This window comes from Salvelinus sp. IW2-2015, linkage group LG15 (genome assembly GCF_002910315.2).
Source record: "Salvelinus sp. IW2-2015 linkage group LG15, ASM291031v2, whole genome shotgun sequence".
Classification (NCBI taxonomy): Eukaryota; Metazoa; Chordata; class Actinopteri; order Salmoniformes; family Salmonidae; genus Salvelinus; species Salvelinus sp. IW2-2015.
Genome location: NC_036855.1, coordinates 16890408 through 16962496, shown reverse-complemented (window position 1 = coordinate 16962496; position 72089 = coordinate 16890408). Strand labels below are relative to the sequence as shown.

General features: G+C 43.3%; 3 protein-coding genes and 1 pseudogene across 4 annotated transcripts; 1 reads left to right on the top strand and 3 right to left on the bottom strand.

Annotated features, from left to right (window-relative positions):
• LOC139028855 (cell cycle checkpoint control protein RAD9B-like) overlaps window positions 1-5764 on the bottom strand; it is a 12119-nt pseudogene extending 6355 nt beyond the window's left edge.
• A 4558-nt stretch (window positions 5765-10322) lies between these two features.
• On the bottom strand, window positions 10323-22213 carry LOC111975081 (ubiquitin-conjugating enzyme E2 G1). Its single transcript, XM_024003245.2, has 6 exons — window positions 22090-22213; window positions 15819-15921; window positions 15615-15712; window positions 15307-15485; window positions 15068-15170; window positions 10323-14976 (listed from the first exon to the last, which is right to left on the bottom strand). Exons 1-5 carry the CDS (start codon window positions 22130-22132, stop codon window positions 15084-15086), a joined length of 510 nt encoding a protein of 169 aa, XP_023859013.1. The 5' UTR covers window positions 22133-22213; the 3' UTR covers window positions 10323-14976; window positions 15068-15083.
• Window positions 22214-31407: 9194 nt separating this feature from the next.
• Window positions 31408-36946, top strand: LOC111974498 (anaphase-promoting complex subunit 7). Its single transcript, XM_024002218.2, has 11 exons — window positions 31408-31817; window positions 32864-33050; window positions 33226-33345; window positions 33499-33610; window positions 33722-33875; window positions 34006-34148; window positions 34308-34425; window positions 35104-35300; window positions 35447-35671; window positions 35812-35962; window positions 36123-36946. Exons 1-11 carry the CDS (start codon window positions 31717-31719, stop codon window positions 36310-36312), a joined length of 1698 nt encoding a protein of 565 aa, XP_023857986.1. The 5' UTR covers window positions 31408-31716; the 3' UTR covers window positions 36313-36946.
• A 1041-nt stretch (window positions 36947-37987) lies between these two features.
• LOC111974497 (sarcoplasmic/endoplasmic reticulum calcium ATPase 2) lies at window positions 37988-66538 on the bottom strand. 2 transcript variants are annotated; one of them, XM_024002217.2, is made up of 21 exons: window positions 66066-66538; window positions 62626-62643; window positions 62337-62419; window positions 60077-60181; window positions 58624-58762; window positions 51584-51664; window positions 50771-50856; window positions 49964-50428; window positions 45052-45140; window positions 44821-44923; window positions 44592-44723; window positions 44377-44496; window positions 44037-44255; window positions 42050-42385; window positions 41712-41932; window positions 41408-41610; window positions 41129-41214; window positions 40901-41034; window positions 40644-40761; window positions 40432-40552; window positions 37988-38112 (listed from the first exon to the last, which is right to left on the bottom strand). In XM_024002217.2, the coding sequence occupies exons 1-21, from the start codon at window positions 66181-66183 to the stop codon at window positions 38099-38101; spliced, it is 2991 nt and encodes a 996-aa protein (XP_023857985.1). In that variant the 5' UTR covers window positions 66184-66538; the 3' UTR covers window positions 37988-38098. The 2 variants fall into 2 exon arrangements, with proteins under 2 accessions (XP_023857985.1, XP_023857984.1); XM_024002216.2 differs by lacking the exon at window positions 37988-38112 and having other exon boundaries at window positions 39737-40552.
• Window positions 66539-72089: the final 5551 nt, after the last annotated feature.

Genomic DNA, 72089 nt, shown 5'->3' with positions numbered 1-72089 from the left:
AGGATCTAAGTAAAAGAGGTATAATCACAAGGACCAGGATACTTACTTTCATGCAGCGTCAAAGTGGGCAGACACCCGTAGACCATGTGATTAAGAAAATTACAAAAATCCCGAGATAAGAGGTTAATACATTAAACACATGCATGTTTGGAGACAACTAATGTTCATCATTAACTSATGTCTCAAAGTTTGATCAAAATAACAGGTCATGGTGGATCACAACATTCTGCTACTCTGCTAGACAGCAATGTACATTTTACCAATGTCGTGCCTCTTTAACCTCATTAGGCTGAAGAAATATGTCTTGGCCCCTAAGATCCTCACAAACTTTTACAGATGCACATTTGAGAGCATTCTGTCGGGCTTCATCACCACCTGGTACGACAACTGCACCGCACGCAACCGCAGGGCTCTCCAGAGGATGGTACGGTCTGCCCAACGCATCCCTGGTGGCAAACAACCTGCCCTCCAGGACACCTACAGCACCCGATGTCACAGGAAGGCCAAAAAGATCATCAAGGACAACAACCACCCGAGCCATGGCCTGTTCCCCCCGCTATCAACCAGAAGGRGAGGTCAGTACAGGTGCATCAAAGCTGGGATCGAGAGACTGAAAAACATCTTCTATCTCAAGGCCATGAGACTGTTAAATAGCCATCACTAGGCGGCTACCACCCGGCTCCTCAACCCTGCACCTTAGAGGCTGCTGCCCTATATACATAGACATGGAGTCACTGGCCACTTTAATAATGGAACACTAGTCCCTTTAATAATGTTTACATACTGCTTTACTCATCTCATATGTATATACTGTATTCTATTTTACTGTATTTTAGTCAATGCCAATCCGACATTGCTCGTCCTAATATTTATATATTTCTTAATTCAATTCTTTCACTTTTACATTTGTGTATTGTTGTGAATTGTTAGATACTACTGCACTGTTGGAGCTAGGAACACAAGCATTTCACTACACCCTCACTTGCATCTGCTAAATATGTGTATGTGACCAATTCAATTGGATATGATTTGTTGCTGTGTATGCTAGCCAAGTTGTAGAGGTCAATCACAGTTAAAGGGGTAATCATGTGTTCAGTGGACTCGCTGTGTCCCAAGCCCAGATACTAGAGCCCCTGTGTGTGACACTAGCCCCTCTAACACACTGTGACAGGTAAGACTAGCAGCAATGTAGAGACTGGCTCACTGTCCAGCAGGCTAGCAGTCCATAGAAACAGCTACGCATGGCTTTGCTGTGTAATGAAGGGACTTCACAATAGCGTACCCCCAACAACATTCCAGGATGTTAGGGTCGGGTCAAAGGTTGTGGGTCGAACCACAGATTGAAACTCATTATTTGTACTTTATAATGACACAAACAATTATATTTCAAGTGAACACAGGATCCCAAATGGCAGAATTTCTGGGGGTGGCTCAATATGATTTATTTTGCTATTGGATCAATGTTTATGTATATTTGTCCTCTGAGGACTTGGGTTTATTTGGAGCATGCATGAGAGTTAGGTAATCAATGCATGTGCTCTACTACTTATTACTGTCTGTTCACAAAAACAAATTACACGTGCAGAAAAAAACATATCATATTATAACTTGATTCATTACGGTCATAAAACAAAATCTCACCCAGGAGGGGTCAATTCCATTGAAAATGATAGGGTACAGAGTCTCCTGGACACTTGGGTCTAGTGCAGTAAATAAGAACCCTTAAAAATGAATTAACCCTGGGTCTGCAAGAACAGACAGTGACTCACCCATATATTTACAAGCTCATGTGACAGAAAATTTAGGACCTTCTCAAAATAACCCCCTTATACTCAGCTCCTTCAGACAGAAGGTTATGTCTTAGTCAACTCCAACCTGGAAGTAGTCAAACTCACTGGGATCTAAAGACATCTCAGTGTGCATGGCTTTCATTCGATCTGCACCCAGAACAATGAGGAGTTAGGAACAATATGTTTCTGATGTTTGTATGTTTTTCATACTGTGTAGACAGTGCAGAATCTCACCACTTTCCTCTTCATAGTAGTTTTTCAGATTGACTTTCAGATAAGACATGGACAGAGTGATCTCCTCCTGAGACACCGGGAAGTGCATCACCATGCTGCCTAGAAGTCTGGCCCAAAATAATAATAGAAATGTAATACAATAATAATAAATTATACAAATGTTAATTAAATAAATAATCATCATATACCCTGTAGTAATTCCTAGACGGTATCTGAATCACTCCTCATAAACGTCATATGAGGAGATAGATTGGGGTATGTTATGGCAGCTCACCTGGCCTGGGCTTTCAGTACGTTGGGGCAGAGGTGAGAAGGAAACACTGCTTGCAGAGCTTCACTCTCCTGGAAACACAGGTTATGTGTTTTGTGCAGAGCTTCACTCTCCTGGAAACACAGGTTATGTGTTTTGGTGATACCTGTCACAAGAAGTATGATACACACCGCTGTTGGAAAATACCGCCATCTAGTGTTGATACTATGCAATGCAATCTGAAAATTCTGATGATGAGAAATCCACTTTGTTCCAAAATCATTATTGAGCACCTACTGGATGTTGCTCACCAAACACAAGTCCTTAACATATTTACTGACCAAAATTATAAAACGCAACAATGCAACAATTTCAAAAAAGTTACTGAGTTTAAGTTCATAGAAGGAAATCAGTCAATTGAAATAAATAAATTAGACCCTAATCTATGGATTTTACATGAGTGGGCAGGGGCTCAGCCATGGGTGGGCCTGGGAGGGCATAGGCCAACCCACTTCGGAGCTAGGCCACTGGGGAGTCAGGCCCACCCAATCAGAATGAGTTTTTCCCCACAAAAGGGCTTTATTACTGGGCTGTGGTTGTGAGACGTACTGCCAAATTCTCTAAAACAACAGTCGGGGTGGCATATTTAGAGAAATTAACATTAAATTCTCTGGCAACAGCTCTGGTGGACATTCCTGCAGTCAGCATGCTGATTGCACGCTCCCTCAAAACTTGATACATCTGTAGCACTGTGTTGTGTGACAAAACTGCACATTTTAGAGCGCCCTTTTATTGTCCTCAGCACAAGGTGCACCTGTGTAATGATCATGCTGTTTAATCAGCTTCTTGATATGCCACACCTGTCAGGTGGATGGATTATCTTGGCATGCTATTGGACTTTTCTCCTACTAAGTCTTCAGTTAAACTGGAATATCACCCGGTTATCTGGGTGGATATTTGGCAGCGATCCACATTACGCTCAATAGTAGCCAGGCACCGAAACAGTGGCACCACTGACTAAAACCAATGGATGTATATTAATAAACAGCTATTATAAAGTCACACATTTTACAAGATATTATGATGGACTGTTCCAAACGGCTGTCAGAGTCATCTATCTCCCCTGAGGCCTGAGATAACTTCGGGTCATATTCAGCAGATTCAGAACTACTTGGCCATTATCTTCATTACCAATTTGTATTTGACAGTTCCACAGTCCTGGGCTGGTCCTGTGTCTGGGCTGTAGTGTTGGAAGAACAGTGTGGTGAAGAGGAAGCAGTCGTAGGCAGAATGGGCACTGCCAACTACAAGAGACCAGACCAAGCAGATAATGATAGACATACGGTTAGGGTTAGGACAGGGCAATGCTATGTACCACTTTAAATTGTCAAAGCTTTGTAAATCAATTATGTTTACACCTTTCACCATAGGATCCAATCATAATTTATCACCTATGCGTGCCAGGGCATGAATAGCCTTCCCAAATGCTGTCAAAAAGAGACACTGTTTAGTGGATGGAATTCACCAAGCAGTAATAATGTGTCAATATATTTAGCTAGCTGACACAAATGTTTCCATTTTAACTAGCTTAGTTAAACCAGGGAGCAATCAGCAGTGACTGGTTTAGGTACAGTAGGCAGTCAAAGAGCTAGCCAACTTTATGAGCGCTAACTAGATAACGTTAAAGAGCTAGGTTAGCTAGCTAATTAACCTAACGTTAACTACTAACTATCCAGGTTTGGCACTTTAGCTATTTACTTTGAACATTTATGGCCGTGGTCTATATTCTTAAAGTTAATATAACTTTCACACCGTTTCCTTCAATGACACACTTCATTTTGTTAGTCAAGTTCAAGTAACGTTAGCTACCACAWTGTTGTATTTTTTGGTGCAGTCACTGCTTCTCACTCAGTTTGTCTGTCAGTTATGTGACGTCATGTCGATTGGTGCTGATATTGAGCTGGTGCTGGTGATCATAGAACTAACCGTGTGTTCACGACACGCTAACAGAGTGGAACTGACCTTCCACAGAGTTGCATTATTTTCCAGAGAACGCATAGAGCCCCGAGTTGATTATCCCTTTTATACCATTTGCCACTAGAAATGTGTTCATTTGCCACTATAAATGTGTTCAACATCCACTGAAGTAGATAGCAAGTTTACTAGATAGCTACAGTAGTTGCCGTGGTAACCAAACAGACTTGCTAGTTTAGCTAATCAAACCATCAGTCCTAGCTTGTTATTATGAAAATCGAATTCAATAATATCAATACTGTTTTCACTTCGACTTTTGCTTTCAAAAGCAGCTCAAACAAAACATGTAAAAATGAACTACAGCCATGAATTCTACTGTGCAAATATATCGTGCGTTATATGGAAATAATGCACGCCCTAGAATGCCCTTCAAGCCAATCAGAAAGGAATATTCAACAATGCCATGGTATAAAAATTTATATTTCTGTGATCAGTTATATTAGCTTTTGGATTATAGACATGCATAAATGTGCAACAAAATTCATTCTTATTTCTATGGTGCTGATGTTGTGCGCTAGTTAGGCTGACACCAGATCTCAAAGTCTTTCACATCAGCTACAAAACAGCAGGTAGCCTAGAGATAAGAATWTGCTCAAACTCATACCATTACCTAACCCTTAAACTGAAAATTTAGAGTTATAAACAATTCATTACAATTAACCGTAATCATATATAAATAATGAACAGATATTAAATGTAGCCTGTAGTATTTACATGGTTAATAAACTACTGTATGTGATAGTGCTTATACACAGTCAGGGTTGGTAAGGTTCATTTCTAAATGTAATCCACTGTCTAAATTGTAATCAGTAACGTAATTTATGGATTACCCAAACTCAGTACTTTTGGATGACTTTCCCCTTAAAAGGCATTCGAAGAAGCCAAAAGGAACCATCAAATGCATTGTGTATCATCATAGCGGTATTTGATTTGTGGTCAGACTCGCTCAGGTGTAACAAATTTAAATGTGTGCCTTTTTTTCAATGCTGAATTTAATGTTATTGAGAAGAACTAAAAAGGTATCACTGTATTTTTTTCTCTCGTTAACATCCTTTCTGAATTTAAAAGTAATCATCATGTTCTTCAAAAGTATCTGTAATCTGTTACGTTACCACCCAAAATATTGTAATCAGATTACAGATACTTTTGAAGAACTAGGTTGTTTTTTGTAATCTGTTACTCTCCAACCCTGCACAGTTTACAGGCAGACAAAAATGTATTTACCAATAAGGAGTATGAAAGTATTTTGAAATGTTCAATATTATACTACAGCTCAATACATTGTCAGATTAATTAAATGTTTAACTGGCTTAAATATAATTACTTAAAATGCCATCTTCTAACTCTGCACGTGACTGTTGGCAATCTTTGAGAGGATAACTTTAGAGTGCACTGTGGTGCCCTCCCTCTGTCCATACGGCTTGATCCTAGATCCAGAATCTCGCTCATTGTCCATCTTGAACGTGAGCTTTAAGTAGCGGATATCCAGTAGTATTTCTGATTCCATCCAAAGAGCTATGACGTAGGGGGGAAATATTTAATGAAAGATGGGCAACAGTTGGTCCATATTTATTTCTAAAGTAAGTACAGTTACAACACACCTGATTAAATACACCTGTGCAGCACATAAAGATAGTGTTGCTTCATCAGTCTTCTCACGTGATCGGTGCTGTGGACATTTGCAATGGTGAAGAGATAAAGTTTTTGTCCAGTTGTGAGGGTTGGACGCTGGAACATGATTACAYTATTTAGTATAACACTACATTTAAATTGAGAAATATATTAATTATGGTATATGGTAAATAACTTGCTGACATGTTACCTGTAGAAATTATGCAGTCACCATGGACTTGGTGTGGTTTTCACCTGCTGGTTGTCAGAGACATTGAAATGTGCTGTCCTATGCGTCTCCACCCTGGCGTTTAGTTCCTTATACACGTGCTCAGTGTCTGTCATATACAGTGCACTCGGAAAGTATTCAGAACCCTTCTCTTTTTCCACATTTTGTTACATTACAGCCTTATTCTAAAATTGATTAAATAAAACAATTCCTCATCAATCTACACACAATACTCCATAATGACAAAGCGAAAACAGGTTTTTAGAAATTGTTGCAAATGTATTTAAAATAAAAAACTGAAATAGCTTATTTACTTAAGTATAAGTATTCAGACCCTTTGCTATGAGACTTCAAAATTGAGCTCAGGTGCATCCTGTTTCCATTGATCATCCTTGAGATGTTTCTGCAACTTGATTGGAGTCCACCTGTGGTCAGTTCAACAGAAAGGACATGATTTGGAAAGGCACACACCTGTCTATATAAGGTCCCACAGTTGACAGTGCATGTTAAAGCAAAAACCAAGCCATAAGTCGAAGGAATTGTCTGTAGAGCTTCGCCACAGGATTGTGTCGAGGCACAGATCTGGGGAAGGGTAACACAAAATGTGGAGCATTGAAGGTCCCCAAGAACACAGTGGCCTCCATTATTCTTAAATGGAATAAGTTTGGAACCACCAAGACTATTCCTAGAGCTGGTCACCCGACCAAACTGAGCAATTGGGGGAGAAGGGCCTTGGTCAGGGAAGTGACCAAGAACCCAAGCTCCAGATTTCCTCTGTGGAGATGGGAGAACATTCCAGAAGGACAACCATCTCTGCAGCACTCCACCAATCAGACCTTTATGGTAGAGTGGACAGACGGAAGCCACTCCTCAGTAAAAGGCATAACAGCCCGCTTGGAGTTTGCCAAAAGGCACCTAAAAGACTCTCAGATCATGAAAAACGAGATTCTCTGGTCAGATGAAACCAAGATTGAACTCTTTGGCCCGAATGCCAAACCTCAAGTCTGGAGAAAACCTGGCACCATCCCTACGGTGATGCATGGTGGTGGCAGCATCATGCTGTGGGGATGTTTTTCAGAGGCAGGGACTGAGAGACTAGTCAGGATTGAGGGAAAGATGAATGGAGCAAAGTACAGAGAGATCCTTGACGAAAACCTGCTCCAGAGCACTCAGGACCTCAGACTGGGGCGAAGGTTCACCTTCCAACAGGACAACGACCCTAAGAACACAGCTAAGACAATGCAGGAGTGGCTTCGGGACAACTCTCTGAATGTCCTAGAGTGGCCCAGCTAGAGCCCGGACAAGAACCCAATCAAACATCTCTGCAGAGACCTGAAAATAGCTGTGCAGCGGCACTCCCCATCCAACCTGACAGCTTGAGAGGATCTGCAGAGAATGGGAGAAACTCCCCAAATACAGGTGTGCCAAGCTTGTAGCGTCCTACCCAAGAAGATGCGAGGCTGTAATCGCTGCCAAAGGTGCTCCAACAAAGTACTGAGTAAAGGGGCTGAATCCTTATGTAAATGTTATATATACAGTTGAAGTCAGAAGTTTACATACACCTTAGCCAAATACATTTAAACTCAGTTTTTCACAATTCCTGACATTTAATCAGAGTGAAAATTCCCTGTCTTAGGCCAGTTAGGATCACCACTTTATTTTAAGAATGTAAAATGTCAGAATAATAGTAGAGAGAATGATTCATCATCACATTCCCAGTGGGTCAGAAGTTTACATACACTCAATTAGTATTTGGTAGCATTACCTTTAAATTGTTTAACTCAAATATGTCAGGTAGCCTTCCACAAGCTTCCCACAATAAGTTGGGTGAATTTTGGCCCATTCCTCCTGACAGAGCTTGTGTAACTGAGTCAGGTTTGTAGGCCTCTTTGCTCGCACACGCTTTTTCAGTTCTGCCCACAAATTTTCTATAGGATTGAGGTCAGGGTTTGTGATGGCCACTCCAATATCTTGACTTTGTTGTCGTTAAGCCATTTTGCCACAGCTTTGGAAGTATGCTTGGGGTCATTGTCCATTTGGAAGACACATTTGCGACCAAGCTTCAACTTCCTGACTGTTGTCTTGAGATGTTGCTTCAATATATCCACATCATTTTCCTACCTCGTGATTCCATCTATTTTGTGAAGTGCACCAGTCCCTCCTGCAGCAAAGCACCCCCACAACATGATGCTGCCTCCCACCATGCTTCACGGTTGGGATGGTGTTCTTAGGCTTGCAAGCCTCCCCCTTTTTCCTCCAAACATAACGATGGTCATTATGGCCAAACAGTTCTATTTTTGTTTCATCAGACCAGAGGACATTTCTCTAAAAAGTACAATCTTTGTCCCCATGTGCAGTTGCAAACCGTAGTCTGGCATTTTTTATGGCGGTTTTGGAGCAGTGGCTTTTTCCTTGCTGAGCGGCCTTTCAGGCTATGTCGATATAGGTCTTGTTTTACTGTGGATATAGATACTTTTGTACCTGTTTCCTCCAGCATCTTCACAAGGTCCTTTGCTGTTGTTCTGGGATTGATTTGCACTTTGACACAAAAGTATATTCATCTCTAGGAGACAGAACGCGTCTCCTTCCTGAGCGGTATGATGGCTGCGTGGGCCCATGGTGTTTATACTTGCGTACAATTGTTTGTACAGATGAACCTGGTACCTTCAGGCGTTTGGAAATTGCTCCCAAGGATGAACCAGACTTGTGGAGGTCTACACTTTTTTTCCCTGAGATCTTGGCTGATTTATTTAGATTTTCCCATGATGTCAAGCAAAGAGGCACTGAGTTTGAAGGTAGGCCTTGAAATACATCCACAGGTACACCTCCAATTAACTCAAATTTAGCCTATCAGAAGCTTCTACAGCCATGACATAATTTTCTGGAATTTTCCAAGCTGTTTAAAGGCACAGTCAACTTAGTGTATGTAAACTTCTGACCCACTGGAATTGTGATACAGTGAATTATAAGTGAAATAATCTGTCTGTAAACAATTGTTGGAAAAATGACTTGTGTCATGCACAAAGTAGATGCCCTAATCGACATGCTAAAACTATAGTTTGTTAACAAGAAATTTGTGGAGGGTTTAAAAACTAGTTAATGACTCCAACCTAAGTGTATATAAACTTCCGACTTCAACTGTATATATATATATTTTTTTTTATTAACTTGCAAAAATGTCTAAAAGCCTGTTTTGGCTTTGTCATTATGGGGTATTGTGTGTAGACGAGGGGGGGAAACTATTTAATCAATTTTAGAATAAGCCTGTAACGTAACAAAATGTGGAAAAAGGGATCTGAAGTCAAGGGATCTGAATACTCTCCGATCTTACTGTAGATGGGTGTGTTAATGAAGCATTGATCTGAATGAATCACACAATGTTTGTTTTCATTTTTGATTGAGTAACATGTTAATAAGTAGGCTATTAGCTCAATCATCAAGTGTTAGATTTATTCACCAAATTAACATTTAGATATGCCACAAACAACAATTTGAAAATATATGGACTCCTGTAGGCCTACCTCCTGGCTTCTGTGGCGTCTAATACACCACATGCAGGCTATTGCATTTCAGGTCTCAGTTTCACACTGTATTTGACACTCAAAACACCCTATAGTTTCAGACAATGCAAACATGCAATGCATAAGTTGAACAACCAGTAGGCTATACATACCCATATCTATGATTCTACATGTTATTGGACTCTGCAGACCTATAACAATGAAATAATAGAAACTTGACCTGAGCTGTTTACATTGAAGGCAATATTACAAAAGTTCGAATGTCATTAAAAACAGGTCTATACATATAAATTAAATTCATTACCATTCATTACAGAAGCATACAATCAGCTATTTTTGTAAGCCTACATTGTTGCTAAAATGCAGCTACCACTGCGTTTTATCAGACAAATCCCTTTTATTTCCTTGACAAATGTAACCTGTTTTTCATGACTTTGTACTGACATTCTCTCGAGGTCAATTTTAATATTAGTGGTTACAAGTATCAAGCTTACAGAACCATGGTCGCATGGCCAGGAGAGAATGTCCAGCCTTTGGGTGGATTCAGCGCAGCCTAGACAAGAGGTTATATAAAGTAATCTTGCCATCCGATTAGACTATCACTAGATCAATACAACTAAATTGGTCACATACAAATACAAAAAGACCAAAAGTATATGACAGTTAACACATTTTATTGAGCTCATGTCAAATACACATTGGATAAACAAAGTGGTAAAAACAACAAAGAGGGATAAGGTGATATATTAGGATTACTTGGATAAACACCATTGAGATTATCTGAGTGTATTGCTTCAATGTTTTAAAAATGCACTGAGTCTCTTCTGTAAATACAGTGATTAACAGTCTGAGGTGGTCATGTTAGCAAATCTAGAGGAAAAAGGTCATTTACGAGTCATAAAGCCTACACAGTACCATACATTTTACATCATTTGTCACATCCAATCATATGAATACCTGCATTTGTATGCAATCCTAGCATAGCTAATTTGTTAGTAAGTAAACCTGCAAACATGATTGTATGTGTCATTAGTTAGTTAGTTAGTTTAAGTATTGGTCAAGGCTATGACATTGATGATGATGATGATGATTTGGTGTAGGCTTTATGGTGGCTCTAATGAAAAGAACACTATCAAAGCAAAGTAGGATTATCAAGCCTATGGCAAAGCCCCCCACCACAATTGAAATATTGATTGTTGTGCATAATCTTAAATTAAATCAACATGCACCATAATTGTCCATATTAATTCACAATAACACTTGATTCCAGATTACTATGAATTTTCATTCCTTTTCACATATCAACGAGAACATGGAAAACATACAGCTGTCTGGGTTTTCCGTGCATTGGCAAGATAGAACAGCTGCCTCCGGGTTAGAGAAGGTGTGGCGGTCTGTGTCTATTTGTCAATAACAGCTGGTGCATGAGATCTAATATTAATGAACTCTTGAGGTTTTGCTCCCCTGAGGTAGAGTATCTCATGATAAGCTGTAGACCACACTATTTAAGACGGCCCTCAAAGACGGCCCTCAACGAGCTGTATTAGGCCATAAGCAAACAAGAAAATGCTCATCCAGTGGTGGCGCTCCTAGTGGCCGCGGACTTTAATGCAGGGAAACTTAAATCCGTTTTAACTAATTTCTACCAGCGTATCAAATGTGAAACCAGAGGGAAAAAACCTCTGGACCACCTTTACTCCACACACAGAGACGTGCACAAAGCTCTGACTCGCCCTCCATTTAGCAAATCTGACCAGTTCCGGGATTCTTCCGGTGGCGTGAGGAGTACACCACATCAGTCACTGGCTAAATCAATAAATGCATCGATGATGTCGTCCCCACGGCGACCGTACGTACATACCCCAACCAGAAGCCATGGATTACAGGCAACATCCACACTGAGCTAAAGGGTAGCGCTGCCGCATTCAAGGAGCGGGACTCTAACCCGGACGCTTGTAAGAAATCCCGCTATGCCCTCCGACGAACCATCAAACAGACAAAGTGTCAATACAGGACTAAGATCGAATCGTACTACACCGGCTCTGACGCTCGTCGGATGTGGCAGGGCTTGCAAACTACTATGGACTACAAAGGAAAGCACAGCCGTGACACAAGCCTACCAGACAAGCTAAATAACTTTTATGCACACTTCGAGGCAAGCAACACTGAAGCATGCATGAGAGTACCAGCTGTTCCGGATGACTGTGTGATCACACTCTTCGTAGCCGATGTGCGTAAGACCTTTAAACAGGTCAGCATTCACAAGGCCGCAGGGTCAGATGGATTACCATGACGTGTACTGCGAGCATGCGCTGACCAACTGGCAAGTATCTTTACTGATATTTTCAACCTGTCCCTGACCGAGTCTGTAATACCAACATGTTTCAAGCAGACCACCATAGTCCCTGTGCCGAAGAACACCAAGGTAACCTGCCTAAATGACTACCGACCCGTAGCACTCACGTCTGTAGTCATGAAGTGCTTTGAAAGGCTGGTCGTGGCTCACATAAACACCATTATCCCAGAAACCCTAGACCCACTCAAATTTGCATACCGCCCCAACAGATCCACAGATCAACCAATCAAATGTATTTATAAAGCCCTTCTTACATCAGCTAATGTCACAAAGTGCTGTACAGAAACCCAGCCTAAAACCACAAACAGCAAGCAATGCAGGTGTAGAAGCACGGTGGCTAGGAAAAACTCCCAGATGACGCACTATTGCACTCCACACTGCCCTTTCCCACCTGGACAAAAAGGATCACCTATGTGAGAATGCTATTCATTGACTACAGCTCAGCGTTCAACACCATAGTGCCCTCAAAGCTCATCACTAAGCTAAGGACCCTGGGACTAAACACCTCCCTCTGCAACTAGATCCTGGACCTCCTGACAGGCAGCCCCTAGGTGGTAAGAGGTGGTAACAACACATCCACCACAGTGATCCTCAACATGGGGGCCCCTCAGGGGTGTGAGTGCTCAGTCCCCTCCTGTACTCCCTGTTCACCCATGACTGCATGGCTAAGCACAACTCCAACACCATCATTAAGTTTGCCGACGACACAACATTGGTAGGCCTATTCACCAACAACGATGAGACAGCCTATAGGGAGGAGGTGAGAGACCTGGCAGTGTGGTGCCAGGACAACAACCTCTCCCTCAATGTGATCAAGACGAAGGAGATGATCGTGGACTACCGGAAAAGGAGGACCGAGCAGGCCCCCATTCTCATCGACAGGGCTGTAGTGGAGCAGGTTGACACTTCCTTGGTGTCCACATCACCAACGAACTGTCATGGTCCAAACACACCAAGACAGTCGTGAAGAGGGCACGACAATGCCTATTCCCCCTCAGGAGACTGAAAAGATTTGGCATGGGTCCTAAGATCCTCAAACAGTTCTACAGCTGCACCATCGAGAGCATCACCACTTTGTATGGCAACTGCTCGGCCTCCAACCACAAAGCAATATAGAGGGTCAAAGCTTCCTGCCATCCAGGACCTCTATACCAGACAGTGTCAGAGGAAGGCCCTAAAAATTGCCAAAGACTCCAGCCACCCTAGCCATAGACTGTTCTCTCGCTACCGCACGGCAAGCTGTACCGGAGCACCAAGTCTAGGTCCAAAAGGCTTCTTAACAGCTTCTAACCCCAAGCCATAAGACTCCTGGACAGCTAACCCCCCTCCCCATTTTTACACTGCTGCTACTCTCTGCTTATTATCTATGCATAGTCACTTTAACTCAACCTACATGTACATATTACCTCAATTATATGTACATGATCAATTATTATCAATTACCTTGACTAACCTGTACCCCCTCACATTGACTCTGTACCAGTACCCCCTGTATATAGCCTCGCTACTGTTATTTTATTGTTGCTCTTTAATTATTTGTTATTTTTATTTATTGTTTACTTCAGTTTATTTTAGTAAATACTTTAACACTTTTTCTTAACTGCATTGTTGGTTAAGGGTTTGTAAGTAAGCATTTCACTCTAAGGTCTACACCTGTTGTATTTGGCGCATGTGACAAAATTTGATTTGATCAACAATCCAACAGCAAAATCCCATATAATAAGACAAAACAACTCTAGATGCCTTCGGCATATTGTGAACTGTTTTAACTAATGGTGTAATTGCATGCCTACTCTTGTTCACCAAGAGTAAACAAATGGTATATGGCAGTTATTATCATGAGACTTTTYATAGTCCTTAGAGCAAAGAAAAACATGTTGTCCACAAGAGGCTGCACCCATAACTAAAAATTAGACTGCCTTAGTTTGAGGCGTTTGTAATCATATCATCTGAATACACATATCAGAATATAAATCTTGGGGTAATTGTGAATTGTACAAGATCTGAATAAATAATAATTGTACACATGCACCAAGAAGCCAAATGTGCCACCCATCACCCAGAAACAACCTCAGAGGGTCAAGTTCTATGTCAATGCCACTTACAGCTCCCATGTAACACTAGACTAAAACAAATAAAACATCCATAAAACCTGAAAACAAATGTGTAATCCTTTTAAATTGAGGTAAATTCAGATGCCAGCAAACCGGTATATCCACTGAATAATCATAGCTTCAGTCTTAACATAACTTTTTGGTTGGTTCAGAAAGTTTCATTAAAACGGAGTGAGTAGGACCTCAGAGACTTGACTGTGACATGATTGGTAGCAGACATTGTGATTATCTGGGTAAAGGACCCAGTCAACAAGCACACTCACAAACCCTCCAGGGAGAGAAAAACCACCACGAGAGAGTAGAACTAACATTAGGCAAGAGGGATCAAATGATTGTGGAACGACAAAAACATGTTTGACAAGGTTTTGCAGGCAGGCCGACATTATGTAAAGGTGATTGTGAGGATGGGACACTTGGTGAGAACCTAATAACGAGAAGAACTTTCACGTGTTTTAAATTCTTCAAGCACAACAAACAAATTGCATAAGAAACCTGATACGGAGTAGAAAAACTGTTCAGCAGCAGATAAAAAAAGCAAGCTAATTTACAGTAGTGACATCTTACATCATTGCAACCCTGTACATGTGACTATTAAACTTTAAATCTAATCTATATTTTTCCAAAATAAATACAATTAAATTTAGAAWTCCAGTTAGGAAATGGAGGGAAATTTTCACTGGTAGGTTTCTCACATTCATTCCTCTTACGAAAAACAACGACTTCTCAGAAAAAAAATGAAAAAGTYTCTGACCAACCAAATCCCTTGAATGGCAAAAGAAGGGGTGCTAAAGCCTTTTGCTGAACTGACTATTTTCCTTCTGAACCCATGTCCTTTAGCTGGATGGAAGAGAGGAAAAACAGAACATTACAAAATACTAACTGCATTTCTTCCAATAGCAATAAGACTGGGTGTATGTTGCTTACTCACCCATTGAGTTTGGGTTCTAGTCAAATGCCATCTCCTGGCTTTTCCGTACACAGCAAGCCACCTTCCTCTTGAATTCACCATTTGGATCCTCCCTCCACTCTTTCTGTGGGACCAGCGCAAACTCAATTTCAAAATCTCAAGAGCACAGTTGTCCTTGTCACTTTAACACAGGTTCTGGACGTACTTGGCTACTGTAACACACAAAGTCTGTGTTAAATACATGTATTATTACAACTCACCGCAGCATCCACATTAGCAGGCGATTCACTGTTTGGGTCGGCCAGCATGGAGATTACACTGATCATAATCGTCTCTACAGTGTGGATAGGAAGCCAACGTTCCTCTGGCTTCTCATAGCCAAACTTGTCCTCTCCTGGCTCATGCAGAATTGAGATACATACATCGCCATTCTTTGCCACTAAGAAAGAGATGAAAAGTCATTATATACATTGGCAAACATGGTAGGAGACACATAAATCCCACTAATGAATATAAAATATTATAYTGCTAGGTTTAGTAGGGCTCAAAGTGTTAACAGTGTGTTTACCATTAGGATGCCAGATTTCAGTGATGAACTTCAACTTGGGAGGCCGTAGAGGATAATCATAGGGAAAGGTCAGGTATGCTTTAAAAAAACCTCCTTCGCTGTAATAGAGAGAACAGAGAAAGCAAAGCAGTTATCCCCATCTGAGAGTACTTTTAAAATATGTACTCCTCTTCTTTCAGAATATCAACCTATGTCTTAACTTACAAAAGGGTGTCTTGTGGCCCTATGATGACAACCTCCCATTTGTATATATCGTCATCGTCTATTAGGCCAGCTGAAAAGCCCTCCACTGGGTTCTTGTTGAGTTCTGAAATAGAAAGACACAAGGTAACAAAATGCAATAAACTAACAAAAAAAAAATCACAGAAAAGTGGAATGCTGTGTAGACAATGAGTGACAGGTACCTATTATCAGTGGTGCCAATTGAAAAGATGGCCTGTATGTTGCCCACATCAGGTGCACATAACTATCCATTGGCTGCAATTTTTTTAATTTTTTTTAATTTCAACTTTATTTAACCAGGTAGGCAAATTGAGAACACGTTCTCATTTACAATTGCGACCTGGCCAAGATAAAGCAAAGCAGTTCGACACATACAACAACACATAGTTACACATGGAGTAAAACAAACATACAGTCAATAATACAGTGAAAAATAAGTCTATATACAATATGAGCAAGTGAGGTGAGATAAGGGAGGTGAAGGCAAACAAAATATATATATAAATAAATAAAAATATAAAAAGGCCATGGTGGCGAAGTAAATACAATATAGCAAGATAAAAAAAAAAAGTAGAGTAGAGATAGTAGAGATAGAAAAAGTAGAGATAGAAATAATGGGGTGCAAGGAGCAAAAATAATAATAAATACAGTAGGTAAAGAGGTACTTGTTTGGGCTAAATATAGATGGGCTATGTACAGGTGCAGTAATCTATGAGCTGCTCTGACAGCTGGTGCTTAAAGCTAGTGAGGGAGATAAGTGTTTCCAGTTTGAGATTTTTGTAGTCGTTCCACGTCATTGGCAGCAGAGAACTGGAAGGAGAGGCGGCCAAAGGAAGAATTGGTTTTGGTGACCAGAGAGATATACCTGCTGGAGCGCGTGCTACAGGTAGGTGCTGCTATGGTGACCAGCGACTGAGATAAGGGGGGACTTTACCTAGCAGGGTCTTGTAGATGACCTGGAGCCAGTGGGTTTGGCGACGAGTTTGAAGCGAGGGCCAGCCAACGAGAGTGTACAGGTCGCAGTGGTGGGGTGTATATGGGGCTTTGGTGACAAAACGGATGGCACTGTGATAGACTGCATCCAATTTATTGAGTAGGGTTTTGGAGGCTATTTTGTAAATGACATCACCGAAGTCGAGATTGGTAGGATGGTCAGTTTTACAAGGGTATGTTTGGCAGCATGAGTGAAGGATGCTTTGTTGCGAATAGGAAGCCAATTCTAGATTTAACTTTGGATTGGAGATGTTTGATGTGAGTCTGGAAGGAGAGTTACAGTCTAACCAGACACCTAGGTATTGTATTGTCCACATATTCTAAGTCAGAGCCGTCCAGATAGTGAGGTGGACAGGCGGGCAGGTGCAGGCAGCGATCGGTTGAAGAGCATGCATTTAGTTTTACTTGTATTTAAAGCAAATGGAGCCACGGAAGATGGTATACAATGAAGCTCGCCTGGAGGTTGTTAACACAGTGTCAAAAGAAGGGCCAGAAGTATACAGAATAGTGTCGTCTGCGTAGAGATGGATCAGAGAATCACCAGCAGCAAGAGCGACATCATTGATGTATACAGAGAAGAGATCGGTCCAAGAATTGAACCCTGTGGCACCCCCATAGAGACTGCCAGAGGCCCGGACAACAGACCCTCCGATTTGACACACTGAACGATCACAGAGAAGTAGTTGGTGAACCAGGCGAGGCAATCATTAGAGAAACCAAGGCTGTCGAGTCTGCCGACGAGGATGTGGTGATTGACAGAGTAAAAGCCTTGGCCAGGTCAATGAATACGGCTGCACAGTATGTTTCCTATCGATGGCGGTTAAATATCGTTTATGACCTTGAGCGTGGCTGAGGTGCACCCATGACCAGCTCTGAAACCAGATTGCTAGCGGAGAAGGTATGGTGGGATTCGAGATGGTCGGTAATCTGTTTGTTGACTTGGCTTTCGAAGACCTTAGAAAGGCAGGGTAGGATAGATATAGGTCTGTAGCTGTTAGGGTCAAGAGTGTCCCCCCTTTGAAGAGGGAATAACCGCAGCTGCTTTCCAATCTTTGGGAATCTCAGACGACACAAAAGAGAGGTTGAAAAGGCTAGTAATAGGGGTGGCAACAATTTCAGCAGATAGTTTTAGAAAGAAAGGGTCCAGATTATCTAGCCCGGCTGATTTGTAAGGGTCCAGATTTTGCAGCTCTTTCAGAACATCAGCTGACTGTATTTGGGAAAAGAAAAGGGGAAGGCTTGGGCGAGTAGCAGAGGGGAGGCAGTGCTGTTGACCGGGGTAGGGGTAGCCAGGTGGAAAGCATGGCCAGCCGTAGAAAAATGCTTATTGAAATTCTCAATTATAGTGGATTTGTCGGTGGTGACAGTGTTTCCTATCTTCAGTGCGAGTTGAAGCTGGGAGGAGGTGTTCTTATTCTCCATGGACTTTACAGTGTCCCAGAACTTTTTTGAATTTGTGTTGCAGGAAGCAAATTTCTGCTTGAAAAAGCTAGCCTTGGCTTTTCTAACTGCCTGTGTATATTGGTTTCTAGCTTCCCTGAAAAGTTGCATATCACGGGGGCTGTTCGATGCTAATGCAGAACGCCATAGGATGTTTTTCTGTTGGGTAAGGGCAGTCAGGTCAGGAGAGAAACCAAGGGCTATATCTGTCCTGGTTCTAAATTTCTTGAATGGGGCATGCTTATTCAGATGGTGAGGAAGCATTTAAAAAAAATATCCAGGCATCCTCTACTGACGGGATGAGATCAATATCCTTCCAGGATACCTCGGCCAGGTCGATTAGAAAAGCCTGCTCGCTGAAGTGTTTCAGGGAGCGTTTGACAGTGATGAGTGGAGGTCGTTTGACCGCTGACCCATTACGGATGCAGGCAATGAGGCAGTGATCGCTGAGATCTTGGTTGAAAACAGCAGAGGTATTTGAGGGCAAGTTGGTTAGGATGATATCTATGAGGGTACCCGTTGTTACGAGATTGGGGTGGTACCTGGTAGGTTCATTGATAATTTGTGTGAGATTGAGGCATCAAGCTTAGATTGTAGGATGGCTGGGGTGTTAAGCATGTTCCAATTTAGTCGACCTAGCAGCACGAGCTCTGAAGATAGATGGGGGGCAATCAGTTCACATATGGTGTCCAGAGCACAGCTGGGGGCAGAGGGTGGTCTATAGCAGGCGGCAACGGTGAGAGACTTGTTTTTAGAGAGGTGGATTTTTAAAAGTAGAAGTTCAAATTGTTTGGGAACAGACCTGGATAGTAAAACAGAACTCTGCAGGCAATCTTTGCAGTAGATTGCAACACCGCCCCCTTTGGCCGTTCTATCTTGTCTGAAAATCTTGTAGTTGGGGATGAAAATGTCAGAATTTTTGGTGGTCTTTCTAAGCCAGGATTCAGACACGGCCAAAACATCCGGGTTGGCAGAGTGTGCTAAAGCAGTGAACAAAACAAACTTAGGGAGGAGGCTTCTAATGTTAACATGCATGAAACCAAGGCTATTACGGTTACAGAAGTCATCAAAAGAGAGCGCCTGGGGAATAGGAGTGGAGCTAGGTACTGCAGGACCTGGATTCACCTCTACATCACCAGAGGAACAGAGGAGGAGTAGGATAAGGGTACGGCTAAAAGCTATGAGAATTGGTCGTCTAGAACGTCTAGAACAGAGAGTAAAAGGACGTTTCTGGGGGCGATAAAATAGCTTCAAGGAATAATGTACAGACAAAGGTATGGTAGGATGTGAATACAGTGGAGGTAAACCTAGGTATTGAGTGATGATGAGAGAGATATTGTCTCTAGAAACATCATTGAAACCAGGTGATGTCATCGCATATGTGGGTGGTGGAACTGAAAGGTTGGATATGGTATAGTGAGCAGGGCTAGAGGCCCTACAGTGAAATAAGCCAATAAACACTAACCAGAACAGCAATGGACAAGGCATATTTACATTAAGGAGAGGCATGCTTAATCGAGTGATCAATAAGGGTCCAGTGAGTAGAGGTTGGTTGGGGTCACGGCGATCCAGACAGCTGGCCGGGTAGATGGCTATCGGTAGCAAGATAGCATAGGATGGAGGTCTATTTTTAGACACCTCGTGCGTTTCCGTCGGTAGATTAGTGATAATGTGCATGATGTCTGACAACCGCCGATACTAAGAAAAGATAAGTTAAACCTATTTTCTAAAATACAGAAAGGGAGGGGGTTAGTGTACAATTTAATTAAAAACGTATATATCAGGGATCCCCAACTGGTGGCCCCCGAGTTGGTTTTATTTGAGCCCCCCCAAAAAAATAAACACCAGGAAATCAGTTCCAACTATTCCCACACATAATAGAGATACATATGTGATCGTATACAAATGTAAGCAGGGTTTGAAATTATCATGTTTTTGTGAAATATATCTATTTGGGCTACTTGCAGTCAATTTGCAGTCTACAAATTATTTGTAATTACACTACATGACCAAAAGTATTTGGACATCTGCTTGTTGAACATCTCATTCCAAAATCATGGGCATTGATATGGAGTTGGTCCCCCCTTTGCTGATATAACAGTCTCCACTCTTCTGGGAAGGCTTTCCACTAGATGTTGGAACATTGCTGCGGGGACTTGCTTCCATTCAGCCACAAGAGCATTAGTGAGGTCGGGCACCGATGTTGGGCAATTTGGCCTGGCTCGCAGTCGGCGTTCCAATTCATCCCAAAGGTGTTCGATGGGGTTGACGTCAGGGATCTGTGCAAGCCAGTCAAGTTCTTCCACACCGATCTCGACAAACCATTTCTATATGGACCTCGCTTTGTGCKCGGGGGCATTGTCATGCTGAAACAGGAAATGCCCTTCCCCAAACTGTTGCCACAAAGTTGGAAGCACAGAATCGTCTAGAATGTCATTGTATGCTGTAGCGTTAAGATTTCCCTTCACTGGAACTAAGGGGCCTAGCCCGAACTATGAAAAACAGCCCCAGACCATTATTACTCTGCCACCAAACTTTACAGTTGGCATTATGCATTGGGGTAAGTAGCGTTCTCCTGGCATCTGCCAAATCCAGATTCGTCTGTTGGACTGTCAGATGGTGAAGTGTGATACATCACTCCACAGAACACGTTTCCACTGCTCCAGAGACCAATGGCGGGGAGCTGTTGACATTGCGCATGGTGAACTTAGGCTTGTGTGCAGTTGCTCAGCAATGGAAACCCATTTCATGAAGCTCCCYACGATCAGTTCTTGTGCTGACGTTGCTTCCAGAGGCAATTTGGAACTCGGTAGTGAGTGTTGCAACCGAGGACAGATGATTTTTACACGCTTCAGCGGTCCCGTTCTGTGAGCTTGTGTGACCTATCACTTCGCGGCTGAGCCGTTGTTGCTCCTAGACTTTCCACTTCACAATAACAGCACTTACAGTTGACCTGTGCTGCTCTAGGTGCCACGTTGACAGTCACTGAGCTCTTCAGTAAGGCCATTCTACTGCCAATGTTTGTCTATGGAGATTGCATGGCAGTGTGCTCGATTTTATACACCTGTCAGCAAAGGGTGTGACTGAAATAGCCGAATCCACTAATTTGAAGGGGTGTCCACATACACTATATATACAATGTTCCCGGCCTGCAAGACCAGCAGCTCAATAAAAAAAAATCGTCCCGCTGCTGAATCTAGTTTATGATCCCTGGTGTATATGCTAGCTGTTAACAGCTAATGGAGTTTGCTACAGTGATGCCATTGCCAGAACCAGCTAATAATTATGTGATGTTCCCACCACTGACAGATGGGTATGGGGCTGATTATTCCTTTGTTATCTTGTCAGCTAGGTAGTAGCCTATAGCAAGCCAGATCATGTAAATCGCTAACTAGGGTTGTGATTTACAGCAAACAGAGGTTGGTATAAGATTAGATTACGGCTAGATAACGCTAGTTATTTCCACCATAACTCGAATCAGTAACAAAAGGTTGATTTTCTAGCTAAGTTAACCTGGTGACGTTCTCACTGACAGTCAAAATGCTAATGATAGCTAACCTTAGTTCGCCAGTTTAGACTTGTTCAATGGATAACCTTAGATGGGGCTAGTGAAGTTGAATTCAGTCATCTTAACAAATATGATGAATTAGCGGAAAAAATATCTATAATGTGTTTTACAGCCGAGATAATTGGATCGCGCTAATGTAATGTAAACAAACAATCATGACTGCAGTCGAGGAAGCCCGGCCATGGAAAGTTAGCTAGGCTAGCTTGGGGTTTCTTTTTTTCTTTTTTTACTTTTTTTGAATCTTTGGCTTACCTGCCAATTGCTTTCGAAGAAGTAGTGCTGATTGTTCAGTCATGGTATGTGGGCTTCAACAAAAATAAATGTTTCGCCAACTAGACCAGTACAGTGGACGCGTCATAATACCCATAAAACCTAGCGGTAAAACCCTGTCATGCTTCCAATCGTTTTTTCCCCATTCATTTTTGCGTCTGGAATTTTAGAACTACTTCATATAAGGTCTGTGTTTCGTGTAGACTTGCCCTGGCGGACGTTTTGAATGCCATGTAATTCTCTCTCGGTCAAGTAGAATATTCTCAATAGATTGGCCTGAATTTACTCCCCCAAAAATCTAAATGCTGATTAACAACAGAGAAGAGACCTCAGCAAGACTACACATTCCTGCAGAAAGCCATGAATTTGCATCCCTTTCTCTGTTTTAGCTAGCCACTGACTACACTTTAGTTAGCTAGTTAGCAGAGCAGTAGATCAAAAAATGGTTGTTTTACTTAGCCTAGATAATTGTTTGCACAGTATGTGACGTTGGTGTCTTTCAGACCTTATGGCATTTTTCATGTATGAGCATAAGAACATTAAAAGGGGAGAAGACCACTAAAAGTCTGGCCATGTGGAGAGGGGCAATTTACCGGTTTGCGTTTGGTCAGGGCCAACATATAGTTTGTGTGTCAGTGAGTCTAACTATTAAGTTAAGTTTGAGCATCATAYCAATAATGTTTTCTATACAGTGGTCAACATTCTACAAGGAAGGAGCCACTTAATCAATTATATAATCATTAACCAGATTACCCCAGATACCAGACTGACGAGGGATAACTCAGTACTAGAATGTTGTCATTGATGAGAATGAATCCAAAAAATATATATTCAAAATTGACTTTGTTTAGACATCCAGCCTGTATTGTAGTTTCATGACCAGAGACAAATCTTCAAAGGCACAGTATTTATTTATCCTGAGTGGTACATGCATTCACACAGTCTTGATTTATAGGATCCTTCCCACTGTATGATTGATATGTCAAGTGATAAAATCCCAAGTTATCAATTAAGTTTATGGAAAAACTGCAATTATCCTCGTGAAAATTACAGTTTATTAAATATTCTATAGCTGTAATGTCATCAATCAAATCAAACTTGATTTATAAAGCACATTTCTCACAACAAACAAATTTCAAGGTGTTCACTGTCATTGGATGGGGTGTTGTCTGTAAAGTGGGGCACAGATAACGAAGAGGAGGGCATCAAGGCATTCGAAATTGCTACAGGGATGGATGTGCAGGAGTCAGGGCTTTGGCTCACAGGGTCTGGGATCCTGGGTGCCTCACCGGAGTGTCGGATGGGCACCACAGCAGTGGTGGAGGTTAAGTGTCCCTATGGTGCAAGGGACCTTACCATTGAAGAGGCAGGGAAGTCTAAGGATTTCTATATCAAGGAGGGAGTGTATTACAGTCTCCGTAAAGACCATCCTTACTGGCATCAAGTCCAAAGTCAACTCCACATTACTGGAAGGGACACCTGCTTCTTTGTTGTGTGAACAACCATAACCTCCTTCACCAAAGCCATTATGCTATAAATTGTTATTTTATGGTTGTAAGTGATCAAATGAACTAGCAAATATTTCATATTTGGCAATCACTACTCCAGTAGGGTATACACTTTATTCAGTGACCTTAGGTATAGAAACTTTTTGATCTGATCAACACATTGTTCAAAAATAATTATGAACTGCAATTGCTAAATAATTCCAATAGATGGCAGCGTAAGACCACGAATGACATTTCAAAATATTATTTTTCTCCCATCTGGCCAGCCGGACCTACCTACCTACCTGGCCGCCAGACCTAGCTGCTCTGCCGACCAGACCTAACTACCTGGCCGAAATAGCATGCAACCAAAGACTATATGTCCCATGATTTTCAAAAGATGGTCACTCATGACTTTACAGGTATTAGGCCTGTGTTGCTTTTGGAAGAGCAAAAAATATATATTATATACTGAACAAAAATATAAAGGCAAAATGTAAAGTGTTGGTCCCATGTTTCATGAGCTGAAATAAAAGATCCCAGAAATGTTCCATATGCACAAAAAGCTAAAAATGTGCAGTTTTGTCACACAACACAATGCCACAGATGTCTTAAGTTTTGAGGGAGTATACATTTGCCAAGCTGACTACAGGAATGTCCACCAGAGCTGTTGCCAGAGAATTGAATGTTCATTTCTCCACCATAAGCCTCCAACGTCGTTTTAGAGAATTTGGCAGTACGTCCAACCGGCCTCACAACCGCAGACCACATTGATGACGTTGTTCCTGTACCCAAGAAGGCAACGGTAACTGAACTAAATGACTATCGCCTCGTAGCACTCACTTCTGTGATCATGAAGTGCTTTGAGAGACTAGTCAAGGATCATATCACCTCTTCCTTACCTGTCACCCTAGACCCACTTCAATTTGCTTACCTGCCCAATAGATCCACAGACGATGCAATCGCCTTTACACTGCACTATGCCCTATCCCATCTAGACAAGAGGAATACATATGTAAGAATGTGGTTCATGGACTATAGCTCAGCATTCAACACCATAGTACCCTTCAAGCTCATCATTAAGCTTGAGGCCCTGGGACTGAACCCCTCCCTGTGCAACTGGGCCCTGGACTTCCTGACGGGCCGCTCCCAGGTGGTGAAGGTAGGAAACAACATCTTCACTGATCCTCAACACGGGGGCCCCTCAGGGGTGCATGCTGTTTACCCATGACTGCGTGGCTAAGCACGCCTCCAACTCAATCATCAAGTTTGCAGATGACACAACAGTAGTAGGCTTGATTACCAACAATGATGAGACAGCCTACAGGGAGGAGGTGAGGGCTCTGAGAATCTGGTTACAGGAAAACAACCTCTCATTCAATGGCAACGAAACAAAAGGAGATGATTGTGGACTTCAGGAAACAGCAGAGGGTGCACCCCCCTATCCACATCGACGGGACCTCAGTGGAGACGGTGGAAAGCTTCAAGTTCCTCTGTGTACACATCACTGACAAACTGAAATGGTCCACTCACACAGACAGTGTGGTGAAGGTGCAACAGTGCCTCTTCTACCTAAGAAGGCTGAAGAAATTTGGCTTGTCACCCAAAACCCTCACAAACTTTTACAGATGCACAATCGAGAGCATCCTGTTGGCCTGTATCACAGGCTGGTAGGGCAACTGCACCGCCCTCAACCGCAAGGCTCTCCCAGAGGGTGGTGCTGTCTGCACAACGCATCACCGGGGGCAAACTACCTGTCCTCGAAGACAACCACAGCACCCGATGTCACAGGAAGGCCAAAAAGATCATCAAGGACAACAACCACCCGAGCCACTGTCTGCTCTCCCCGCTACCATCCAGAAGGCGAGGTCAGTACAGGTGCATCAAAGCTTGGACCGAGGGACTGAAAAACAGCTTCTATCTCAAGGCCATCAATCTCAAGGCCATCAGACTGCTGAACAGCAATCACTAACTCAGAGAGGCTGCTGCCTACACAGAGACTCATATCACTGGCCACTTTAATAAATGGATCACTAGTCACTTTAAACAATGCCACTTTAATAATGTTAATATATCTTACATTACTCATATGTATATACTGTGCCTTATACCATCTATTGCACCTTGCCTATGCTGCTCGGCATCGCTCATCCATATATTTATATGTACATATTCTTATTCCATCCCTTTAGATTTGTGTGTATTAGGTAGTTGTTGGGAATTGTTAGTTTACTTGTTAGATATTACTGCACTGTCGGAACTAGAAGCACAAGCATTTCGCTACACTCGCATTAACATTTGCTAACCATGTGTATGTGACCAATCAAATTTGATTTGGTCTCCTTTTCACCTCATGTAACACCTGATTTACTTAACAAGAGGCACATCCAGGTAAGTCATGACGTAGCACAAGTGGGGGTATTCCTCTTGTTCTCCGTTGTTCCTCAAGCAAAATGACATGGATTCCCATCAGACCAACAATTTGAATGCCTAAAAAGTTGTCCAAAATGTATTTTTTTACACTTTAGTGTGTGTACTTTACTGTATTTATAGTTGGAATATAGCTTTTCAAAAGTAAAAGTTCAGACATCGCTGGAGGACGTCTTGCATCGCTGGAGGACGTCTTGCATATAAAGACCAAAAAATGAGATTTCTTTACGTTGAGGTTTAATTAAATGAAATCAAAGGCACAAGAGTGTTAGAGCACAATTAAATTGCATGCATCTTATTCATAAAGATAACATCAAAGCAACTCATAGAGAAGATTACTCTGAGGTTTACTTTAATTATATCAAAGCCATATTTATGATAGTGTTGGAACACAATCCTTTGTACAAGAAACGTATTCACAAACTAACTATAAAAATTGGTTCATAATACAAGACATATTCACCACAACTAGAATAAAATGTTGGTCGTTGTGCAACATTTACACAAAATAGCAATGAACAATAATAAACTCAGCAAAAAAAGAAAAGTCCCTTTTTAAGGACCCTGTCTTTCAAAGATAATTCGTAAAAATCCAAATAACTTCACAGATCTTCATTGTAAAGGGTTTAAACACTGTTGCTTATGAAATAAGGAAAACAAAAAAAGTCCAAGTCCATCTTATGGCAAGAACAGCTCAAATAAGCAAAGAGAAATGACAGTCCGTCATTACTTTAAGACATGAAGGTCAGTCAATGCAGAATATTTCAAGAACTTTGAAAGTTTCTTCAAGTGCAGTCACAAAAACCACCAAGCGCTATGATGACACTGGCTCTCATAAGGACCGCCACAGGAAAGGATGACCCAGAGTTACCTCTACTGTAGAGGATAAGTTCAATAGAGTTACCAGCAGCTCAAATAAATGATTCAGAGAGTTCAAGTAACATAGACATCTCAACATCAACTGTTCAGAGGAGACTGCGTGAATCAGGCCTTCTTGGTCAAATTCCTGCAAAGACACCACTACTAAAGGACACCAATAATAAGAAGAGACTTGCTTGGGCCAAGAAACACAAGCAATGGACATTAGACAGGTGGAAATCTGTCCTTTGGTCTGATGAGTGCAAATTTGAGATTCTACGTTTTAACCGCCATGTCTTTGTGAGACACAGAGTAGGTGAATGGATGATCTCCGCATGTGTGGTTCCCACCGTGAAACATGGAAGAGGAGGTGTGATGGTGAGGGGGTGCTTTGCTGGTGGCACTGTCAGTGATTTATTTAGAATTCAAGGCACACTTAACCAGCATGGTACTGCGGCGATACGGCATCCCATCTGGTTTTGGCTTAGTGGGACTATCATRTGTTTTTCAACAGGACAATGACCCAACACACCTCCAGGCTGTGTAAGGGCTATTTGACCAAGAAGGAGATTGATGGACTACTGCATCAGATGACCTGGCCTCCACAATCACCCAACCTCAACCCAATTGAGATGGTTTGGGATGATTTGGACCACAGAGTGAAGGAAAATCAGCCAACAAGTGCTCAGCATATGTGGGAACTCCTTCAAGACTGTTGGATAAGCATTCCAGGTGACTATTTCATGAAGTTGGTTGAGAGAATGCCTCAGTAAATGAGGTTGAATGAACTGTTTTGAGTATGCAAAGCTGTCATCAATGCAAAGGATGGCTACTTTGAAGAATCTAAAATCTAAAATATATTTTGATTTGTTTAACACTTTTTTGGTTACTACATGATTCCATATGTGTTATTTCATAGTTTTGATGTCTTCACTATAATTCTACAATGTAAAAATATTAAAAATAAGAAACCCTTGAATGAGTATGTGTCCAAACTTTTGACTGGTACTGTATATATATAGCGGTTCACACCAGACATCCCAAGAATATTGCTGAACTGAAACAGTTTTGTAAAGAGGAATGGTCCAAAATTCCTTCTGACCGTTGTGCAGGTCTAATCTGTAACTACAGAAAACGTTTGGTTGAGGTTATTGCTGCCAAAGGAGGGTCAACCAGTTATTAAATCCAAGGGTTCACATACTTTTCCCACCCTTCACTGTGAATGTTTACACGGTCTGTTCAATAAAGACATGAAAACGTATAATTGTTTGTATTGTTATTAGATTAAGCAGACTGTTTGTCTATTGTTGTGACTTAGATTTTATGACCAATTTATGCAGAAATCTAGATAATTTCAAGGGGTTCACATACTTTTTCTTGACACTGTAGGTCCTAACAGTTTGTGGGCACTGTTTGTTACTGTTATAGTGCAATTAATGTATTGTTTAGTGTTGTGTAGTGGCTTTGCTGGCATGTATAAAACAAAATTGGGGGAGTTTTCCCTACCAAGATTTACATGCTAAAATCGCCACAGCTTTGGCATCAACTACTATCAACAGTGAAAGTAAAAAGTATTGACATACAGTGTATTTGGAAAGTATTCAGACCCCTTCCCTTTTTCCACATTTTGTTACATTACAGCCTTATTCTAAAATGTATTAAATGAAACATTTTCCTCCTCAATCTACACACAATACCCATTAATGTGAAAACAGGTTTTTAGAAATGTTTGCAAATTTACTTATTTACATAACTATTCAGACCCTTTGCTATGAGACTCAATTGAGCGCTGCATCTGGATTGGAGTCCAGATGTAGTAAATTCAACTGATTGGACATGATTTGGAAAAGCACACACCTGTCTATGTAAGGTCCCACAGTTGACAGTGCATGTCAGAGCAAACACTAAGCCATGAGGTCGAAGGAATTGTCCTTAGAGGGGAAGGGGAAGGGTACCAAAAAATGTCTGCAGCATTAAAGGTCCCCAAGAACACAGTGGCCTCCATCATTCTTAAATGGAAGAAGTTTGGAACCAACAAGACTCTTCCTGGAGCTGGCTGCACGGCCGAACTGAGCAATTGGGGAAGAAGGGCCTTGGTCGGGGAGGTGACCAAGAACCCGATGGTCACTCTGACAGAAGGACAAACATCTCTGCAGCACTCCACCAATCAGGCCTTTATGGTAGTGGCCAGACTGAAGCCACTCCTCAGTGAAAGGCACATGACAGCCCGCTTAGAGTTTGCCAAAAGGCACCTAAAGGACTCACACCATGAGAAACAAGATTCACTGGTCTGATGAAACAAAGATTGGCCTGAATGTCAAGCGTCACGTCTGGAGGAAATCTGGCACCATCCCTACTGTGAAGCATTGTGGTGGCAGCATCATGCTGTGGGGATGTTTTTCAGTTGCAGGGACTGGTAGACTACTCAGGATCGAGGGAAAGATGAACAGAACAAAGTACAGAGAGATCCTTGATGAAAACCTGCTCCAGAGCGCTCAGGACCTCAGACTGGGGTGAAGGTTCACCTTTCAACAAATCAAATCAAATTGTATTTGTCACAACAGGTGTAGACCTTACAGTGAAATGCTTACTTACAAGCCCTTAACCAACAATGCAGTTTTAAGAAAAATACCAACAAAAAAAAAGAAATAAATGTAACATAATTCAAAAGCAGCAGTAAAATAACAGTAGCGAGGCTATATACAGGGGGTACCGGTTCAGAGTCAATATGCGGGGGCACCGGTTAGTCGAGGTAATTGAGGTAATATATACATGTGGGTAGAGTTATTAAAGTGACCTTTGCATAGATAATAACAGAGAGTAGCAGCAGTGTAAAAGAGGGAGGGGGTAAGGCAAATAGTCTGGGTAGCCATTTGATTAGATGTTCAGTAATCTTATGGCTTGAGGGTAGAAGCTGTTAAGAAGGACCTAGACTTGGCGCTCCAATACAGCTTGCCGTGCGGTAGCAGAGAGAACAGTCTATGACTAGGGCGGCTGGAGTCAATTTTTAGGTCCTTCCTCTGGTGGTATAGAGGTCCTGGATGGCAGGAAGCTTGGCCCCAGTGATGTATTGGGCCGTACGCAATACCCTCTGTAGTACCTTGCGGTCAGATGGCTGAGCAGTTGCCATAACAGGCGGAGATGCAACCAGTTGGGATTCTCTTGATGGTGCAGCTGTATTTTTGAGGATCTGAGGATCTGACCCATGACAAATCTTTTCAGTCTCCTGAGGGGAATAGGCGTTGTCGTGCCCTCTTCACGACTGTCTTGGTGTCTTTGGACCATGACAGTTCTTTGGTGATGTGGACACCAAGGAACTTGAAGCTCTCAACCTGCTCCACTACAGCCCCGTCGATGAGAATGGGGGTGTGCTCGGTCCTCCTTTTCCTGTAGTCCACGATCATCTCCTTTGTCTTGATCACGTTGAGTGAGAGGTTGTTGTCCTGGCATCACACTGCCAGTTCTCCGAGCTACCTATAGGATGTCTCATCGTTGTCGGTGATCAGGCCTACCACTGTTGTGTCGTCAGCAAACTTAATGATGGTGTTGGGAGTCGTGCTTGGCCATGCAGTCATGGGTGAACAGGGAGTACAGGAGGGGACTGAACACGTACCCTTGAGGGGCCCCCATGTTGAGGCAGCGTGGCAGATGTGTTGTTACCTACCCTTACCGCCCGTCAGGAAGTCCAGGATCCAGTTGCAGAGGGAGGTGTTCAGTCCCAGGGTCCTTAGCTTAGTGATGAGCTTTGAGGACACTTTGGTGTTGAACGCTGAGCTGTAGTCAATGAATAACATTCTCACGTAAGTGTTCCTTTTGTCCAGGTGGGAAAGGGCAGTGTGGAGTGCAATAGAGATTGCATCATCTGTGGATCTGTTTGGGCGGTATGCAAATTGGAGTGGGTCTAGGGTTTCTGGGATAATGGTGTTGATGTGAGCCATGACCAACCTTTCAAAGCACTTAATGGCTACAGACGTAAGTGCTATGGATCGGTAGTCATTTAGGCAGGTTACCTTGGTGTTCTTGGGCACAGGGACTATGGTGGTCTGCTTGAAACATGTTGGTATTACAGACCTGGCCAGGGACAGGTTGAAAATGTCAGTGAAGACACTTGCCAGTTGGTCACAGCCCTTAGCAGTGGTATATTAGCCATATATCACACCTCCTCGGGCCTTATTGCTTAATCATGGCAGTCAAAACAAGTTACATCGACATCCATTGATGGAAAATGATCTGGAGAGTTTAATAAGGGCGATTTATCTTTTCTCTTGCGACATTCTTAAACTCGCAAGATTTATTATTTTGATAGAAAACCGAATTTTGCTTATTAGCCTACGTCATTAAAAAATCCTTAATTCGCTCGATAACGTTATGGGGAAACAAACATGTATTAGATAAATGTGGCATACACCTCTCTTTCTGCGAAAAACTTTTTGAGGCAAGTTTTCACATCTGCGTAGGTTTTCAGATTTCATTGGGCTAGACATTTTAGTTGGACCTGACAACCCTGACAATTTCCCTGTTTGACCGCTAGGGTATTACGTCTCTGTGGTACTCTAGTCGCCTGAACAGGACAACTTTGTGTCCGTTTAAGGTTTTAAAACGTATTACTTAGATTTTTGTCATTTATACCGAGGAGAAGAAAACTGTCATATTTATGACACGTAGCAATGATATGATGTTTTTATAAAAGCAAAACATAATTGATGGGTCCTTCAACTTGCGGCGCCATATTTAATACATTGCCGTTTATGATGATAGCTAGCAAGTAAGCTACCTGTCTGCAATCGTAAACTTTAGATTTTGATCTTAAAGCAAGCCATCAAAATACATCGAAATGAACGTCATAGATCATGTGAGGGATATGGCCGCCGCGGGACTTCACTCAAACGTTCGGATAATTAGTAGCTTACTGCTGACAATGAGCAATAACAATCAGTAAGTAACAGTATAGTATTAGCTAGCTGGCTAGCTACTGTACATCCCTCTGAGGTATGAGCTACCTAACTAGTTATTCACTCCGTTCGATCATCTTCAAAAGCATATAATTCTGTACAATTGATAACACATGTCCCAATCAATGCATGCTTATCGTCACGAGCCAAGGTGACAAGGACGCAGCTGGCAGTATTTATATCTAGCTAGCAAGCCAACTAGCTTAAGATGGGTGTAAATGTACACTGAACAAGAAGATAAACGCAAAGAATTTGCTGAGTTACAGTTCATATAAGGAAATCAGTAAATTGAAAAAAAATGCATTAGGCCATAATCTATGGATTTCACATGACTGGGCAGGGGCGCAGCCATGAGTGGGTGGGTGTGGGAGGGCATAGGCCCACCCACTTGGGAGCCAGGTTAACTCACTGAGGATCCTGGGCTGGTGTGGTTACACATGGTCTGTGGTTGTGAGGCCGGTTGGATATACTGCCAAATTTTCTATTACAACGTTGGAGGTTGCTTATGGTAGAGGAATTAACATTAAATTATCTGGAAACAGCTCTGGTGGACATTCCTGCAGTCAGCATGCCAATTCCATGCTCCCTCAACTTGAGACATCTGTGGCATTGTTGCGTGACAAAACAGCACAGGCCTTTTGTGCCCAGCACAAGGTGCACCTGTGTAATGATCATTCTGTTTTTCTTTTTTTTTTGATACGCCACACCTGTCAGGTGAATGGATTATCTTGACAAAGGGTAAAATGCTCACCAATTGGGATTTAAACAAATTTGTGCACAAAATTTGAGGGAAATAAGCTTTTTGTGCATATGGAACATTTCTGGGATCAGCTCATGAGACATAGGACCAGCACTTTAGATGTTGCGTTTTATATTTTTGTTCAGTGTAGTTGTATCTGGATTAATAATGTGACTATTTGTGAAAAGATTGTGTATGTTGATTGCTAATTTCCTTGACCACTTCATATAGTTATTGTCAGTCAAATACTGTGCCAGAGAGTGATGCAGGTACCACATCTGTTCTTTCAGAGAACTGTTCTCACCATCCCAGAAGTACCAGCTGCTGGTTTATCATGCAGATGCCATCTTCCATGACAAGGAGTACCGTAATGCTGCTTGCAAGTACAACATGGCACTGCAGCAGAAGAAAGTGCTCAGCAAAACTTCTAAAGTGCGGCCATCTACCGGGGGAACTGCATCCTCCTTGCAGTCACAGGTGTGGAAGGCTCCTAACTCTGTCAATTACAACATATCTTGCTGTAGCAACAGGCATCCATGCCATTCATTAAAAATAACGCACATTTGACTGAGCTGCTCTACAGACTATATGTAATTGTGTACAATGTGCATTGCCTTCTGAATTGACCAAATGCCATTTTTCTTTATTTCAGAGTTTTCCCTCAGAGATTGAGGTCAAGTATAAGATTGCAGAGTGCTACACCATCCTGAAGCTGGATAAGGATGCAATTGCAGTGCTTGATGGGATTCCATCTAGACAGAGAACCCCAAAGGTAGGCTGCTGTTTTGAGGTCCCCTCCTTAAAGCCCCATCCTCTCAATGACACCCAAGCTTGCAGTGCCGTTTTATGACTATTTCAATAAAGTAAAGCAGCCCAGATTCTTGTGAGGAATTTCCGAATTGCATATTTGTTTATCCTTCCTAAGATCAACATGATGCTGGCTAATCTGTACAGGAAGGCTGGACACGAACGCTCTGCTGTCACAAGCTACAAAGAGGTCCTGAGACAGTGTCCCTTGGCACTGGATGCCATCATTGGTATGGACTAGTTACTGGGATGTTTTTGTAGTGCGTCACACAGACATGCCAAAATCCCATGTTGTTGTGCTCTTCATTTTGAAGGGTTCTTTTAACTCGTGTCTGTTGTAGGTCTCCTGTCTCTGTCAGTGAAGGGAGCTGAGGTGGCGTCCATGACTATGGATGTGATCCAGAGTCTTCCCAACCTGGAGTGGCTCTCTGTGTGGATCAAATCCTATGCCTTCATACATGCAGGGGACAACCACAGAGCAATCAACTCCATCCGGTGAGCAGACCAGTTCCTCATCCCACCATGGGAGTGTTATTAATTTCATGAATCATAATCTCCGGTGTTGTTAAACTATGGCTCTCATTCTGGGTGTTGTGTTTCTCTGTTTCCTGATTCTCCTTCTCAGCTCCCTGGAGAAGAAGTCTCTAATGCGTGACAATGTGGACCTGCTGGTGAGCCTGGCAGATGTGTACTTCAGGGCAGGCGACACAAAGAACTCCATTCTGAAGTTTGAGCAGGCCCAGATGCTGGATCCTTATCTGATCAAAGGTACTGGACAGCAGACATCAGAAAACCCATCACTGACTAAATAAATCAGTTTCCTAGGACTCACTAAGCCAGTCTAGCGATTCTTATCTAAGACATTAACTATTAGGTTTTTATGTGTAGTTGAACTAATTCAGTTATGTTGTCTTTACTTACTGTCAGGCATGGATGTATATGGCTACCTTATGGCACGTGAGGGGCACCTGGAGGATGTTGAGGTTCTGGGAGGAAGGCTGTTCAACATCTCAGACCAGCATGCAGAGCCCTGGGTCATATCTGGGTAATACGGCTGGGAATTGCCAAGATAATCACGATACTTAGGTGCTGATACGATATCTGTTGCGATTCTCATGATTGTATATGTATTGCAATTTGATGTTCCAAACATATTGCTCACTATACAGTGCATTCGGAAAGTATTCAGACCCCTTGACTTTTTCAAAATTTTGTTAGGTTACAGCCTTATTCTAAAATGGATTTACTTTTTTTTTTTTACCTCATCAATCTATTCACAATACCCCCATAATGACAAAGTGAAAACAGGTTTTTAGAAATTGTTGCAAATGTATTAAAAAAAACAATAAACAGATACCTTATTTACATAAGGATTCAGACCCTTTGCTCTGAGACTCAAAATTGAGCTCGGGTGCATCCTGTTTCCATCGATCATCCTTGAGATATTTCTACAACTTGATTGGAGTCAACCTGTGGTAAATTCAATTGATTGGACAAGATTTGGAAAGGCACACACCTGTCTATATAAGGTCCCATAGTAGACAGTGCATGTCAGAGCAAAAACCAAGCCATGAGGCCGAAGGAATTGTTTGTAGAGCTACGAGACAGGATTGTGCCAAGACATAGATCTGGGGAAGGGGACCAAAACATTTCTGCATTGAAGGTCCCCAAGAACACAGTGGCTAAATACATGTTCCTACCAATCTGGTTTTTGGTGGCTCAGATGTCACAGCTTCTACAGTAAGCGCTACTCCCGGGCCCTCTACCTGGGTGCCAAGGCCATCCAGCTGAACAGCAACAGTGTGCAAGCCCTCCTCCTGAAGGGGGCAGCACTGAGGAACATGGGCCGAGTGCAGGAGGCCATCATCCACTTCAGAGAGGCCATGCGCCTGGCGCCCTGCCGTCTGGACTGCTATGAAGGCAAGGGGACCTTCTTGTAATGATCGCATCATTGTAATGAACATCTGTTTTCATCTTGAACTGCCCCCACATAAAGCTGCAACATCAGATGTTGTTTTTTTTTTGTTACTAGTATTGAGGTAGTCATGAGCCTTCTCTGTCCCCAGGTCTGATTGACTGTTACCTGGCATCCAATGGGATCCGAGAGGCAATGGGGATGGCCAATAACATCTATAAGACCCTGGGAGCGAATGCCCAGACTCTGACCATCCTGGCTACAGTCTGCCTGGAGGACCCTGTGACCCAGGAGAAGGCCAAAACCCTGCTGGACAAGGCGCTAGCCCAGAGGCCTGACTACACCAAGGCTGTGGTCAAGAAGGCAGAGCTGCTAAGTATGTGGCTTGGTAGCAAACCCTGAAGTTCTATTAGTTGTTTTGCTGTAGAGATTTAGAACCATTGTATCTTTGTRATTTTTGTTTTACCGAAGATGTTAGGGACAAGAGTTGATTTTGTGTTTGTTTTCGCATTTAAGGTCGGGAACAGAAATACGAGGAAGGGATTGCTCTTCTCCGGAATGCCTTGGCCAATCAGAGTGACTGTGTGCTGCACAGGATGCTGGGGGATTTCTTGGTGGCGATCAATGATTATCAAGAGGCTATGGACCAATACAGCATAGCACTTAGGTAATGTTACACCAAAGTCCAGGGTTTTACACAACTCATGAAATGTTAATGCAGTGTCGCTCTTAGGCCTACCTTTTCTCAAATATGTAAATGGTGCACTTCGATCTTGAAACTGCACATGTTTCTCTATCATCTGAATCTGACTCCATCTGTCTTTTAGCCTGGACCCGAATGACCAGAAGTCTCTGGAAGGAATGCAGAAGATGGAGAAGGAGGAGAGCCCTGCTGATGCCACTGTGGAGCTGGATGGAGATGACATGGAGGGCAGCGGGGAGGATGGAGAGCTGGAAGGCAGTGACAGTGAAGCAGCCCAGTGGGCAGACCAGGAGCAGTGGTTTGGCATGCAGTGACCCAGGCCCACTGCAGAGACACCAGGGACACAGCGGGGGGCTGGGGGAACACGCCACACATAGGCATCATGGGTTCCTGATGTAATGCTCCGGTGGACTCTATATGGGTGTATACAAGATACGGGTGTATAAAGCCCCATCTCAGGGTTATAGAGGTCATCATAGCAGCCACTGAGGTTTGGGGAGGATGCATTTTACAACCCAGCACCCAAAAATGATAACTTGCCATTCCACGTCTCCTTCCCTTTGCGATCACTGATTAGTTGGTAGGTGAAAATGAACGTTACTAACCTATTTCATACCCATCAGGGGTCCAAGAGTAAAGGAGATGAGGTGAAGAGGCTATTTAGGATTGTTGGGCCATGGCCCAAGAGTTTCCTTGTTTGTTGGGTTAACACAAGATAATCTGAAGCCAGTAATCATTGAAATTATTCTATTTCTGCTGCTTTGTTTTTTCTGTTTAATATTTGCATGTATTAACACAGATTGGTGTGAAGCTGGTGACATACTTTCCCTTCTGAATAATCAGATAACTTGAGGCCTGTCTCTCAATGTTGTGTGTCAATCACGGGGTCATTTAATTTGACACATTCTTTGCAAAGTAATGTTAAAGTTTTCCAATGCAGATGTTTAACCATGTGGTGTGTGTATATGTTTTGAAGATATAAAATCATGACGTCTGGTCTCACGCCCTGACATATTATTGAAGTTTTTGGTAAATTAGTATTAGTGACTTATTGAGTAACAGTTCTAAAACAGTGTTTGTCAACTCGTCCTCCAGTACCCCCAGACAAATGCATGTGATTCAACTAATTGAGGGCTTGATGATTAGTTGACAAGTTGAATCAGGTGTGCTTGTCTGGGGCTAAAACAAAAATGTGTTCCGTTGAGGGTACAAGGACTGGAGTTGGGAAACACTTCTCTAAAACATCCTTGTATTTAGGCTATAAGCAAGGTAGCTTCAAATGAATACACATCGTAGCTTCAAATGAATACACATCTCCAATCTGGCATATAGAAGATCGGCAACATAATGTAGAATTGCTTTATTTACCTGAAACCACAAGTCATGTGACAATACAATCGTCAGCTCTGAAATTAGTTTGGCACGCGTGTGTGCCATTGAAGGGACTGACTTTCTTTCAGGGTAATGGATCGCCACACCTCCGCCTTCCCAGATACCGCAAAATCTGCTTCAAACATGTTGCACATTACAGCGCAAAGAAAAGTCTATTTGGTTATTTTACACATCTCCACCCCCAAAAAAGAGTTCCTTAGGAAAAGATAACATTTGTACTATTGTCCATTTAATTTATCAATACATTAATTATTACACATCTGATAAAATGGCTGCTTCAGAGGACATGCATCATGGAATAGTGTACATTAATAGAAAACTATAATAGGTATATTAAGATAACATAGGAACTCTGTTGTATCTAGTTTGAAGGCTGCATTTACACAGGCAACCCAATTCTGATATTTTTCCACTACTTGGGCAAAAGACCAGAAATGGGCTGTCATGTGTAAACGCAGCTCTTCATTTAGTAAGGATGGAGGGACCTGGGATTGGTTCATTTGATTCCAAAAATATTTACACCCATTCAGTTAAAATATATATACCATTTGATTACTTTTTTTGTCATGTAATTGCTTATGAAATGTATCAATCATGTCTTGATAGCTCTTCTTTATTGACATGCAGGTCTTGGAAGATGTGGTGCTGCTCAAAACACATGCACAACACTAAAGCAGTTCCTACAAGGGATTTATAGGAGGAGCGGGCTTACACGGCACTAGCTGCAGAGAGAGGAGAGAGAAAGACAGGGAGAAACCAAATCAATCATAGGACAGACAGAAACAAGGCATAGGTCAAAAAAGCAAAGACGCAAACAGACATGGCTCTCTCACTGGAAATTTAAAAAGGCATGGTGAACAGAAAGCCATTAGGTCATCTACTGCTTCATTTTCTACAGTCATGTCTAGGGCCATGCCACGTGCAAGCAGAAAGATGGGAATAAATGCAGTAAGACATTCAGTGGTGTAAAATTACTTTAAAGTACTAAAGTCATTTTTGTGTGTGTGTGTGGGGGGGTATCTGTACTTTACTATTTATATTTGACAACTTTTACTTCACTACATTCCTAAAGAAAATTATGTACTTTTTACCCCATACATTTTCCCCGACACCCCAAAATACTCATTAAAGTTGATAGCTTAGTAGGACAGAAAATGGTCCAATTGACACACCCTACTGCCTCTGATCTGMCAGACTCACTAAACACAAACGCTTCATTTGTAAATGATGTCTGAGTGTTGGAGTGTGACCCTGGCTATCTGTAAATAAAAATAATTGTGCCATCTGGTTTGCTTAATACGCCATTTTAAATGATTCATACTTTTGATATGTAAGTATATTTAAAATCAAATACTTTTACTCAAGTAGTATTTTACTGAGTGGCTTTCACTTTTCTATTAAGGAATCTTTACTTTTACTCAAGTATGACAATTTGGTACTTTTTCCACCACTGATTGGAAGAAATAGCAGTTAGGTTTAAGAACACTCAAGCGTTTACTGGCATGGTATTGGGGAAAGCATGCTTTCTAGGAATACCTATTACCTAGTGTTTCTAAAACACGCTCAAGTACAACTAGTGTAAAAGGTATGAAGCATCTTTAAAACTCTATACACATAGATACTATTTTGTGTTATATGTACAGACTCTTCTACAAGCCAGTCATTTTAGCGTTGGGCCTACATACTATGGCCAAAGCAGTCTCTGCTTGGTGATCCACCCCAATAGGGAGTGCTGACCACAACAGTCCCATCAAAGCATCCATCTTGTGCTCAACTGATAAGAAAATCCACCACTCGGTGTGTTTATACATATTCAAGTACAGTATATGCACAATACTTAATCTATATAATTATTGTAATAAAAGACACTACAGTGTCCATAAATGAAGACCAAACATTTAAAAAAGTTAACCTTAATGAAAAGACAGAATATGTTGTGTTCAAGTAAACGTGTTTAACGACAGGCTTGTCTATATTACAAAAAACTGCTTTGAATTGAACTAAGGTAACATATTATATATTTGTCCTAACCCTAACCTCCCTCAAGGAACATCAAAAGAACACAGATTAAACTTTTAAAAAGCAACATAAAAGGCAAATGAGGGCTCTAGATGTCCTTATTCACAAGCGAAATGGCGCATACCTCAACACTCAATATGACAATGTTTATGAAAAGCTTACTGAGGAACACAGGTAGTAATCAATTGTGATATCAATAGCATTGAGGTAGCTGTGCTCTGACTAGAGTAGAAAATAAACATAAAAAAAGCAAATGGAGGAGCTCAAACAGGGGAACGAACAATCATTAATTTGGTGAAGAAATCCCCGTTAGTCATGCCTGGGCAGAATACATGCAGTTTTGGTACAGACTTCTGATTCAGTGCAAATGATGGTCCTTACAGTTATGGCACAGCATACTTATCTACAAGTTCTTTAGAGGTCAAAGTTCACACTGAAAACAAGAGAAACGTTTGAGTTCTGTGCACTCCCCTTACACCACCTGGCTGCCCCCCACGCCTTCCCAAAGCTACAAAAATCTTAATTTTGATAAAATAGTGTTAATTCTCTGTACACAGACAGCTCCCAATTAGCATATTTTTTTTATGCCTGTTCAAAAAAATGGGGAGCAAAAAAATAACCAAAAGCTTGATATTAAATTAAAGACATGGACAAATGACAAACCAAAAGCGGAATGGTGAAAATGTCCTGGAGACGAACCAGCAGAGGGCTCACAGATTACATCTGTCATCAACACAGGTACAAATGTTGACTTGAGCTTTCACTGCAGTTGATGTGGTTGTTGTAGTTGATCCTGGTTAATGGGGGATTTTGTTAGACGTGTGTTAATCTCCACTCACACTGGTGCACTGGGAGGGTTGTGTGGTGTAGTCAGGACCAGAACAGGGCAGACACGTTAGTGTCGATGCTGTAGAGCCACAGCACCAGGGGGAGGGTGATGCCCACAAAGGGCCAGGAGATGCCCTCTGTGCATGCAGAGAGGGACCAGCCTTTGCTGGCTGACTTAGACTCTGGCTGGTTACCGGGTTCCAGGTAGTTCCTGGCCACGAACTTTAGGAGCTCATCCAGCAGGATGACGGGCAGGGAGATCTTCAGCACCACCAGCCACTGGGTCAGGTCCAGAGGGGTGATCTGGAAGATGACCTGGAGAGATAGAGGAGAATGAGGGATGGAGAGAGAGTGAACATGGGGAACCTATAGATTGACCTGGTTGATATAAGTAAAGCTGACTTACGGGCAGTGGCTCCACATAGAGGATGAGGAAGTGGAGGGACATGGAGAGGCAGATGGCCCCAAGCAGCCAGATGTTCTCCCAGGGAGGCATACGCAGCAGGGACTGGTTCTCTGATAGGCTGGGAGAAGGTCACATGGTGGATCAGATTAGTCAAAACTCTATATTCTATTGTACTTACAAAAGTTGGAGCTGTCCTCCACTGAATGCAAATGATTTTTGAGGATGAAAGAAAGCTCATGTCACTGCAGGAGACTCACCTGTTAAGGGCATTGCACATCTCAATGGTGACAAGCACAGACAGTGCCATGGTCATGGGGTAGGGGGACTCAAACACATGACACTCCAGGTCTGAGAAGTCAGGGTTGTCAGGGGAACACTGCAGGAAGTGGCTCTGTGGGGGGAGGAGTCAGACACGAGACATAAGAAAGGCTGAGAGGTAAAACACAATTTGGACAGTAAAGCTGACATCTAGGCGTTAGTCTCACCAGCTGGTACAGAGAGATCATAGGGCCATCCTCAGCAGCCACGAACCACCAGGTAGCGGCTCCCACTGTGGCAGCTCCCACATAGCCTGAGGACAGAGACACAGCTGACTGACTATGGGACAGACTAGTTCTATAACTAGGAAGACAATGGATAGGCAGAGAGGTGCACAATAACAGTATGTGGCAGGGTATGCCAGTAGCAGTGAGCTTGAGAAAATGTTAAGATTGAGATATCTGATATAGAATTGGAAACAAAGCACAACAGTCCCATTAACTCACATCCGATGGCCAGGTATCTGAAGAAGAGCCATCCAGAGATGAGGGGCTCCTTGGCACTGCGGGGGGGCTTGTTCATGATGTCCAGGTCGGGGGGGTTGAAGCCCAGTGCGGTGGCAGGGAGACCATCTGTCACCAGGTTGACCCACAGCAGCTGAACGGGGATCAGAGCCTCAGGGAAGCCCAGAGCAGCCGTCAGGAAGATACTGCCCCCATAGAGAAACATCATTAACCTCCACAGGAGCACCATAAAACCACTACAGAGACATCACTTTGTCAGGAGGAGGTACGTAAATGACCGACTCACCAGACGACCTCTCCCACGTTGGAGGAGATGAGGTAGCGGATGAACTGTTTCATGTTGTTGTAGATGGCCCTGCCCTCCTCCACAGCCGCCACGATGGAAGAAAAGTTGTCATCGGCCAGGACCATCTCAGAGGCTGACTTGGCCACGGCAGTGCCAGAGCCCATGGCGATGCCAATCTCTGCCTTCTTCAAGGCAGGAGCATCGTTCACTCCATCACCAGTCTGTGGGAGACAAAACAGATACTTAAGTGTGGATAGGAGGCTACGAGACAACAGTAATAGATATAACAACTATGCATGTACAGTAAGGATGTGAGTGGGTGGGTGGGTTCAGCGTACCATGGCTGTGATCTCGTCCATGGCCTGCAGGAACTCAACGATCTTGGACTTGTGGGAGGGCTCGACACGGGCGAAGCAGCGGGCGTTGATAACAGCATCGCGTTGGGCCTGAAGGGACAGGTCGTCAAACTCGCGGCCAGTGAACGCCATTTTGTCCACGTCGTCTTCCTCACCCAGGATGCCGATACGGCGGCAGATGGCCACAGCAGTGCCCTTGTTGTCGCCGGTGATCATGATGACGCGGATGCCGGCTAGGCGGCACAGCTTGATGGAGGCAGCCACCTCGGTCCTGGGAGGGTCCAGCATGCCAACGCAGCCCACAAAGGTCAGGTCAGACTGGGCAGAGAAACACAAAAACAGAGTCACCATCAGGGTTCCTACTAGAATTGCACAATACATCCAAAAGTTATGCTACACTGAACAAAAATATAAAAACGGAAACATGCCACAAGATTTATTGAGTTACAGTTAATTTAAGGAAATCAGTCAATTGAAATAAATTCATTAGGCCCTAATCTATGGATTTTACATGACTGGGAAGACCGATATGCATCTGTTGGTCACAGATCCATAAAAAAAAAAAGTAAGGGCCCAGATCAGAAAACTAGTCAGTATCTGGTGTGACCACCATTTGCCTCATGCAGCACAACACATCTCCTTCGAATACAGTTGATCAGGCTGTTGATTGTGGCCTATGAAATGGCTGTGCGAAGTTGCTGGATATTGGCGAGAACTGGAATACGCTGTCGAACATGTCGAACCAGAGCATTCCAAACATGCTCAATGGTGAGTATGCAGGCCATGGAAGAACTGGGACATTTTCAGCTTCGAGGAATTGTGTACAGAACCTTGCGGCATTGAACTGTGCGTTATCATGCTGAAATGGCGGCGGATGAATGGCACGACAATGGGCCTTAGGATCTCATCATCTCTGTGCATTCAAATTACCATCGATAAAATGCAATTGTGTTCGTTGCCCGTAGCTTATGCCTGCCCATACCATAACCCCACCGCCACTACGGGGCACTCTGTTCACAACGTTGACATCAGAAAACGGCTTGCCCACACGACGCCATACATGCTGTCTGCTATCTGCCTGGTACAGTTGAAACCGGGATTAATACTTGAAGAGCACACTTCTCCAGTGTGCCAGTGGCCATCTAAGGTGAGCATTTGGCCACTGAGGTCGGTTGTGACGCCGAACTGCAGTCGGGTTAAGAACCTGGTGAAGACGACGAGCATGCAGATGAGCTTCCCTGAGACGGTTTCTGACAGAAATACTTTGGTTGTGCAAACCCACAGTTTCATCAGCTGTCCAGGTGGCTGGTCTCAGACGACACCGCTGGTGACGAAGCCGGATGTGGAGGTCCTAGGCTGGCGAGGTCCTGGGCTGGCGTGGTTACATATGGCCTGCGGTTGTGAGGCCGGTTGGACGTACTGCCAAATTCTCTAAAATGACGTTGGAGGCAGCTTATGGTAGTGAAATGAACATAAAATTCTCTGGCAACAGCTCTGGTGGACATTCCTGCAGTCAGCATGCCAATTACACACTCCCTCAAAACTTGAGATTTCTTTGGCATTGTGTTGTGTGTCAAAACTGCACATTTTAAAGTGGCCTTTTATTATCCCCAGCACAAGGTGCACCTGTGTAACGATCATGCTGTTTAATCAGCTTCTTGATATGCCACACCTGTCAGGTGGATGGATTATCTTGGCAAAGGTGAAATGCTCACCAACAGGGAGGTAAACAAGTTTGTGCACAAAATCTGAAAGAAATAAGCTTTTTATGCGTATGGGAAACTTCTGGCCTCTTATTTCTGCTCAAGAAACATTGGACCACTTTACATGTTGTGTTTATATTTGTCTTCATATGATATTAATAGGATCCAGCAGTATAAGTTAGATATGGTATCTACACATAACAGATGCCTTTTAGCAAAATGCCTGTCAACTCCTACTCTATGCAGTGGTGATGAGTAGTGCTCACCTCATAATCAACGAAGCGGGCACAATCGACCAGCACCATGTCCTCCTTCCTGGGTGGGGTGTCCCGGGTGGCTAGAGCCAGGCAGCGCAGGGTGTCACGCCCCGTCCCGTACCCACGGATCGTAGACATGATCTTCTCTTTGATGCCCGGGGTCATGGCAACCTTGCAGGTGCCCACTCTGACATGAGTACATCTGTCAATAACTCCCTCGGGGGCACCCTGTGGGGATTAAAGTGTTTTAAAGGTTGACACACAGATTCAAACATGGGTGACTTAAAAACACTAACACTTGGTTCAATGTGAGTCAAACATAGCAGAGTTTCTAAAAATGTGGTGATACCTTGACAAACATCTTTCCAAGCGAGGAGCGGGCCTTGTTGGGGGTGCAGTACACAGACATCGACTTCCTGTCTCTGGAGAACTCCAGGGTGAATTCCTTCTTCATCAGTTGCATGATCACCTGACAGACAACACACCAGTCAGAAAACCTGCTAACAACCAGCTGTGGAGTACCACACCATTTAATTGTTCAATGGTTGAAGTTCGTGTACATACAGAGTTGCAGGCGTTGGCCCTGTCGATCTTGGTCAGACCTTTGACATCGGTGTCAAACGCATTCATCTTCTCCACTAGGCAGGTGAGAGCCGTCTCTGTAGCCTCGCCAACCTTCTCATACACACCTTTGGCCTGACAACACAAACATTAGCCAATCAGTCAACGCTACTCAACATCCCTTAATGATCCATATGAAGGAGGAGATAGGCAGTCAGGTAGACACACAGACCTCATTGAAGTCCAGAGAGGAGTCATTGCACAGGGCACAGATGGTGGCAATCTCCACTAGACCATCATACGCAGAGGACTTCACTAGTCTGCCATCCTGGTACCTGGAGGGAGACACACAGGCCAGGAGACAAGATTAATAATTAACTCCCTCCAACGTTTCATGTAATTGGAAGTAAATAAATAATTGTATCTTAAACAGACTGGCGTTAAGAGAGTATTTGGTACTTACACTTCTCCTTCAGGGGCGTAAGTAGAGCCAGTGATGGTGAACTCATTCAGAGAGCAGCTGTTCCCTTCGGCCTGGTCAATGATGAACATCTGGAGACCACAACACAGACAAGGAAAGTTAGGGCTGACTCACACACACACTAATCATCTCACACCAAATTGTATTAGTCACATGCGCCGAATACAACAGGTGTAAGCCTTACAGTGAAATGCTTACTTACGAGCCCCTAACCAACAATGCAGTTAAAAAAAATACAGATAAGAATAAAAGATAAAAGTAACAAGTAATTAAAGAGCAGCAGTGAAATAATAATAGCGAGACTATATACAGGGGGGTACTGATACAGAGTCAATGTGCGGGGGCACTGGTTACTTGAGGTAGTATGTACATGTAAGTAGAGTTATTAAAGTGACTGTGCATAGATGACAACAGATGGGGTGGGGGGCACTGCAAATAGTCTGGGTAGCCATTTGACTAGATGTTCAAGAGTCTAATTGCTTGGGGGTAGAAGCTGTTTAGAAGCCTCTTGGACCTAGACTTGGCGCTCCGGTACCTCTTGCCATGCGGTAGCAGAGAGAACAGTCTATGACTAGGGTGGAGTCTGACAATTTTTAGGGCCTTCCTCTGACACCGCCTGGTATAGAGGTCCTGGATGGCAGGAAGCTTGGCCCCAGTGATGTACTGGGCCGTTCGGAATACGCTCCTTCGTAGTGCCTTGCAATCGGAGGCCAAGCAGTTGCCATACCAGGCAGTGATGCAACCTGTCAGGATGCTCTCGATGGTGCAGCTGTAGAACCTTCTGATTGGGAATAGGTTTTGTCGTGCCCTCTTCACGACTGTCTTGGTGTGCTTGGACCATGTTAGTTTGTTGGTGATATGGACACCAAGGAACTTGAAGCTCTCAACCTGCTCCACTACAGCCCCGTCAATGAAAATTGTCTTGATCACGTTGAGGGAGAGGTTGTTATCCTGGCACCACACGGCCAGGTCTCTGATCTCCTCCCTATAGGCTGTCTCGTCGTTGATCAGGCCTACCACTGCTGTGTCATCGGCAAATGTAATGATGGTGTTGGAGTCGTGCCTGGCCGTGCAGTCATGAGTGAACATGGAGTACAGGAGGGTACTGAGCACGCTCTCTGAGGGGCCCCCATGTTGAGGATCACCGTGGCAGATGTGTTGTTACCTACCCTTAGCACCTGGGGGCGGCCCATCAGGAAGTCCAGGATCCAATTGCAGAGGGAGTTATTTAGTCCCAGGGTCCTTAGCTTAGTGATGAGCTTTGAGGGCACTATGGTGTTGAACACTGAGCTGTAGTCAATGAATAGCATTCTCACATAGGTGTTCCTTTTGTCTAGGTGGGAAAGGGCAGTGTGGAGTGCAATGGAGATTGCATCATCTGTGGATCTGTTGGGGCTGTATGCAAATTGGAGTGGGTCTAAGGTTTCTGGGATGATGGTGTTGATGTGAACCATGACCAGCCTTTCAAAGCACTTCATGGCTACAGACGTGAGCACTACGGGTAGGTAGTCATTTAGGCAGATTACCTTAGTGTTCATGGGCACAGGGACTATGGTGGTCTGCTTAAAACATGTTGGTATTACAGACTCGGATAGGGAGAGGTTGAAAATGTCAGTGAAGAGACTTGCCAGTTGGTCAGCGCATGCTCGCAGTACATAATCTGTCTGGCCCTGCGGCCTTGTGAATGTTGACCTGTTTAAAGGTCTTTCTCACAGATTTGCCAAATGGAAGGCGAGGGAGAGCTTTGTATGCATCTCTGTGTGTGGAATATAGGTGGTCCAGAGTTCTTTTTCCTCTGGTTGCACATTTAACAGGCTGATAGAAATTTGGTAAAACGGATTTAAGTTTCCCTGCATTAAAGTCCCCGGCTACCAGGAGCGCCGCCTCTGGGTGAGCATTTTCTTGTTTGCTTATGGTGGAATACAGCTCATTCAATGCTGTCTTAGTGCCAGCCTCTGACTGTGGTGGTATGTAAACAGCTACAAAGAATATAGATGAGAATTGTCTCGGTAGGTAGTGTGGTCTYCAGCTTATCATGAGATACTCTACCTCAGGCGAGCAATAGCTCYAGACTTCCTTAGATATCGTGCACCAGCTGTTGTTTACAGAAATACATAGACCACCACCCCTTGTCTTACCAGACGCCGCTGTTGTATCCTGCTGGTACATCATATAGCCAGCTGTATGTTGATGTTGTCGTTGTCATTCAGCCACGACTCCGTGAAGCATAAGATGTTCATTTTTAATGTCCCGTTGGTAGTTCAAACTTCTGTGTAACTCGTCGATTTTATTGTCCAAAGATTGCACGTTTGCTAGCAGAATGGAGGGAAGTGGGGGTTTATTTGATAGCCTGCAAATTCTCAGAAGGCAGGCGGACCTTCGACACCTCTTTCTCAGCCTCCTCTTCACGCAGATCACGTGGATCTGGGCCTGTTCCCGAGGAAGCAGCGTATCCTTCCTGTCGGGCTTGTCAGAGTCGTGAAAGGAAAATTAGGATTCTGCTAGTCCGTGGTGAGTAATCATAGTCCTGTATTCTAGAAGTTATTTTCAGTCATAAGAGATGTATGGTTACAACATTACATTAGAGGCCGTTTATTAACTTACACTGTAGATGGCAACAAACACCACATAATAGCACAGTGGACTACAGCAAGTCAGCACCACAGAGCCTGTGAGAGCTGTAGATCAGCTCTCACAACTGTACTCCAGAACCCCCAACAGCACACATTTTTGTTGTAGCCCCAGACAAACTTGTCAACTAATCAAGCCCTGGATGAGTTGAATCAGGCGAGTTTGTCCTGTGCTACAACAACGTGTGCTGTTGGGGGTACTGGAGGACTGGAGTTAGGAAACACTGCTGTAGACCACCTTATACTGTGTGCGTGTGAGATACTCTCTGGGCTGGAAGGATTTAGATGCCCTATGGCTGTGTGGGAGCTAAGGCAGGAGTCTAGCAGTGAGCAGTGCTTGTTTGGTTTAGTCCATAAGTAAATAGTGGAGGCCATCTGTCAGGGAGCCAGCATAAAGAGAAGAGTGCGCTGAAGCCTGGAGGGCTGGGCCTTTTCCCACAGGAAGAACTGGATTGGTCCAAGCCTAGTAGTAGGTATGTGCAAACTAACACCACGTCACAACAGCCAGTCAGCTGGGACACGCCAGCAGTCTCAGTCAGAGAGATAGGATGAAGGAAGAGTGATGGTAATCATTCATGTCCTTTTCCAGCTGGAGGCCACACTTCAGAGAGCCCTGCTGACGTCAGATGATTAGAAGAAAATAGCATTACATCCTCTCGCTGAATACATTAGGCTTAAGTCGTGAATTCTACACAAACTATTTTGTGGAAGATTTTCCAAGCATCACTGACAGATGAAATGGGAGATGGGGGTTGCTTGGTGGTCACTGGGTAGTAACCTGAAAAAGACATGGTTCTCTTTCAGCTCCTAGCTTCTACACCAGAGATCCCATTCTCAAACTACTGGGATAGGTGAAAGCAATGTGGAGAACTCGTCACAGCCTAAAACATGTGTTACTTAAACAAATGTCATCATCACTTCATGGAACAATGAGATAGGTACAGTAGGATAGTTAATCCCGAAGTAGTTACTAATTTACTAGTGTATTATGGAAAAAATTGCATCATGCAACTGCTCCCTGGGCGCCGATGACATGGACGTCGATTAAAGGGATACTTCGGGATTTTGGTAATGAGGCCGTTTATTTTCTTCCCCAGAGTCAGATGAACTCATGATACAATTTTTATGTTATGTATCCAGTATGAAGGAAGTTGGAGGTAGTTTCGTGATCCAATGCTAACGTACGTTAGCGCAATGGCTGGACGTCTATGGGTATCCGCTACCACAGGGCTCTCCAACCCTGCTCCTGGAGCGCTACCATCCTGTAGGTCCAACCCCAGTTGTAACTAACCTGATTCAGTTTATCAACCAGCTAATTATTAGAGTCAGGTGTGATAGATTAGGGTTGGAGTGAAAACCTACAGGATGGAAGCTCTCTAGGACCAGGGTTGGAGAGCCCTGTGCTAGCAGATACCCATAAACTTCCAGCCATTGCGCTAACTCTAACTTCATACTGGACACGGAGACGTAAAAATGGTATCCACGAGTTCAGACTCTAGGGAAGTAGATAAAAAAAGCCTCATTGTCAAAATCCTGAAGTTTCTCTTCAAGGCAGCCCCCCACACCTCTCTGATTCAGAATGGTTGGGTTAAAAATCAGAAGACAAATTTCAGTTGAATGCATTTAGTTGTGCAACTAACTTGACATCCCCTTTCCCCTAATAATTTCAGTCTGCACCAGAGGTGAAAGGAAGTGACTACAGAGGGACATACATTAAAACAGACCAGAGACCCATGGAATGCTAGCTCAAACGAAATGTATTCTGGGAAATAAATGGCTGCTACCAAATAAAGAACCTATCATCCAGAAACATTTGATAGACATAGGCCTACTAAATAATGCAACAGGTCAAAGTTTAAAGGAGTAGAGTCAGCAGTTCCAAAGATCTGTGCATATTCACCAAAAAGAGAATAAACATGCTCATGAATAATGAAATGTCTCTCTGCTCTGGGAAAGAGCTGTAGGCGTGTTAGGGTGCCACTCAGAAAGTGGGTGGGACTGGATGATCCGCAGAGCGGTGACGCAAGGTGAGTTATGCAAGAGCACCGCGGATGAACACCTAATGGCTGACTGTCTATCAAAGCCGCAGCGCGTCGCTGCCTCACCACCTCTTTGTAACACATCTCACTCTTGATTCTCCACTACAAAAGAGCCTTCTGCACACATACACATACTCTGAAACAGTATCACAGCAAGGTAACAGAGCCAATTCAGAGGCAGACTTCACTGTCCAGTCAGCGTGTAAAACAACCAACCAGACTCACCCTGCAGACAGACATCTGGTTGGTGGTGAGGGTGCCGGTCTTGTCGGAGCAGATGACAGAGGTGCAGCCCAGGGTCTCCACAGAGGGCAGGCTGCGGACGATGGCGTTCTTCTTGGCCATGCGGCGGGTGCCCAGGGCCAGGCAGGTGGTGATGACAGCAGGCAGACCTTCGGGGATGGCGGCCACGGCCAGGGCCACGGCGATCTTGAAGTAGTAGACGGCGCCGCGGATCCAGGAGCCTCCGTGGACGGGGTCGTTGAAGTGGCCGATGTTAATCATCCACACAGCGATGCAGATCAGGGAGATGACCTTGGACAGCTGCTCCCCGAACTCATCCAGCTTCTGCTGCAGGGGGGTCTTCTCCTGCTCAGTGGCTGCCATCTCATCACGGATCTTACCAATCTCAGTGTTCACGCCCGTGGCCACCACCACACCAATAGCCTTGCCAGACGAGATGTTGGTGCCCTGAAAACACACAGGTGGAACGTTATTTGCCACACAATCACACAAGCTTGAGGAGAGCAGACTAGATAGAATATTTAACTATATTTACAAACCAAAATAAAATAGCAGGGTCTGTATTTTTAAGTACATTTTTGATATTGAGTGATGCTGGCATAATTTGTTAATGACGTTTAGGAAAGTTAAGGGATACCTGCATCAAGCATGTTCTTCAACTCCATTGAGCTTGACTGTAAACAAGTAACTGAAGGAGAATCTCAACTACGAGCTGATGGTGGAGAGTTCAATCATCACACAGCCGCTACAAGGAGCATTAAGGAGTGAAGAGAGAAGAGTGTTGCTTACGGAGAAGAGCATGTTCTTCTTGTCCTGGTTGACAGCTCGAGGGTCAGGCACTGGGTCCGTGTGCTTGATGACAGAGACCGACTCGCCTGGAATCACAGCAGAGAGCAGCGTAGGTCACGTATCACACAGATATCCCTTTGGCTGTGTCTAAAGCCTCAGGGAAAAACTGTATCAACTTCAAATCATAGACTCCCACTCCACAATCAATGTGTAACATTCATGGCTCTTGGTGCGCATGGTGCAGGGCAAAGCCTCTTATCATAATGTGGATCAAGTGGAAACCCTGGCTCTCGACTCAGAGGAGGTGAACTCAATTAAACGGTGTCATGATATTAAATTATTAATAATAAGTCTTATTTTGATAAGCTTAAGTAAAACAAACTTTTGTTGTGAGGTGGGGCTGAGCAGTTGGGTTTGAACTGACTCCTACATTCCTTGCGTATTACAATATTACCAGTCTATGGAGGTGATTTGTTAGGGACATGACTCTCCAATAAAATAAGTTTGGAATAACTTGGTTCTGGAGGAGGAATAAACAGTTCAAGTTTGCCTATGTGGAAWGAAGGCAAATAAACCTGTGGCAGACGACAATTAAAAGTGAGTCATACAGTATGCTTGCAGGCTCTGAGGAGCTCATACTATCAGTAAAGACAGCTGTATAACACCTGAAATTAGCATACAATGTCATTACACAGGAAGAGAGAGTTTTGTTATGCTTTTGGAGTAAGACAGGTTGTCTATTTTTACTAGAGATGTAGAGTAGCCTAAGTTTGTTCCATAAAGAACAGTGCAGCAAACAGCCATGTGTCTTACCGGTCAGGATGGACTGGTCTACTCTCAGTGTTGTAGATTTGATGGACGTAAGACGGATGTCTGCAGGAACCTTGTCTCCAACTAGCGAGGGGGAAACCAGACAAAGACAGAATTAGAGGTACACAGATTGAAAAAACATCATAGACGGACAATGATGCATTGCACATTTTGCAAGCAGGGAAAACTAGACAGATAATTCACGTGACCTCCATAACTTCTGTCCATTACGTCAAGTCATTGTAGCAGCATACAACAGATACTATACAGTTACAGGTCTCAAGACAAGGAAACTGGTTGTGGATGTGCAAAGTCATATTCAAGTCTAAGCCAATACTAAAAGCAGAACATTATAAAAAATACCCATCCTGCAGAGTGCTTAGACGTTTGGACCTTGAAGACTACCCAGCCGTTCTCTGAAATATAGAAGTCATTTATTCAGCATCAGTGTTAACTGACAGACTATAGCTAATTTCAGGGTTGGTTGCTGTGCCACACAGAGGCAGAGTACTGGGCTTCTGCTGTAGCGGAGAGAGGAGAGCCAGAGCAGCATGAGGAAACGGAGGACCGGTGAGCCATAAAAAGGCCCGTCCCAAAGGAGACAGACAATTTGGGCCACATCTGAATTGTGGCGACCTGATTCTGCAACCTATTAGTACATAAACGCTGCAGGGCACAGTTCTACAGAAAAACATATATTGGCTCTCACAGACCTGGAGACTTAACATGGTATTAAAATGTCTTCAATGTCCTTCAATCATGCAAACATGACCTTTCTTTTCAAGACACACAGTGAGTCCTGGAATAATATGCCCAATCTGGGTAATTGAGGGAGACTGGTGGAAGCCAGGGGAGAGAAACATGTTCATGAATGTCAGGATTCCTTTTTCAGGACTGAACAGACAGTAAACTAATCCGATCCCCCCTGTGCCCTTGAGAGGAATAGCATGGGATGAACAATACGCACAGCCAAAAATGGGAAAACTATTTAAATATGTTCCCCCAATGAGCTGTCCAAACGATCTGGCCTTAATGGCCATGTATTGTTCTAATCTCCACCTGGCACAGCCAGAAGAGGACTGGCCACCCATCAGAGCCTGGTTCCTCTCTAGGTTCCTGCCTTTCTAGGGAGTTTTTCCAAGCCACTGTGCTTCTGCACTACTTGCTTCTTGGGGTTTTAGGCTGGGTATCTGTATAAGCACTTTGTGACAACTGCTGATGTAAAAAGGGCTTCATAAAATATATTTGATTGATTGGTTTAAATGCCAGCTGTTTTCCTGTCCTCCCCACTGCACAGGAAGAGGCGGAGGAGATAACACCAGCTGCTGTCACTCAGACATGGAGCCCCGCTTTCCAAAGCTCATTGACGCAACAGGAGTGGCGCTTAGCACACAGTACACTCTTTAACTTCAAACTCCTTGTTTTTAAACCTTCAAATTAACAAGCGGGTGTCCCTAAGCTGTCACATATTAAAGCTAGACACATAAGCCTCAACACCAACAAGGCCTTGGCTCAGAGAGAGCGAAAGAGAGAGATGCGAGCAGTTGGGTGTGTGTGTCAGTCCGTATTAATGCTGACACTGGTGCCAGGAGTTCTGGACCATCAGTGGACATGGCCCAACCATGAGAGAGAGAGACAGACAGACCGCTTTTCTCAGAAATAATTGTGTAGAGCTCAATGGCATCTTTCAACTGTCTAAATGTGGAACAATGCGTTTCACTTCTGAAAAGGTCAGGAGACCTAACTCACAGAGGGAAGTATGCAATGGATTGGCCTTGGATGGGCTGCAACATCAAATTATCATCAGGCTCACTTTGAAAGCTATTCAGACAAAGGCAAACAGTTACAGAATATAATCTACAGGCCAAAGAAAGATACCACATTTGGGAGGAGTTTCAAAATACAATCTGACGCCAAGCTGAACTGAAAGAAAACATGACCACAGTCAAACGTTTCCCCCCATAACGGCCACATCCTTAGGGTTGTGCAACACTTCCTGTGCCAAGACACATTAAATGTTTTAAGAAACGCTGGTGACTACAGGGCGTAAAGCCAATTACAATAACACTTGATGTCCTTATGGGGGAACACAACACATACGATTGTCCTGGTGCAGTTGGCCTGGCCTGCAGGCCTGCTCTGGATGAAGTGTGTGTGAATATATCATCTATCCCTTTAAGTCAACATCCTACTTGGTACCAGGCCAAAGGTCTCCTCAAACATGAACACCTTTTCACCCCAAGGCTTGCCAACAAGTGATTCTCCACACCTAGGAGATTGAGACAGGCTGCGTAGCAACAAGAGGCACAGACACAAGAGTCCGTGAACCAGTGCCAGACATGACTCCCAGGGGTGCCCTTCTTTACAACTGTGGAGTAGGTCCAAGCAAGGCTGCCACACCAGGAAGACAGAAAAACTGCTTTTGCTGACAGACTGACACAGGCCCTGCTGTGTTTGACTGCATGACACAGCAGGTTTCTCTGTGGACAATCCTGAGGGTGCAGGTGCTTATGGCAGCTACAACAAAAGGCTGAAAAGCTCATTCTGAGGAGGCTATTTTAGAAGCACTTGACGGGTAACTACGTCCTAGAACTTTTCAAGTGCTCTTAACCAGCTGTTCTTGTCTAGAAAGCATTCACCACTAACCAAGTGTACAGTACACTAACAATTCAAAGGGCCAAAGAACTTGTTGAATCAGAGAACATTACAAAAGGAAAAAAAGAGCACGTGAGACCATGAACACTAGCCTAAAGCTAGTTGGAGTAACAACCATGTGTCTGGCTTTAATCTCTACTTCCTGTTTTCAGTGGGTGTACTGAGATCTCCAGTCTCCTCTCATAACCAACAGAACAGGGCTGTGTGTAGGACTGTACAGTACACTACAGACAGATCACCATGTCCTGTCCTGGGCCAGGTTTGGTTGCTGTGGCAACAGGGCACTGCGACAGAGCCACATGACACCTAGATTAAGACCAGCGGCCTATGCTGTGTGAGATGTAGACCAGATGCTGCCCGACTAACAGCGTTCTGCTGGGAGATAGGAAGGAAGAGCAGAGGTCAGGGGTCAACATGCCTTCAAACTCTCTATGGCCTCTATATGCTGGGACACATCATACACTAGACAAAGATTTATTTTCAGACATTGAAATGGATCGCTAAAGACCTCTCTGGATGTCCTGTCCCAGTGCATTCTGTTGCCATTAACACCCTGAAAAGGTTGTAATTAAACCCTCTGTTAATCCCTCTACTTAGCTTAATGAAAGGGGAGTGTTGATGACTCGTCCTGCCTTCCCTCTCCACACAGCAGTCTTCTTAATATTCTAATGTACTGTTCCACATGTGGTCATGAGAAGCTGTGTACAACGCTACAGTCTGACCACAGTAATGTATTCTGGAAAAATAAGCTCTGAAGGGTATTAATGTTTCCCTGTTGTCTTGAGGTCAACATCTTCCTCGTTAGTGGCTTCGCTTAACAGTCTCTCCAGGGTCAGACCAGCATGTCTTCCCCTTTACCACCAATTCTAGAACCAGACAGCATAGCGCAGATTCCCAGCAGTCAATGCAGGACATGCCTCAGGATTAGCTGCCACTGGAACACGAGGACAATGTAAAACAACATTCAGAAAATTGCAGTGGCTTAATAACTGTTGGTTGATACCAGACCTGGGTTCAAATACATGTGTATTTGAGTATCTAGTATTTAAAATCATTTCAGTGTTTTTTTTTTATACACAGTCCAAAACAAGTACTTTTATTTGAATTGTTTGTAAGAACCATAGTCTGCCAAATTGTATTTATCTCTGTATCCCACTCATAATTATCTGTAAGGTCCCTCAGTTAAGCAGTGAATTTCAAATTTCAAAAAGTCCAGGGAGGTTTTAATGACTAACAAAGGGCAGCTATTGGTAGATGGGTAACAATAAAACAAGACATTGAATATCCCTTTGAGCATGGTGATCGCTGCATCATGTTATGAGTATGCTCGTCTTCGGCAAGGACTAGGGAGTTTAGGATAAAAAGAAACGGCATAGAGCTAAGCACAGGCAAAATCCTAGAGAAAAACCTGGTTCAGTCTGCTTTCAAAACAGACCAAATTCACCTTTTAGCTGGACAAAAACCTAAAACACAAGGTCAAATCTACATTGGAGTTGCTTTCCAAGAAGACAGTGAAGCCTCAACGTGTTCCTGAGTGGGCGAGTTACAGTTCTGACTTAAATCTGCTTGAAAATCTATGTCTAGCAATGATCAACAACCAACTTGACAGCTTGAATAATTATTTATGTGCCAATATTGTACAATCCAGGTGTGCAAAGCTCAAAGAGACTTACCCAGAAAGACTCACAGCTGTAATCGCTGCCGAAGGGGACTCTAACATGTATTGACTCAGGGCTGTGAACACTTATGTAAATTTGATATTTTTCAATAAATTTGCACAAAAAAATGTTTTAAACACGTTTTCACTTTGTCATTATGGGGTATTGTGTGTAGATTCGTGAGAAAATCTATTACTTTGAAGACACTATATATTTAAATAATATTGAAATACATTTCATGTTCAATCAATTGAGCTCTATTTTGCTAATTGTAGGCTACTGTATAAAAATTGCCTCAATATATTTCATGATGGGTAACATGCGCGCAAAATTGTGCCAAATCTTGATATAGTGCATTATTATAGGCTAAGCATTAGAATAAAACACCTCAATATTTGAAGCCATAGGTTATAACAATATCTCTAGGAGCTGATTCGTCAGCATTAGAATTGTTCCACAATACTGACAAGGTAAGATTTGAATGGAGAAAGCTGATCTGATCTTTCGATCCTATCAGTAGCTACATGCTCCAATGACTCACTTATTAAACATTCTCTCTACGGGGTGTTTAGGAAAATGCATGTTACATCTTCAGCCCTTGTAGGAAAGATGCATTGTTAAAACACTCCCTAAGTTCCATCGCTATCGGGAAACCGGGCCCAGCGCTAAATGAACAGCAGATTGAACTTGAAAAGAGGATGCTGATGCAGTAACATACAGATCCCTCCACCTTATTCATCTAAGTCCCAGACAGCCATTGTGCCTCCTGCTGACAAGCTGTACACCTGGTTGGACCAGACACTTGCCAAAAGACCCCACAGCAGGCCACACAAAATGCCACGCTGAGTGTCTGGAATCCCAGGCCATGGAGAGTGGTGATGGGTAGGGTCTCTGTGTGTTGGGCTTGGAGGTGGGGGGGGGGGTGAGATGCGATCCACCACTGACACGGACTTCCCTACAAGGTCATCTTGTTGTCCAAACAATAGAAGCAGCTGAGAGATCCTCCCCCCTCATCCCACCCCACACCGACTGGCCCCATCAGTATCTGGGCCCCTACTGTACTGAACATGCACCGGCCAGGGACCAGACCAGACTCTCCTCAGTCCTGTGGAACTGCAACACCCCTGGCTATAGACACATTATGTTGATGACTACTAGCTATGTGTAATAAACACATTGACGAGTGGAGCGGGAGGCTGGCTGTGTCAGGGCCCACGGTGGTACTCAGGCAGGGCCAGAGATTGGCCCGTTTAGTATTCTGCTCACAGCTCAGCCAGTCAAGCGCAGCCTGCGTCCTCTGCCTCAGCAGTAAGCTGGCATCTGCGTCATGACCAGCCTTCCTGCATGGCAGGGGGTCACACTGGGGATTTGGGCAAACATTCAGAAAGGAGCCTCACAGAAACCAATCTGAAAAGGCTCTGCAGGATTTCCCCAATGTGCTCTCTAAGCTTAGGTGACATTCTCAATCTCCACCTGACAGCATCCACAATGCATCACTCTGACAATATCTGCTTTGCCGACTGTTTCCTTGAAGAGAGTCTGGTTTCCGAGCAAGGCCGTTAGCCATTTTCCTAAGTAAACATACAGCAAAACCATAAGCGACCTTCACTCTACACAACCAATTACGTCTATACTCAATCATATTTTTACACAGCAAGGACCAGTCAAGGATTCCTGTGCAACAAATAAAGGCAAATATACAGAACACCCATTAATACATCCAGTATCCACTTTGATAACCATACCATCACGTATTGTTAAACATTAACCCCCAAACCAAATGTTCCGTCACTCTAAAACAATGGGTTTAATAGAAACGAGCAAGTAGCAAATGCACTGTGCTGCCGGTGCCCTTCTCAAGGTGAGTTTGGAGTCCTGCTTGGAGTCCCACGTCATACACGGCAACACTTTTCCCCAGAAAGGAACTACCGTCACTGCCTGCTATAAATACACCATGATTCCATTATCTAGACAGGCTATTCAGGCCAAAAATAAAACCCACCACTACGCACAGAAAAACCCAATCTCACCTCAGTGGCTTAGGGTTAAACCAAGTATCATGATAACATTAGCGCTTCAAGGACTCCAGTATTTTACTGCACATCAGTTGACTACATCCATGTCCATCCCCTGCTGCACTYCAGCCACATGCTTTTCAGGACACAATTCCTCTGAAAATCAATCAGAAACGTCTCTCTCGCTGCTAAAGTCACCGACTTTGGGTAAATCATACCAGGCTCTTTCATGAGCTGCATTGAGGAAACGTGAGAGATGAGCCACTCCGAGGTTCAGTTTACCGGCTCTAATGGGAATGTGCTAGCATGGCACTATGGTTGAACACAATGGGAGCCTCGTCAAGGTGGTGTGCTGTGTGCAGTGCACCTTCGTGAGTTTAGCACCCCAGGAAACATGCACATGTGATTCGAGAGGTCCTTAGCACCACTAGTGCCTAGTCCTTTGGGACAATGGGTTAATAGAAACATCCCAAAATACACCTCTCATGTAGGGTGTCACCTCTGCAGTGGGACTGGGGGAGAGGGGAATTTAAATGAGATTTTGCTGTTAAAATGTAAGCCTAAACATGCCTGGATTCATGAGTCCGATTAAAAATAAAATGTACACGAGTGAGGTGTCAAACTATGCTGGCAAAAAAAGCCAAATTACTGAATCACCAAAAATGATGTGGGTTTAATGCATCCTACAGCACCGAGAAAGACAGGGCCAACTTACCAGCAACCTCGACGATGTCTCCAGGCACGATTTCTTTGGCCTTGATCCTCTGAACGGTCTTCCTGTCCTGGCGGTAGACCTTGCCCATCTCAGGCTCGTACTCTTTAAGGGCTTCAATGGCATCCTCAGCATTGCGTTCCTGTGTAGATTAGAAACGTTGACTGTTTGGATACATATTACATACTGAAATAGATGATCTGATGACATTTTAGAAGCCAATTCAAATCAAATAAGGCTATTTGACTTTTCACCATCCCACAAACTGCAGATATGTGACTTCTATAAAAGGCACAATCTGTCACTTCAACAGCCTAACCATGCCACTTTGTATCATTAACTCTGATGGATGTGGCTGTAAAAATTTAACCACAAAGTCATTGACAGCAGGAAATGTTAGAGATCGTGCATGACAAGGACCAGGGGATTCCCTTTGCATATTTTACATTCTGAAAATAGTACATTTCTGTACTGATTATGCTTAAGAAAACAGAAGTGTAAGTTCTTAACACTGCGTCATAGGGAATGTCACATTTATGAGAACAGCAGCTAAATAAGAAAATCCACACACAAAGTCACGTTTGTGTTTACTCAATAACTTGGAGGAATAGAATGCTTGGTTCTAAAGTCCACATTTCCTGACCAGCTTCAACATATAAGTGCTACGGGGACAGAGGTTAGAGTCTACTCCATGGCACACAGTGGTTTGGATATTCCTCCTAGGAGCTGCCTGGCAGTGTAAGCAAAGTCAACCAGTGTGACAGACATTCTAACTGACACTAGAAATTGGGCATCAAAACTGAGGAAAAAAGACAACTATCAACTTGTTGTTTGAAACAGAGTGATTGACAATATTTTATGCTCATTCTTTGGCTGCGCATAAATGCTTTATGGATTGGATTCAAATGTTCAAGGTCATTTGCTCACAAATATGCCATCTATGTTGACAGACAGCTGAGGAAATGTAGCCTAGTTCTCCAGAAATATGCATGAGTTTAGACTGAAAGAATAAATCCTAAGGGAGCATATAGCCTTTTTGTGTTGCTACAGGCTGATTTTTCTTTGCAAAAACTGCAAATACGGATTAGAGAATGGCTTAGAGACCATTGTGTGTAAACATCAACAAAGCAACAGACATGTCAAGGCTGGGCGAGGAGGGTTGTCACTTTGGTCTCAAATGTAGTCAATGACCCACTTCCTTCCTCTGCCCATTTACTTTCTATTGAAAAGCATGAGATTAATAAGAGTTAAGCGGACATGTGACCAGCAAGCAGAATGTATGAGATTTGTGGATACTCCTACCTGTAACTTTTTAATGGTGGCATGTTTTGCCTATAGTCACTAGCTAGCAGCATACAAGCAAAACAAGAGTTTCTGAATACTTGTCATTGCAGCTCCACACAGACATTCAAGATACTGTAAAAGAGGTCTAAATTATGTAATGTAAGTTGCTCACCTGCCACACACCCACTATGGCATTGGCTATAAGAATGAGTAAGATTACAAAAGGCTCCACAAACGCTGTGATTGTTTCTTCTCCATCCTCGAATAAGGCCAAGACCTAACGGTAAACAAGACAACGAGATGATCCATTATTGCACATAGTACAGGAGCACGTACCAACATTATTCCCCCTGGATACTTACTACGCGCTTACAACTATGAATTTAAATGATCATAATCATGTTAAGAAAGCTATGATTGAAGTATGTTGTGAAATAAGGTTGTACTAAATGTCATGGAGAAAGCATTGCTGTTAAAAAAGACAAACTTCATCCATGCCTGCCAATGGACCCAAACATGGTAGAAGTATACAATCTCAAATGACTAATTAACTTAGCAATGGCAGTCACATTTATTTAAAAAAAAATGTAAAGCTTTGAGCTAATAAGTGCAAAATTAACCATGAACCTCATTTTAATCTGGCAACATGATTTAATTTGAAACTTTTCTTCAATAATGTGCATTATAAGGAGGTGATTATTGAACCAGAATTGAATTAAATCATGCTGCCAGATTTAATTGAGGTTTATAATAAATTTTGCACATCAATTGCATTTGCACTACAAAACTGTCAATCAAACGCAGAAAATAGAGTAAGGCTACAAAGTTTATAAAAATGGACTGGATTTGTAATGCTGCATCAGTGTCAGCACATCACATAACAGTACATTTGGCTAAATTAATCAATGGCCCTCAGTATCATACACAGTATGCATATCAAATATGAGCAGTTGAAACCAACAGACAACCATCATACCACCTCAAACCAACCCCCCACAAACATTAAACCAGTTACCAGGAGGACCACTGCTTCTGTAATCAATCACAACCCACACATTGTGCATTTAGTAAAGCTCTTCTCCAACTCAGCACTCCTTCTCTCTCACAAACAGGAGATAAAAACACTCTTCTGGGAGTGGGACTCATTTGAATAATGTCCCTCTTAACTGCTGAGAATAAGAGCACACGAATTCACTTCAACGAGACAAAGCTGCATAACACAGACACCATCATGAACAACCTGCTGCACCCGTTTATTTCCCTGTCTATGAGCCTATTACTCCCACAATCAGATCTGACCACCGACCAAAAGTATGGGAGTGAGCGGAATGGTGCATTCGTCTGGCATGTGCCCTCTCACTGAAGGTAAGAGCCCAAATTTGGTCTTCAGTGGTGCCCTGTCCCCCGGACAGCAGCCACTGACACCTTCATATCGCACGGCTGGGCACACTACATACCAGCTCCTCTAAAATACACACACACACCAGGGATTATAGATTCCAGCTCTTGAACCCTCCATATTGGCCTCAACAGGACCCCACCTCCTCAAATCAATGCGCATGGTATCTGACACTATATTTTCCAATGCAAAAACATCCGTCTGTCCACTACCTAAGAACATGAATAGTAAACACAGATGTAGCAGTACACTGCTAATACTGTAGGACTATAGAATTTAGGCTAGATCACTGCATGCTGTCAGTTACATTTCCACCAAACCATTTAGCTTGTGTATAGGCAACTTACTACCAATAATGATGTAACGTTAAATGTCAAAACACAAGACGAAAGGCAAACTACCAGTGAGAACCCTGATAGAAGTGATTACGCTGAAACAGTACAAGACGACTCAAATGTCTTGTTAGACACATGGTGATAGCAACTCAATTCAAGCAACTGCTGTTGTCACCATTCCTCAGATGTGTAGCTAGCCTTCTCAGCTGTTTAGCCACCTGATCTATGAATGTAACCTCAGAGGCATAAAAACAGAAGACATTTGCACTTGCTGTCCACACCTCATGCCACAAGGCCAAACAAACTTTCCCTTTCCATTAGACAGCCCACTCCTACTCATTAGTTTTTTTTAACAACTCCAGACAGCAAGCATAAGATCAGATGATTTAGGGGTTTGCTTGTAAGGGGATTGACACATCTACAAAATTAACCAAAGCAATCAAATGCATTCAAAAGTATATTAATTTAAACCTTTACGGTGAAAGCAAGAATACTGTGACTAAATTCCCCAGTGACATGCTTCTAATACAGACATCAATCTATACTTGTCTAATGTAAAATGTTGGCTGATTGATATCAAGGGCTAGCCTATTAAAAGGGGGGAAACTGACCCATGGCAAGCAGCAGCAGTACCAAATTTAGTGTGCCCTAAACCCCATCTCAGGAAGAAAAAAAAATTGTCCAGGTGATATACTTACAAAAGATATACAAGCTGCCAGCAGAAGAATTCTTACAAGTAAATCTTCAAACTGTTCAACAACAAGCTCCCATAGAGACTTCCCTGTAGAATGAAAGTTGTTAAATGACATGAAATTAAGAAAAAAATGATGCATCACATAGGCTGCGTTTACACAGGCAGCCCATTCCGGATATTTTTTTCACTAAATTGGTCTTTTGACCAATCAGATCAGCTCTTTTGCAAATAATTGGAGAAAATATCAGAATTAGGTTGAATTTTTACAACAAACTATTTTCAACAAGTGTTACCTTCTTCAGCAGGTAGCTCTGGAGATGGTCCAATCCAAAGTGCATCAGGGAAAAGAGAACACACCATTAGGGAAAATGGTTAAGTAACGTTCTTACATTTTGACAATCAATCATGACATGGCATTGCAATTTGTTGATCTCCACCTCAGCTTTGACTACCACCGACCCCAATGACTCCCACTAACCCCCTATGTCCTGGTTTAGATTGTGCAAAGCTAAAACTTTGCCACCAGGATTTTGAAAAACAGGGACTTCATTTAATTGCATTCACTGCGTGAAACCACAGCCTTGAGTTTGGCTGAGTCATTAACGGTACAAAAGGGTAAGAACATTGCCCACTCAATGTTTGAATTCATGGTGGTGTAGGGATTCTTTTTAACCCATCTTCTCAGAGGTCACCTTGAAAGTTGTCAGACATCCAATATATAATCTTGTGTATATCTCTGACCTCCTCCCTATAGGCTGTCTCATTATCGTCGGTGATCAGGCCTATCACCGTCATGTCATCGGTCGTGCCCGGCCAGGGAGTACAGTAAAGGACTAAGCACGCATCCCMGAGCGGCCCCTGCGTTGAGGGTCAGCGTGGCGGATGTTGTTGCCGCCTACCCTCACCACCTGGGGTCAGGAAGTCCAGGTGGGAAAGGGCAGTGCGGAGTGCAGTAGAGATTGCGTCGTATGTGGAAAAAACTCGATTTATATTTTACATGTCCAACCATGTCCTGAGAACACATGATATTACAGTTCTTCAGCTCACATTGATAGGATAGTCTTGATGGAGCTTGTCCAGTTTATTCTCCAGTGACTGCACGTTCGCCAATAGAACGAAGGGTAGAAGCGGTTTATCCACTCGCCGACGTAGTCTCGTCAGGTATCCCGCACGCCAACCTCTAGAACGCTGTCTCTTCCTTTTACGAGTGTCTGTGATTTGGGCCTGGTCCGGGATGAGCAGTATGTCCTTCGCCGCCGACTCATTGAAGTACAAATCCTCGTCCAAATCGAGGTTAGTGATCGCTGTTCTGATGTCCAGAAGCTCTTTTTGCTCATGTTTAAAAAAAAAAGTTAAGATCAGCAACAACAAAAAAATACAAAATAGCACAATTGGTCAGGAGCCGTAGAAATAAAATACACTTTTACACAAATTACGGGTATGTGGACTACAGAAAACCGAGTGCCGAGCACGCCCCCATTCACATCGACAGGGCTGTGGTGGAGTGGGTCGAGAGCTTAGAGTTCCTCTGTGTTCACGTCCCTAAGGACCTATTATGGCCCAAACACACCAACACAGTCGTGAAGAGGGCACGACAACGCCGCTCTCACCTCAGGGGACTGAAAAGATTTGTCATGGGTCCGCAGATCAAAAAGTTCTACAGCTGCATCACTGAGAGCATCTTGACTGGCTGCATCACCGCTTGTTATGGCAACTGCATGGCATCTGACCGCAAGACATTATAGAGGATAATACGTACGGCCCAGTACATCACTGGGGCCGAGCTCCATGCCATCCAGGACCTCTATACCAGGCGTTGTCAGAGGAAGGCTCTAGAAATTGTCAAAGACTCCAGCCACCCAAGTCAGAGACTGTTCTCCTGGCTACCACACAGCAAGCTATACCAGAGCGCCAAGCCTCCTGAACAACTTCTACCCCCACACACACTTTCACATACGCTGCTGTTTATTATCCATCCCCAGTGCTAAACACTTTTACCCCTACCTACATGTACATATTACCTCAATTACCTCATACCCCTGCACATTGACTCGGTACCCTTGTATATAGCCTCGTTATTTTATTGTGTTAAAATTCCTTTTCAAATTCCTTTTCACGGTAAAGTTTACACCCGTTGTATTCGGCGCATGTAAAAAATAAAATTGTACTACYTTGAAAGCTATTGTGTAGGCTACATTTTAAGAAATGCACTTAATAAAACACGTTATTGGAATTACTCAATAGAGTCTGCAAAACTTGAATTGGTCTCATGCTGGGCAACAGGTATAATACAGGCAACATAATATAATAATGACTCCTTATTCCACCAACTCCATTTACTGCAATGCAAAACACTCTATATGGGATACTTATTGGGATGTAGAGAAYAAAAAAAAAACATTACTACCTGTCTCAGATACACTGGGATGGAAAATACTCAGTAGGGTCTTTACTAACCAAATGTGTGTAGTTTTGGAGTGGGACTGTGTCATACATATCCAGCAGCACTTTGTTCTCCACCTCCATCGCCCCCAACGCAATGCACTGTAATAGACTTTACATGGGGTACATATTGGCTTGTGGAGAGAAACCCGTCTCAGCTATGGATGGGGTGGAGAATGAGGTGCTTCTGGATATGTATGACACATTCCCCTCAAAAACGACATGTATTTGGTTAGTTAAGATCCTACTGAGCATTTTCCAATACACTTTAGCTGAGACAGATAGAAAAGTTCTCTATAGCCCAAAGTGTCAACATATTATTTCTTCGTTATTGGTGTAAAAAAAAAAAAATGTTAAAATGTATTTGTTTTAATAAATTATTTATTGTCTTGTGTTGGCACAATAAACGTTGCCATTGTCTAAAATGCAAATTCTTTTGAATGAGTTACCCACATTGCAATACGGGCTTTTATTCTGAAGGTTTCCTCATTACAATACACACATGGCGTCATAATTTGTGGTGCCGCTATAACCATCTAGAAAAACGAGGATCCTATGAACCAGCTTTCGTTTTAGCTAACGATAATTAGCCAGCCAGTCTGCGAGCATCGTTATAGCTAGCTACATGGGCCTGTGCGGGCGGCTATCCTGACCCAAATGCACAGGTCAGCGCAGCGGTCTTGCTACCTGGTTTAAACACCCTTGAAAATGAACTAATTGGACAATTCCCCCGTGTAACTGCTTCYTTCAGTAAAATGTGTAAATGTAAGATTGAAACCCACGAGGTAGTCTTCGATCACGTCATCCAATGACCAAGCCGGGTGTGTCCTGACGTTTAGCTAATGACGCGTTCAAAATAACAGAACTGGAAAATCTCAGACCAGTGCATTCAAGACCACTGGGAACTCGGGAAAGAACGAGCTCTATCTGGGAAAATTCGCGATTAACGTTTATCCAACAGAATTCCAAGTCGGGAACTCGGGCCTCTTTCTAGAGCTCCAACTTTCAGATCTGAAGATCACTGACGTCATAATTTGACCTCTTTTTCCCCCCCGTTGTCTTGAAAGCACCATAACAACAGACACAAATGACCGTACGTTATCTAGTCCAGGGTTACCCAAACTTTAATTATTTGAATCAAACTGTAGTGCTTGGGCAAAAACCAAAACGTGTACCGGGGGAGCGCCAAGGACCGAGTTTGGGAAACCCTGATCTCGTTCTCTTGCGAGTGAAATATAGTTAGCTTAAATACCGGTACCAGTAGTAAAAGTGTAGCTAGAGGTTCACGTACCGTTCGAGCCCCATTTCTCCTTCTGACGTTTCACCTGGTCCAAACCAAGTCCTGTGCTTTCGTTGACAGAAAAATCGCTATAAACTTCTTCAACACTCTTTGTGTGAGCGTTATCCATGGTGGACTATCGGCTCCTTATGTCAGTTGTATTTCGTTTAACGTTACTCAGCCGCCTCCGTCTCTTTAAAAGTCAACACTTTCAGAAGAAAAAAAATACAGCTTGCCAACTATGAAATATGCATTCAGATAACTGCCTGATGATACGAATAGTAAATTGTTAGCCTTATGAACGAGCTAATTGGAACGAAACATGACCCTTCGACGAATGTTGACGTTACTTTGGGTGTCCTCTTATCTCCCCAAAAATGGTGGAAAAGAATGCCGCAATCGCCACTGTTGAGGACTGCATTCACCCAGTCCAATCCTTGAGCTACCCTCGGTTTGCGTTGGTCTATCGTCTCAGCTTCAGTGGTAACACACTGTAGTGCTCATCTGTTTTGTTCAAAAGTGCCTCAACACTGCCCCTTGCATGTTCAGTATGTGGACTACTCTCATTGGACGGAAGTAGTCCGGAAATGTTCTCAAAGGTAAGGATTTACCAAGAGTTTGATATTAGCAGTCAGTGACGAACACGTCAAACATTTCCCTTTCCCAGGTTCAGTAGGCCCTAGTTCAGGGTTCTCCAACTCAAGGTCCAGAGGTGTCGACCTACAAGCTTTTATTCCAGTGCATCATTAACACACCATGTTAAAATAAAATCTTGCATGGGATTTAGTCTGGGCCATAATTAGCTGAGTCATAGGGTTGTTATATAAGCCTGCATGCTCTCCAGTGCCAGAGTTTGCTCTAAATTATTAAATTAGCTAAATAAAAAGCCATTGACTATTTACTGTGAACTATATCAATATACTTTGACATGGGATACTGACCAGGCTGGATATTGTCTATGGAAAGTCTATGTACCAGTATAGATTGTGATCCACACTGAGTTTGCATACCTAGCCACAGCCATTATTTACGTACATTAGTATGACCAACAGCAATGAGTGACTGGACCCTAGCAGCATGCACATATTTGAATGCACTCACCTCACCTGACCTCACTTGAAATCATAATTTGATGTGAACAAAGGCAGCATTTCTTTGTCAAACCAAGTGATGCAAAGCAATCACAGGCAAACTACTATGATGGCGTGAACTATGTCAGCGAAGGGCATTAGGTTAAGATGACACACCACTGTGTTTATTAGGGGGAATTCTTGTAACAGGACTGGCTTGTTTAATCTGTTGACACTTCTAAATGAAGCCTCCAGTTGGACAAGGCCGATCCTGTTGTTCAGTTATAATTCTATCCCAACCAGTTCCGTGTCAAGCTGCCTTCTAGAATTCACCACGCGATCCATCTGGCACAGGGAGGGACCACTAACTGTGGCTGTCAGGACAGTCCGCAGTATATTGAGTTACACTACATGACAAAGTATGTGGACATCTGCTCGTTGAACATCTCATTCTAAAATCATGGGCAATAATATGGAGTTGGTCCCCTCTTTGCTGCTACAACAGCCTCCACTCTTCTGGGAAAGCTTTCCACTAGATGTTGAAAACTTTCTTCCATTAAGCCATAAGAGCATTAGTGAGGTCGGGCAATTGGGTCTGGCTCGCAGTCAACCTTCCAATTCATCCCAAAGGTGTTTGAAGGAGTTGAGGTCAGAGGTCTGTGCAGGCTAGTCAAGGTTTTTATTTATTTATCTAGTCAGTTAAGAACCAATTCTTATTTACAATGACGGCCTAGGAATAGTGGGTTAACTGCCTTGTTCAGGAGCAGAATGACAGATTTTTACCTTGTCAGCTCAGGGATTCGATCTAGCAACCTTTCGGTTACTGGCCCAACGCTCTAACCACTAGGCTACCTGTCGCCTTCCACACCGATCTCGACAAACCATTTCTATATGGACCTCGCTTTGTGCATGGGGGTATTGTTATGCTGAAACAGGAAACGGCCTTCCCCAAACTGTTGCCACAAAGTTGGAAGCACAAAATCGTCTAGAATGTCATTGTATGCTGTAGCATTAATAGTTCCCTTCACTGGAACAAAGGGGCCTAACCCGAACCATGAAAAACAGCTCCAGACCATTATTACTCCACTTAACTTTGCAGTTATCACTATTCATTGGGGCGGGTAGCCAAACCCAGATTCATCCGTCGGACTGCCAGATGGTGAAGCGTGATTCATCACTCCAGAGAACGCTATTCCACTGCTCCAGAGTCCAATGGCGACGAGCTTTACACCACTCCAGCCGACGCTTGGCATTGCACATGGTGATGTTAGGCTTGTGTGTGGCTGCTCGGCCATGGAAACCCATTTCATAAAGCTCAGGACGAACAGTTCCTGTGCTGACGTTGTTTCCAGAGGCAGTTTGGAACTCGGTAGTGAGTGTACGCTACGTGCTTCAGCGTTCCCGTTCTGTGAGCTTGTGTGGCCTACCAATTCGTGGCTGAGACGTTGTCCTTCACAATAACAGCGGTGAAAGTCACTGAGCTCTTCAGAAAGGCCATTCTACTGGCAATTTTTCTATGGAGATTGCATGGCTGTGTGCTCAATTTTATACACCGGTCAGCAACAGGTGTGACTGAAATATCAGAATCCACTAATTTGAAGGGGCGTCCACATACTTTTCTATATATAGTGTACAGTGGGGAGAACAAGTATTTGATACACTGCTGATTTTGCAGGTTTTCCTACTTACAACGCATGTAGAGGTCTGTAATGTTTGTCATAGGTACACTTCAACTGTGAGAGACGGAATCTAAAACAAAAATCCAGAAAATCACATTGTATGATCTTTAAGTAATTAATTTGCATTTTATTGCATGACATAAGTATTTGATACATCAGAAAAGCAGAACTTAATATTTGGTACAGAAACCTTTGTTTGCAATTACAGAGATCAAACGTTTCTTGTAGTTCTTGACCAGGTTTGCACACACTGCAGCAGGGATTTTGGCCCACTCCTCCATACAGACCTTCTCCAGATCCTTCAGGTTTCGGGGCTATCGCTGGGCAATACGGACTTTCAGCTCCCTCCAAAGATTGTCTATTGGGTTCAGGTCTGGAGACTGGCTAGGCCACTCCAGGACCTTGAGATGCTTCTTACGGAGCCACTCCTTAGTTGCCCTGGCTGTGTGTTTTGGGTCGTTGTCATGCTGGAAGACCCAGCCACGACCCATCTTCAATGCTCTTACTGAGGGAAGGAGGTTGTTGGCCAAGATCTCGCGATACATGGCCCCATCCATCCTCCCCTCAATACGGTGCAGTCGTCTTGTCCCCTTTGCAGAAAAGCATCKCCAAAGAATGATGTTTCCACCTCCATGCTTCACGGTTGGGATGGTGTTCTTGGGGTTGTACTCATCCTTCTTCTTCCTCCAAACACGGCGAGTGGAGTTTAGACCAAAAAGCTCTATTTTTGTCTCATCAGACCACATGACCTTCTCCCATTCCTCCTCTGGATCATCCAGATGGTCATTGGCAAACTTCAGAGGGGCCTGGACATGCGCTGGCTTGAGCAGGGGGACCTTGCGTGCGCTGCAGGATTTTAATCCATGACGGCGTAGTGTGATACTAATGGTTTTCTTTGAGACTGTGGTCCCAGCTCTCTTCAGGTCATTGACCAGGTCCTGCCGTGTAGATCTGGGCTGATCCCTCACCTTCCTCATGATCATTGATGCCCCACGAGGTGAGATCTTGCATGGAGCCCCCAAAAGAGGTGATTGACCGTCATCTTGAACTTCTTCCATTTCTAATAATTGCGCCAACAGTTGTTGCCTTCTCACCAAGCTGCTTGCCTATTGTCCTGTAGCCCATCCCAGCCTTGGCAGGTCTACAATTTTATCCCTGATGTCCTTACACAGCTCTCTGGTCTTGGTCATTGTGGAGAGGTTGGAGTCTGTTTGATTGAGTGTGTGGACAGGTGTCTTTTATACAGTAACGAGTTCAAACAGGTGCAGTTAATACAGGTAATGAGTGGAGAACAGGAGGGCTTCTTAAAGAAAAACTAACAGGTCTGGAGAAGCCGGAATTCTTACTCGTTGGTAGGTGATCAAATACTTATGTCATGCAATAAAATGCAAATGAATTACTTAAAAATCATACAATGTGATTTTCTGGATTTTTGTTTTAGATTCCGTCTCTCACAGTTGAAGTGTACCTATGATAAAAATTACAGACCTCTACATGCTTTGTAAGTAGGAAAACATGCAAAATCGGCAGTATATCAAATACTTGTTCTCCCCACTGTATATGCTATACCCAGAGGAAGGAATGAGAGGGGGGCTGAAATTACCATGGATGAATGCCCCCTTCAAGTCCCCACGCTATAGTCAAAGCTAAGACATGGGTACAGCAAGTGACAAGTCCCCTTACTCACATCAGCATTTATAGACAGGTATTCAGAATGATTGATTTGTGAATGGGAGATTTATTCTAAGGATGACCGGTCAGTTTGATGTATCATTGATTGTTATCCATCCCCTTTAGAAGGCTGTGACTAGTCAGACAGAAATACAACCAAATATCAATAAACTTCAAATATCGTATTAAATACATGCTCCGGAACTTTGGTGACTACTAAGTCTTTTTTAAACCTCCCGCTTTGTACTGGATGTGTCAATGTGTAGTTCATAAATGCATATTCTATGAGCAGAATTACGATCTTACCTCAATTAGCCACGAAATCCCTAGTTTGAAAGTGACTGTTTTTCTGAAATATGTGACATTTTCTCTACATTTTCCACCACATGGTCCAACACCCTAGCAATTCGAGTTGTAGCCAATGAGCTTTAGCTCCTCACGAATTGAGTGACAGCTAGCAAGATGCACGCACAGCAGAGGGAGAGCAATGACGTAGTGTACATATCTGCACATATGTGACGTGGTATGCAATTTTAATGAACCACTTTTGGCTCATCTGGCCTACTTTCAGAACTACTCGCTAATAAGTATACAAAAGTTCCAGAGAATCTCTATAAGAATATATTTTTATGAACAAAGTTAAATGAGAAGTACATCAGGATATTATGTAACTCATATAATATATACACTGAACACAAATATAAACTCAACATGTAAAGTGTTGGTCCCATGTTTCATGAACTGAAAAAAAACACCATTTTTTTCATACGCACAAAAAGTGTATTTCTCTCAATTTAGTGCACAAATTTGTTTGCACCCCTATTAGTGAGCATTTCTCCTTTGCCAATATAATCCATCCACCTGTCAGGTGTGGCATATCAAGGAGCTGATTAAACAGCATGATCATTACACAGGTGCACCTTGTGCTGGGGACAATACAAGGCCACTCTGAAATGTGCAGTTTTGTCACCCAACACAATCCCACAAATGTCTCAAGTTTTGAGGGAGCATGCAAATGGTATGCTGACTGCAGGAATGTCCACCAGAGCTGTTGCCAGAGAATTGAATGTTCATTTCTCTACCATAAGATCCCTCCCKAAAAAACGGAGAATTTGGCAGTATGTCCAACTGGCCTCACAACCGCAGACCACGTGTGACCACGCCTGCCCAGGACCTCCACATCCGGCTTCTTCACCTGCGGGATTGTCTGAGTGGGGGGTGGTGTTGCTGAGGAGTATTTCTGTCTGTAATAAAGCCCTTTTGTGGAGAAAAACTAATTCTAATTGGCTGCGCCTGGCTCCCCAGTGGGTGGGACTGGCTGCCAAGTGGGTGGGCCTATGCACTCTAAGGCCCACCCATGGCTGTACCCCTGCCCAGTCATGTGAAATCCATAGATTAGGGCCTAATGAATTTATTTAAATTGACTGATTTCCTTATATGAATTGTAACTCAGTAAAATCTTTGAAATTGTTGCATGTATATTTTTGTTCAGTATAATTTATGTAACAAATAAAGGTGTTACATAGAGGTGTTACAAAGAAATAGACTTCACCAAAGTACAAGATGCAAGAAAATTATGCTTGATTAGTTCACTCTGCACTGTCCCGTCTGAACCA

Bases quoted from the DNA above. Each gene is read 5' to 3' on its own strand.
- LOC111975081 (XM_024003245.2), bottom strand. From the start codon at position 22,132: ATGACTGAACAATCAGCACTACTTCTTCGAAAGCAATTGGCAG. The intron at 15,922-22,089 runs GTAAGCCAAAGA...TTTCTATTTCAG, and splicing joins TCTTCGAAAGCAATTGGCAG to AACTCAACAAGAACCCAGTG. The intron at 15,171-15,306 runs GTGAGTTGTAAT...CTGGTCCCACAG, and splicing joins CTGCTAATGTGGATGCTGCG to AAAGAGTGGAGGGAGGATCC.
- LOC111974498 (XM_024002218.2), top strand. From the start codon at position 31,717: ATGAACGTCATAGATCATGTGAGGGATATGGCCGCCGCGGGACTTCAC. The intron at 33,611-33,721 runs GTATGGACTAGT...TGTCTGTTGTAG, and splicing joins GGCACTGGATGCCATCATTG to GTCTCCTGTCTCTGTCAGTG. The intron at 34,149-34,307 runs GTACTGGACAGC...ACTTACTGTCAG, and splicing joins GGATCCTTATCTGATCAAAG to GCATGGATGTATATGGCTAC.
- LOC111974497 (XM_024002216.2), bottom strand. From the start codon at position 66,183: ATGGATAACGCTCACACAAAGAGTGTTGAAGAAGTTTATAGCGATTTT. The intron at 50,857-51,583 runs GTAAGACACATG...CTGTGATTCCAG, and splicing joins AGACCAGTCCATCCTGACCG to GCGAGTCGGTCTCTGTCATC. The intron at 41,933-42,049 runs GTACGCTGAACC...TGTCTCCCACAG, and splicing joins TGGACGAGATCACAGCCATG to ACTGGTGATGGAGTGAACGA.